Source organism: Zootoca vivipara, chromosome 6 (assembly GCF_963506605.1).
Source record: "Zootoca vivipara chromosome 6, rZooViv1.1, whole genome shotgun sequence".
Taxonomy (NCBI): domain Eukaryota; kingdom Metazoa; phylum Chordata; class Lepidosauria; order Squamata; family Lacertidae; genus Zootoca; species Zootoca vivipara.
This window is the reverse complement of record NC_083281.1, coordinates 37,337,674-37,399,100: the sequence shown is the minus strand read 5'-3', so window position 1 is coordinate 37,399,100 and position 61,427 is coordinate 37,337,674. Positions and strand designations below refer to the sequence as shown.

The 61,427-nt window shown below is 43.9% G+C and overlaps 1 protein-coding gene across 1 annotated transcript; it reads right to left on the bottom strand.

Moving 5' to 3' along the window:
* Positions 1-3,865: 3,865 nt before the first annotated feature.
* Positions 3,866-56,451, bottom strand: MYOM3 (myomesin 3). Its single transcript, XM_035120310.2, has 36 exons — positions 56,326-56,451; positions 55,698-55,772; positions 54,109-54,268; positions 51,111-51,268; positions 50,454-50,549; positions 49,713-49,801; positions 47,715-47,759; positions 45,821-45,961; positions 45,125-45,286; positions 44,143-44,284; positions 43,853-44,052; positions 42,346-42,402; positions 41,015-41,142; positions 39,308-39,491; positions 38,703-38,877; positions 37,348-37,469; positions 36,590-36,777; positions 36,367-36,493; positions 35,664-35,842; positions 29,313-29,427; positions 28,228-28,384; positions 27,978-28,087; positions 20,454-20,498; positions 19,411-19,547; positions 18,524-18,668; positions 17,863-17,922; positions 16,616-16,683; positions 15,419-15,529; positions 15,080-15,167; positions 14,242-14,280; positions 13,831-13,936; positions 12,846-13,009; positions 11,604-11,640; positions 10,305-10,327; positions 7,424-7,479; positions 3,866-6,851 (listed from the first exon to the last, which is right to left on the bottom strand). The coding sequence occupies exons 1-36, from the start codon at positions 56,430-56,432 to the stop codon at positions 6,576-6,578; spliced, it is 4,272 nt and encodes a 1,423-aa protein (XP_034976201.2). The 5' UTR covers positions 56,433-56,451; the 3' UTR covers positions 3,866-6,575.
* Positions 56,452-61,427: the final 4,976 nt, after the last annotated feature.

The window sequence follows — 61,427 nt, the reverse complement described above, 5'->3', positions numbered from 1 at the left end:
GAAGACTTCTTCTCAGTGGCTACGAAGCTCCCCTTTCATGCTGATTGGATGGCTCTAGGATGCTGGAGACAGGGACCCTGCTGCAGAAATAGTAATGGGTCTTTGACCCCCCCCCCCAGGCCTCCAGGCCTCTACACCTTTTGGGCACAGGGCCAAAGAACAGAGATGAATCATCACTCCAGGACAATGGCTTGTTAACTTTGGCAGGCTTTACACTGCAGTGTAACCTTACGGTATATGCCATGAGATTGCTTAATTGAAGTAGTATTTGTGTGCTACCAGGTCTGACCTACCTAGATCACCATTTCTAGTCCTGCATACTACACAATGCACCCCTACCCCTTCTGATAGCAGAATGGAAGAATAATACTTCCCCCTATTTTTTTTGTATGCAACTTGTTTTCCACCCCTTCATCTTAATACCCCTGCACCATACTTTGAGAAACATGAGTCCTGGTTTGGAGCAGCTTTGCGCTTGCAAAGTACTGTTGAATTGATTTGCTCCTGGTGGTGAAAGGCTTGGTGACTCCAGGCTCTCACTAAAAACTCCTTGTTAGCAACAGCACCACGGGCTACTGGTCTGTTTCCAGGCATAAATCAGTGCTGGTTTTGACCAGCAGAACCTTATATGACTTTGGTCCAGGCACTTTTGGTGAGGTCACAAGAGAGGGATTTATTGGTGGCTGCTCCCAGATGGCGGAACTCCCTTCCATGGGAGGCTAGGCTGGCCCCCTCTCTGCTTTCCTCTCGCCAGCAGTCAGAGAGCTTTTTGTTCAGACAGGCCTTTGGCTGTTACGGCAGAGTCTTCTGAGGGTGGGTCCTGCAGCTGAGGTAGGACATAAAAGTCTTACCAGCAGGGTCCTGGAGCAACTGGCAGATGTACAGGGAAGGGCTGTAGCTCAGTGGTAGAACATTGACCTTGCATGTCGAAAGTTCCATCTTCAATCCTGGACATCTCCATGTAGGTCTGGGAAAGACTGCTGGCTGAAACCCCAGACCAAAAGGCTGACTAAGTTTAAGGCAGCTTCATATATTTGTATGTTCCTTCTTTTATAGCCTAGGTATTTATTGCGTAGAGGCCCCACCCACTAAATGCTGTATCTGGTCAGTTGATGGGCTGATGCCTTCTGTGGCCATTGGCTTCTGCTAGGCCCTGGGGTTTCAAGCTGTGGGAATATCTCCTCAAGGCTCTCCTCAGCATCCAAGGAATCTGTTCTGGGGAGATGTGGACTCTGGTACACAGAGCCCTACATGGGATGGACCAGGGAGTAGAGCCCTCTTCTCCTCAGAGAATCTCCAAGGGTTCCTAGACTAGGACCAATAGCAACTGAATCATGCAGACCATGCATAGGAACACATTTTCAGAGCTAGCTTTGAAGCAGAAAAACATATGTATGTATGAGATGGAGATTAGGGCTCTCTCAGACAGGCTGGCCATGTCTTACTTTACAGAGGACAGTCTGAATGGCTGTCTGGTTCCAGCCTAGTTTAAAAAGAAATGACCTAGGAAGAGAGAGCAGGAGGGGCCTTGAAGAAGCTGCCCATCAACACTTAGCACCTTGACAGCAGATCTGGAGAGAGTAGGTACACAGGTCAGTTGAGCAGTCTTTCCCACAGCAGTGAGAAGTATTGCATTTCTATTTAAATCATTGTAATTATTTCTGAATTTGCATCTTTACATACAGTATAAGTTAGCATATGCCAATTTCTTCTTCTTCTTCTTCTTCTTCTTCTTCTTCTTCTTCTTCTTCTTCTTCTTCTTCTTCTTCCTCACTTTCTTTTCTTTTTCTTTTTTTTAAATAAATCTTTATTGAACATATTGAACATATTAAACATATTTCACAAAAATATACAACAACATACCATCTCACAATCCATATCTCGTCCTATATAACAAAAAGATTAAAAAAGAATACAAGAAATTTTAAAAAGACCCAAAGTAGACTTCCAAATGTTCTAAAAAAAAGCTAAATTACACTTGTTATATTTTACACAGTGTCATATTGTTACATTATTTTCATAAAGCTTTTTGATAAAGAAAAAAGAAAAGAAAAAAGAAAAATTAAATAGAAACATTAAATTGACATATATTATTTGTACGTTGCAAGACTCATTCAAGATCTGCCAGGAGGTTTTTGCTATCACAGTAATTTTTCAGATAATCCTTAAATATAATCCATTCTTGATTTACTTTTTGCATCGAATACCCTCTTACCCTCCCTGTCATTTTTGTCATTTGCAGATATTCTAATAGTTTAACTTGCCATTCTGTTTTTGTAGGTGTAGTTTCATTTTTCCAGTACGTTGCATAAAATTCTGGCCGTGGATGTTGTATACATAAAGAGAGGCATTACTTCTTTTTTTATTTCAGTTGACATTATCCCTAATAAGGCGGCTTCTGGTTGTTTTGTGAATAGGATCTTTAACATCTTTTTTAGTTTGTTATATAGAACGTCCCAAAACTTCCTAATTTTTCCACATTCCCACCACATAAAGGTAAAGGTAAAGGGACCCCTGACCTTTAGGTCCAGTCGTGACCGACCATGGGGTTGCAGCGCTCATCTCGTGTTATTGGCCAAGGGAGCCAGCGTACAGCTTCCAGGTCATGTGGCCAGCATGACAAAGCTGCTTCTGGCAAACCACAGCAGCACACGGAAACTCCATTTACCTTCCCGCCAGAGCGGTAACTATTTATCTACTTGCACTTTGACGTGCTTTCGAACTGCTAGGTTAGCAGGAGCTGGGACTGAGCAATGGGAGCTCATCCCATCGCGGGGATTTGAACTGCTGACCTTCTGATCGGGAAGCCCTAGGCTCTGTGGTTTAACCCACAGTGCCACCCGCGTTCCACCACATAGCATAAGCCAATTTCTTCAAATCTGCCTCCTCTTTTGGGTTATGCAGTTCCTCTTCTTTTGCTCCCTAACGGTATCAGAATTGTCCTTTTGTGCCTGAAGGCGTTTAGTTCATAACAGGACACATTCAGCTGGAACCCTGGAAAAGTTCATTATCTCTTAAGCAATCCCGCTCAGCTCTGCCAATTACCTCTTTTGACTTCTGCTGACCCTGGGGAGCTAAAATTTAAGCTGCTGTGTCAAAGGGACTGTGGCATTAGCTAACCAGCACTAGAGAGGGTGAGGAGGACATGACAAATGGCCACAAATGCTTTTATGAGCATTTATAACACAAAATAGCGTGGTAGATTTTGGCCACGTCTACACCTTATATTTAAGGCTAATGACTTCCCCCAAAGAACCCTAGGAACTGTAGTTTATCCTCCTAAAGTTACAATTCCCAACACCGTTAACAAACTATAGTTCCCACATGCTTTAAATGTATCACGTGAATGTGACCAAACTATGGTCCAACGGGCCACTGTCAGAGAAAAAGTATAGAAACGAAAGAATTAAAGGAAGTTGAAAACCAGTAGAAGCTAGTAGAAGGAAGTACAGCCATATATGGAGATAACAGCCCCTTTACTTTCCTTTGCTTGTACATGTACAAATGCTTGTGTTTTTTCATATTTGGTGTGCCAGCCTCTCAACTACTTGCTGGTTGAGGTTGCCGCACTGGCCTTGCAACGCTTAAATAAACACCCTTCATGACTGACAATTGATGTCTGGATTTTATTGGCCATCTAGGCTGAACTCATAGGGTCTTGGGTATTGAACCCCAATATTTTCCCAACACCACCAGTGGTCTGTGTGCTTCTTTCAAGTGAAGTGTGTTTGCATTAAAAATTCAACCTATATTTGGTCCACGGGGGGGGGGGGGAGTTGGGCAACCCCTGTTAGCCCTTTTCACAACAAAGGAAGACCTTCAAACGCCTTTAGATCTAGGTAGCACGCAGGCGAGCAGCCATGAATTCAGGTTTGGGCTTCTAGTTTATTAATGCATGCTTCATCATCAAGCATCATCATTTTCTCTAGTCTTGTCACATTTATCTGTTTTCTTTAACATGAATATTAAAAGCATAGCATGAACCACAAAACAGCTCACTACAGAGTCTTGATCAATAACACCAAGGAAGACTTCTGAAAAAGTGTCACCTGGACTCTACATCCAGAATAGAGCCACTGCTATTAGCATCAGCAGGAAGATCTCTGACTTCGGACATATCCAACTATTCAGTTAAAGCATACTTAAATCAAAGCACATGACTTCACCCAATGAATCCTGGAAGTATACCCCTCACAGAGCTACAATTCCCAGCACTCTAAACTATAGTTCGCAGAATTATTTTTTTGGGGGGGTGGGGGTGGGGAACCATGTGCTTTAAATGAATGTTGTGAATGTTGTGGATGTGACCCTAGTATGTAGTGCTGTAGACTGAGACCTCAACCATCAAACTCACTAGATGACCCTGAGCCACACGCCAACTCTGCCACTAGCCTACCTTTCAGGGTTGTTACTGTGAGAAAAGAATTAGGGGGACGGGAATAATGTATACTGCCCTGAGCTCCTTATAGGGTGGGATGATAATAATAATAATAATAATAATAATGCTATAGACATTTGATTTCAGGTTTGTTTTTTGTGAAAAACAAATCCAGCACCTTCTGTACTCTAGTTCAGGCCATGTTTGTCCTGTAAAGAGATCCAGCTTTAGGCCTGTCACTCTTTCCAAGCACCCATTCTCTAAAGTACACTTTATTTTCTCTCTGCCTGCCAGGGCTGAGTCATGCATGCTTGCTCGTCACTGGGCAACCACAATATCATGTTATAATTTGTGAATGAGCCACTGTAGACCTAACATCACTCTTAGACCTGGCTGACATACCATCCAAGTCTGAAAACTTTCCAATAGAGCTTGATTGACAAGTCCTTTTTTGATATGGTGAACCCAGATTTTTAAAATTGTGATTTCATAATGGGCAGGGTATAAATAATAACATGATGATGATGACGACGACGACGATACTATCGGGGATGTCATATTTGCACCTACAAAAGTTGGGGTGGTCACACTACTTCATTTCCAATCAGTACACATCCTGTGACTTCCTGCTGAAATTCCTTGTCTTTTCATGCTACAAATGTTCTGGATTTGTCTTTGTGTGTGTCCCACTTTTGTTCTGCTGCAGCCTTTCCAGACATCAATAACGAGGTAGCATCGTGGAAGCATCAGAGAACTAATGAGGAGAATAAAACTACCACTAAAACATAGCACCCACAATAAAGCACCAGTCTGGAGGGGCCCTTAGCTTGCAGTCAACATTTTCTGAGTGGGATTTTCATGTACAGTACTGTTCCTATGGATGCTCTGATGCAAGTCCCCGTAGCTGTGTTCTGAAATACTTTCAAAAAGTGGGCTACCAAGGGATGTGGTGGTGGTTGGCACTTTCACAAGCTCAGAGCACTACGACAAAATCAACTAGAAAGAGTCAGAAATTGTATGCTACAGAATACCAGCTACTGGATGTGTGTGTTTAGGTGGAAGCACAATGTGGGGAGAACTATTGCCATCCTGCCCTGCTTCTGAGTTTCCCATGAGGCATCTGTCTGGAAAGATGCTTGACTAAAGATGGACCCTCATGTCCATTCATTGCAGCAATTGTCCTTCAGAGGGGCTCAGTAGAGTGGGTAAGTCCATTGCACATGCCTCTTACTTGTGTAGTTCCTGGGTGCCCACAAGAAAACTGGGCTTCATTTCCAGCCTCCTACCTTGACTGCCAAGTGTTGCCTCCAACCTCCAGCCATTTCATTGGAACTGTCCTTTGGCACCAGCTGTTCTAGGTTTATGAAGGAGGCAGTACAAACTGTGCATGCCCACTAGTTAGGATAGATTTAAAAAACAGCAGGGTGGATCCAGATTAAGGTTGACACCCCAAACAAATTTACTAGGTGAACATATGAGGAAATTTGCTGGCTGAATTCAAGTTTTATTTATTTCAATGCAAGTTAAGTCATGACTTCCCCAATCCATTGATTTCCATGGGACCTACATTCACTTAGCTTACCTTGGATCCAACCCAATGACACTGTCCATCACAGATTCCCTTTACCATGTAAAAACAGATGGGTCTCCACTGGTTTTTTATTCTCCCTAGGTATTTATTTCCTTCCCATGTATCTGTCTAAGTGTGCATGCATGCTGTGTTAGGAAATACTGTCAGGATATTAATCAACACAAGAGTAGGGGCTGGGGAATTATTTCTCTCTAGTGTTTAATTTCTAAAAGGAGAGGAGTTGCAGCTTCAGGCAGTCATAAGAACACAAGAAAAACCCTGCTGGATCAGGCCGCTAAAGGCCCTTCTATCTGAGCCTCCTTTTCTCACAGTGGTGAACAAGATGCCTATGAAAAGCTCAAAAGAGGAACTGAGTGCAACAGAGCTCTCACCCTTTGTGATTCCCAGCAGCTGCTATCCTGAGCCATACTGCCTCCGACAGTGGAGGTAGAACATAGCCAGCATAGCTGGTAGTCTGTCCTCGAAGCACCAATCCAGGTATACTGGTGGCAGTTATTTGGCAGTGAGAGAAATGCTTTGCAAATGGGGAAGGAAAATAAATCTCTTCTATCTGATTATTTTATGTGAGCTCTGGAGTTGAAACAAGGCGCTGGGCTAAGACCTAGCTCAGATCAAGGGCCGCTCATCTCTTAGCTCCTTAGGCTCTTCTCCATGCTTGTACACACTGACAGTAACCCTGCCAGTTTCAGAGCCCCACTTGTTCTTGACAAAGATGCTGAATTTCCCAGAGTCCTCGCTGCTGACATTCTCAATGGTGATGGTGATAACGGTCCCTTTCACGTCCATCTTGTACCGATCTTTGAATGTAATGACCTGCTCGTTTTTGTACCAAGTGATCTCCGGATAAGGATCTCCAGATATGATGCATGTCAAGCAGAGAGTCTGTTTAACAAACAAACAAACAAACAAACAAACAAACAAACAAACATAGCATTAGCGATAGAAATTCAGGCTTTACAAAAGGAAAGCAATACAGATAAGAAAGGTCTCTGAGTGGGAGAGTATATTTAATTTATGACCTTATAAAATGGATGCAGCACCAATTCAGTTGTTATGTGTAAGCCTTAGTGAGCATTAGGTTTACATACTCCACCTCTGTTGCATGCAGAGGAGGTTATTTTAAGCTTCCAGACTCAGTTGGTAACAAACCATAGTTTACCATTTTCTCTGAATATGGGAAACTGCGGTTTGCTACTAATCACAATCAGGAGCTTTAAATGCGCCCTCCCCTTGTGTGTCTTTTCCCTGCCTCATACATACACAGAGAAATGTAAATATGAGAAAAAGATTTAGACCATGGTCCTGTTAATGAATTAGGGTGTGGAATGGGGACATTATTGTATCCATGGTGTTATAAATTGTAAAGACTCTCAAGCAGTTTAGGGCACCCAGAGGAAGAAGTTGTCCCCCTACTATTAGGGCTAGAGTTAACCTGTCCATAACATTAGAATTACCTTGTTCTCCATTATGGTGGCAACATCTGGAAGGCCCCGAACAACTTTTGCTCGGCCTGGCAAAAGATCAAATATCATTATTATTTATTCAACTATCAGTGAAGGGCCATGAACACTGTCAATACATTTATTTTAAGACACACATAATTGATATAATAATAATAATAATAATAATAATAATAATAATAATAAATTATTTATACCCTGCCCATCCGGCTGGGTTTCCCCAGCCACTCTGGGTGGCTTCCAACAGAAAAATAAAACACAGTAATCTATTAAACATTAAAAGCCTCCCTGAACAGGGCTGCCTTCAGATGTCTTCTAAAAGTCTGGTAGTTGTTTTCCTCTTTGACATCTGTTGGGAGGGCATTCCACAGGGCAGGTGCCACCACCGAGAAGGCCCTCTGCCTAGTTCCCTGCAACTTGGCTTCTCGCAACGAGGGAACCGCCAGAAGGTCCTCGGTGCTGGACCTCAGTATGAAAATTGTTGCATAGTATTTAGGGAGGCCCGGCTCTAGGTGTAGTCCCGGTGTTTTGGGGCGCCGGGCCGGCAGGCGGGGTGCTGCGTGGCAAAGCCGCGCGGAAGCCATGCTGCACGCTGCGAGGGCGGGGGCGCCGGAGCGATCTCTGCGCCTCAGCGCCAGGGCGCCCGACCTGCTTGAGACGGCTCTGTATTTAGGATTCAAATACACAGCACATTGTATAGAGGGGCTTGAAGTGTGACAAAGTAAGGGGCCATAAGCACGTAGCTTGCCACAAGTGAAACATTCAAGGCTGGATAAAGGAAGGGGGGGAGTACAAGCTAAGCTCACAGGAATGTATGTGCTTAAGTTTTGGGTTACTGTAGTTAAGTTTTGAATTCCTATGTAAGCTGTAAGTTTCGGATTCCTGGAAATCATGTGATTTGGGGGAAATCATGTGCCTAGGCTAAATACGGTAGCAGTAAGTTTTGGATTCCTGGAAATCATGTGATTTGGGGGAAATCATGTGCCTAGGCTAAATACGGTAGCAGTAAGTTTTGGATTCCTGGAAATCGTATGTTTTCGGGGAGATCAGGTGATGCTTATTTGTACCTGTGTATAAAAGGATTGTGCACCCCACCAGTGGGTGTGCAGGTTGCGAGCTTATTGCACTGCACCTTTGCTTAGCATATGCTGAACCAATAAATCCTGTTGTATCCTGCCTGGCATGTTGCCTCTTTGTGTTGGTTCCATTGCTCCTATCATCACCTCACCTTTTCCCACCAAAAGAGGAATGTCTACTAAGCTTATATATTAATAATGTTATGACTGCTGCTTGATTGTTCCTTGGTTAGGCTACTGACTGTTTGACCAGGACAATCAGCTGATGCTTCACAGCTGAGAGCTAAGGCCAGAAAATGACCTTGTGATAGCTGGGAATCTCTCTTGATAGCTTTTAGAATGCAATGCACATCAAAGCTTGGAGAAGGTGATACTCCTCCAGCTGCAAAGAGGGGGCAGATAGACAGCAAAAAAGCAGCTTGCAGTTTGAACTTAAGAGAGGTTTCCACCTGGAGTTAACTGAAATGGGAGGAGCAGCCTTTATGGCAGGGGTGGGGTTGATGCTGCTGCAGAAGATCATCCCTTTGGACCTGCTGAAAGAGTGTCTGCTTGCTTCTTATATGCCCAACTTGTATATTTGCGAGGATAGCTCATATTAGAAAGACTGTGTCCAGTTCTGGGTGGCACAATTTAAGAAGGATGTTGACAAGCTGGAAGGTGGGCGGGGGAGGGTGACCCAGATGACCAAGGGTGTGGGAACCCTGGCAGGGGAGGTCAAGGGCAGGGGGTGGCAGGCACAGTCCGTCAGGGGAGGCACATCAATTGCCTGTGCTCTGCCTAGGACAGCAATTGCATCTGTCTTCATGGGATGGAGGGAGGAGGCAGAAGCTCAGCCACAGCACATCCTGCTCTCTGGGGATCTGGGTGTGTGAGGCAGACCTGTTGGGGAGCGGGGGCTTCGTCAAGAGGGTCCAGACACAAGCAGGAGCAGGGTAACCCCCCCCCTCACAACTTGGCAGGGGGTTTGACTGGATGGCCCTTGTGGTCTCTTCCAACTCTATGATTCTATGACATCTTTAACTCTCCAATACTTTTGGATCCATAGGAAACTCAACCCACTGGTACTGCCCCTAGACCCCCCTCTCCACGACCAAGGGAAATGGAAGTGTGTCACCAGTGGGGTCGCAAGAGGGCTGGGGGGTGGTGCTCCCTGGGTGCCATGTCTGGTGTATGTGTGACAAGAAGGCACCCCACGGGGTGCTCGCCCTGCGCCCCCGGGTGCGACGGCACGAGCAGCCGCCTCGCCACCGCAGCCACATGTGGAGGATCCTCTGTTCACAGCTGCAGCTGCGAGCAGAGGATTCCACCGCTGTCCATATGGTGTTGGAGCGGTGCTGGCGGCAAACCGTTACGTACAATGCATGCATGGTTTTGCACGCATGCACTGTACGTAGCAACGCTGCACATGCGTTGTACATAGCAGTTTGCTGCCGGCGCCACTCGAGCGCTGTACGGGTGGCGGTGGGATCCCTCCATTGCCACTGCAGCTGTGAGCAGAGGATCCCGCCACCATCCGTACGGTGCTCAGGCGGTGCCAGCGGCAAACCACTACGTACAATGCATGCATGGTGTTGCATACATGCACTGTACATAGCGACGCTGCACATGTGCCCTACATAGCAACACCACGCATGCATTGTATGTAGCGATGCCACACGTGCGCAGATGGCGGTTTGCCCCGCCTGGGTGTCGGTTAGCCTTCGTTCGCCCCTGTGTGTCACAGTACAATATACAATACAAACAAGTGCCTTTGATGCATTTTGGTTCAGTCAACAAAGATTGCACTTTTGTATACTCACGCTCTTCCACAACAGCTGCTTCCCTAAAATGAAAAATGATATTATGAAATCAGCATAGGGTTTTTCTTATTAAATGAGTATCTAATACTCATAAAGAGATTTCCTTCCTGAATCTCTGCTTTCCCCTATTCCAAGCAGCCGACCCATTTAAGCTGCATAATAACCCCGTGATGTAGGTTGGAAGGAGGGGCAGATGAATGTGCCAATTTCAGTTTCTCTCGGTTTCTCATTTCCCCCCCCAGTGTTAAACTCGGTTCTCCACATTTCCACACCAAGTTGCAATTTTTAAAAGTCCAAATATATACAATTCCGAATGCAATGTTGCCTAATATGTACATTTTTGCAAAGCAATTTTTGCTTAATGTAATGCAATTTTGCATATCCCCCTCCCACTATATTCCTATTGAGTGCACAGTTTATTGCAATATATGCATTTTTGTACCCCTTACTTGGCTGGAGAACTGCACTGAAAATTTGAAAAAGTGCAAATTCGGAAAACGGCTTATGTTTTGGTTTTCATACATATGGGTTTCAGAAAGTGCGAATTAGGCAGACTTTAAATGTGACCTGAATGGATTTTCTCTCCCTCCCAGTGACTCTAGCTGGGAGAGTGTGTGTGTGACATCCAAGGCCCATCCAGTTGGCTTCATGGCTGATCAGGCATTTGAACCCAGGTCTAAGTTCAATGCTCTAGCCACTACACCATGTACTGGCTTATTACATAAGATTAGAAAGTTCCACCAAAAATATCCAAAGCCTCCCCATCCTTAATTAAAATTAAAACACTAACAAAGACACCACTACCCCAACTGTAGGGCAAATAAAAACCCCTCACATCGCACAAGTAATATGGCTACTCTCCTAGCTGGCATTTCAAACTTGCATGTCTACCCCACCCCACTTTCTGGTTTTTTGTTTTGATTTTTGAAAACAAAGCTTGCCACCAGTGCTTTTTGGACAAGATCTAGTTTGGCAGCTGTTAGAAGAACAAATTACACCACCCTTTGTTTAATGGTAGTGCAGACTACTTTGCTCCAAAGGGCAGGTGGCTCTTGAAAAAAATGTGACTGCAAAGGATCACTAAGAGGGTGAGCAGGCTGGTGTGGATGCCATACTAACTGCTTCCTATCTCAGGATGCACATTTTGTCATGAAGTACACAGTTAGGGCATCAGCTTCACACCCAGATGATTGGAGCATGCTCAGAAAGGAAGCAAAACCTTTCTCTGCATTGAGTCTTGGTTAAGTAATAAGTAGAGATTTTCTGTTGAAAAGGAAAGAGTTTGGAGCAAAAACTTACTTGAGCCTTTGATGTTCAGCCAGCGCATCATCGAAAGCTGTAAAAAGAGAGAGGTTTTGACTGAATGAATCATGTTTTTCTTTACTGTTGAAATATGAAAACAATACCAGGTTCTTGTCCTCTATTTGTCTCCTACGCATAGATTTGCCATTCATCTCCAGTGAAGTGTCCAAACTCTTTCCCCCTTCTTTATATATATATATTTACTAAGCTTTAAGGCAAATACAAAAGCAGCCAATGAAAAGGAAAGATTGTCAGCGGTAAAATGTTTTCTATTATCCCAAACACCTATGCCCATAAATCTGGAAGGAAAATGCGCAGTTGCCCTCTCTACCACGGCGAATTAGTCTCCATTAGTGAAAACAGAGCCTTGTTCATTGGGAGAGGAGAAGGGAAGGTACTTCTAGAAAATGGAGGGGGAAATGTGGAGCTTAAATGACAGGGAATTCTAAATTTCCAGCAACACCTCGGGTAGGAATGATAAGTAGGAACCAAAGTGTTATTGGAATACCGGTAAGTACATGGAGGGAAACAGTTCGGTGGAACACCAACAAGTAACTAAAACTTACAGCATAAGCCTATGAATGCCATTTAATTCAGCGGGACTTACTCCCAGTGCATACAGGATTGCAGATGCAGGGTTGTAGTAGCCATTTTGAATTTGGTTGTTGTAAGAGTTGCAGTCTATTAACTTTGTTCCTTAGCTCAGTCTCCTGCCACTCAGTGACATCACATTGCTCTTTTGCAATAGCAAAAATTACATATCCCTCAAAATCAAATATCAGTAGAAAAATCTATAAATATTTGAAATTCAGAAAGTCAAATCTGACATCAGAAATGTTGTTGAATCTGTGGGAAATTGTCTTCCAACTCTAATCCTGCAGGAAGGAGTGTTAAACGAGAGTCTCCTCTAAGATGGAGCTAAGTGAGCTAAGGCAGGAACTTAGCAAAGTCACAGAATGTTAATTTTCTAGGACAGGGAGACTCATCTTTGTGGGGTGAGGAAGCAGGACTTTAGTCAGCAGGTCTTCCTTAGCTTCAAATGGCTGGAAATGCAATGGCAGGGGTCATTCAGTTTGCAATGTAAGGGTTAATTTTGCCAGTGTTAGAGAGAGGAAAACCAAAGGCCAGGCGGAGTGCTGGGTGTTGAGATGGAGGCAAAGATGACCCTTGGGGTACCTTCTGACTCTACAATTCTATGATTCTTTTTTTTAAAAAAAAAGCTGTTGGCTTGCTGCTTACCTTTGCCAGACAGGTCAGTCGACAGCTTGCGTGATTTTTCTCCATCAAACAACTCCAAAGTATATTTGCCTTTGTCCGACTCCTTGGGATCCAGGATGTGGAGCCAAACCTGCTCCATGGTTGTTCCTGTTTTCCGTCGGTCTCCTCCTTCCACGCGCTTGTCGCTGAATAAACAGGATGACATTGGATTACCATGATGTAAAAAAAAAAGCCATTTAACTATGTCAGAGCAATGGTGCTGGCACCAGACTTCTTAGTGCTGGTGCCAACCAGCCTCTTCTCTGGGGAATGTGATTGATGGATTACTGCCACAGTTAAGAAGCTAGGGGTTAAGTTATGGAAAAAAAACTAAAATTGGGGCGTATGGCCTTTTGCTGCACTCAGAGGTTCCAATGTTCCTTTGTTCCTCCCTCCCTCCCTGATTCAAAAACAGGGGGTTGACCTTTGTTTCATTCTTCCTGAAGCAGACTAGTCCACTCCATCAGTTTCATAGACAAAGAACTACCAGTACAAATGCTGAACCAAACCCCATGCCTTGGAGTTAAGGCAGAAGAGAGCAGCAATTCCCCCTCTCATTTTACCAAAACATTTGTCCCACATTTTCAGGTGTGGAGGCAATGACTTCTGACAAGTTGTGTAAAGGTTCCCCCCCCCTCCATCTTTAAAATAAAGCTCAATTGCTGAGAAGAGGTTAGAGAAGCAGTGGCATGCAGGCAAAAGGCTCGTGCATATATTGGCTTAAGAAACCAAGATACGATTGTGCAAACCATGTGGATATGCCATTTTTGAACACTTCCCCACCCCATGAGTACACATACCTCTTAGGCTAATAACTTCCAAAAATGCTAGATTTGAATGTGAAATATTAGTTTTGAATGTAATTTTGTTTTGAGAATCCTTTGCAAGCTCCTCAGCAACACTTGGAGCTACAAAGTGGAGGTATAAACATTCTAATTCAATTAAGCAGTAATAAATAAACACGTACTTGTGGTCCCAGGTTGCTTTCATGGCATCTGTGTAGTATTTCACCTCACTGTAGATCTTAATGCCTTCTACAGTAGGCTGGACTTTCAAAGGCGATGCAGAAAGAACTAAATAGAGAATTGTGGGGAGGGAGGGGTTGTGGGGATGGAAATGCAGTTGAGAAAGATGATCAGGCCTCCTATTTTTTGCTTTTCTTTTAACCCACATTTGTTTATTTTCTTTCTGCCTTTCTTCCATGAAGATAGCAATGGCAGGTATGTATACATGTCACTCCCAGAGGTCGCTGATCCAGGCACTGACCAAACCCAGACCTGCTTAGCTTCAGCAAGGCGGCAGCCTTGTATCTATTGTACATCTTTAATGTAATGTTATTGATACCACAAGGATGTGGGTTTAGAAGTAAACCACTTACCGCTGATCCTGGCAAGTTCCTTGAGGATGTCATCAAATGCTGTAAAACACATTTTTAAAAATCCTTTTAAGTAGATAAAAACAAACAAGCAGCAACACATAGAAAACATATTAGAATGGCAATATTTTCAAACTATGTTCTGGATAACCGTGGGATTATTTGGAAGAGAATTAGGGGTTATTCAATTAGAATTTCACTTAGATCTCGCCCTTCGTCCAAGGAGCTCAGAAGAATGTGCACCAATCTTCTTCAGCCTGGTACCCTCCTGATGTTTGGGTCTACAGTTGCCATCATCCCCAGCCAGCACATCTGTTGGCAAAGTGCTGGCCACACAAGCCTTTCTTCCTCTTATCCACACAACAAATCCCGCTTAGGTAGATTAGGCCAAGAGAAAATGAGAGGTCAAAGTCACCCAGGGAGATTTATGCTGAGTGGGAATTTGAACCCTACCTGGTACCTCCCAGATGTTTGGGGCTACTTATAAATAAAACAAATCTTTTTTAAAAACGCTATTACTTCCCAAAACCAATTATTATTATTATTATTATTATTATTATTATTATTATTATTATTATTTCCAGGGCATGTGAATGAAAAAACCCATATTTGTACTTCTTGTATAAATTTTCGTTTTCATTCGGTTCTGCTGCTTTTGTTTTTTTGTTCTTGTTATTGAAGTGCATACTCTTGTTTAAATAAATGAAAAGATTTTTTAAAATTCACCAGACTGTGTTGCTTGATACACTCTGGATTTGTGTTGATAAAGGGCAGGTTATAGATATTTTTTAATGAACAGAGAGCAATATATCTCCTGCTCAATGAATAAAGAGAAACATACCTTCTTTAGAGAGATCAAGCTGAGTTGTATCTTCCCCTCGGTCATCAGAAACCACAGCTTTGTATATTCCCTTATCCGCTTTGGTAATCTAGCAAAATACAGACAAACATACAGATACAGTATACAGGCATATATTTATCTATCAAGAAATGAAAAAAGCATTGAGCATCATTGATGTGTAGGGTGATCAGATGCAACGAAGGTCCACATTCCTCTGCACCATGATTACCTGGGCAGTCTTTCATCCCCCCCTCCCCATTTTAGCATGTAGTGTCTATAAATCCATTTTAATTCCACCCTATACATTACTGACCCAATTGGCTATTGTACACCCTTTACCTTCTTAATCCGCAGAACTCCAGCACCTGTCTTTGGGTCATATTGACCATCTGAACGTGGTTTGTTATCAAAGAACCATTTGAAGGTGCTCTCCTTCTTCATGTTTGCTGCCTGTTGAAAGGAAATGGGTAGGAGAGTGGAGGCTTACTTGAAATCTGGTTAGAGGAAGCAATGTAGAAACTCTTCCTTTCCGCTGCTATAGCATCCCCTAGGGCAGCCCTGCCAGGGAATCTCATTTCTGGCACAATTAATGTCACAGATAGTTTAGCTCTCAGCAGTGGAGTGGTAGCGTGGAGGGAGAGTGCAAGGGAGCACAGCTCCAGGATATTTTACAGGGCCTGAGCAATGACAATACCTGCTGGGAGTATAAGGGAATTGACGAATTCTACTTGCTCCGGCAAGTGACATGAGCGATAAAGAGAGTTTCAAGTACAAGCTATTGTCTAGGACAGAGAAGCATAGACAGTTAGAGAAAGAGGGAAATAATTAAATAGAGGCTAGGTACTGCTTTGTTTTTATTGGATGGGATGACTGCTTCATGCTAGTGGTTTAAACGATAACTTATTGCAGCTTCCTTGCAAGATTGATTGCGTTTGTATTTCAGTTGGCTAACGTTCTTTTGTTAAAGCTCAGCGTCTTATACAATATGACGACGCTATGCAGTCAGAAGAGAGTACCGATGAGTTCAATGAAACTGACTTTCTGTAAGTTTACTCCCAGCAGGATTACAGTCCTTCTGGTCCTAATAAATTGAGTATTGTGGTATGTACTGCTGCTCTTTGATGAGTGTGTATAATATAGAGTGGATCAATAACAGCTGATTGCATTGTTGGACTCTCCTTGAGTTCACAGTTACAAAGACTAATGATCTATTGCATTAAAAAAATCTACCACTATACCACTGACCCACTAGCCTCTGGTAAAATGGGAACAAGGCTGAGATTGTGGGGATAGTTTTATTTTGTTAACTGAGACCAGGAGACAGAACATTTTGCATCTTTGTTATGCCAAAACAATAGGCTTCACTCCCAACCCCACTTACCTGGGAGTAAGCCCCATTGAATTCAATAGGACCAGGCATAGATAGGATTGCACTCTTAACTGCCTATTAATTGTGGATATTGTTTCTCCACTTTTCTTTTCCTTAATAATAATAATAATAATAATAATGCCAGTCTCCGGGGTTGTGCTAATTACCTTGCAGGTCAACAGGACTTCACAGTCTTCAGTGACCTTCCACTGTAGCTGTTCAATAAAATGTGGACCTGTTAAATGGAAAGAAACAATCTAGGTCAGACATCCCCACACTGTGGCCCTCCAGATGTTTTGGCCTACAACTCCCTTGATCCCTAGCTAATAGGACCAGTGGTCAGGGATGACGGAAATTGTAGTCCAAAACATCTGGAGGGTCAAAGTTTGGGGATGCCTGATCTAGGTCACCTGCTGTGCTCAGAGTCATTGTAGATTTGAAGAAGGGGTTGGTTTCTAGGCATAAAGGTAAAGGGAACCCTGACCTTTAAGTCCAGTCACGGACAACTCTGGAGTTGTGGCACTCATCTCGCTTTACTGGCTGAGGGAGCCAGTGTTTGTCCGCAGACAGCTTCTGGGTCATGTGGCCAGCATGACTAAGCCGCTTCTGGCGAACGATGGAAACACCGCTTACCTTCCTGCCAGAGCGGTACCTATTTATCTACTTGCACTTTGATGTGCTTTCGAACTGCTTGGTTGGCAGGAGCTGGGACCAAACAACAGGAGCTCACCCCGTCGCAGGGAATTGAACCGCTGACCTTCTGATCGGCAAGCCCTAGGCTCAGTGGTTTAACCCACAGCGCCACCTGCATCCCATAGCTATGCTAGGCATAGCTAAGCATAATTTTCTTTTAAAAAACAATCAAGGGAATTTTGGCCAGGCAGAACTAGGCAGGTGAAGAGATGGGTGGAATTTTGAGCACTATCACTTTGGGAACAGGATTGATTCCTTCTTCTTTTGCTTGTTGAAATGAGGCATTTTCCTATTTTAAACAATTTTAAATGGAAAATATCAGAAATCAAAGACCCTGGTTTTGAAAAATTCTTAGATGAGAACAAATCAGGCATCCAAGTGGGGAGGTGCATCCGCTGGCCCCACACTGGCTCAATGTCCCTACAGCAGAAGCCATTGGGGATTCATTGTTCCCCTTCACCATCCACACCACTGTACAAGTCTGTGTCCAGCTTTGGGACTGTCTCTAAAGTACAACACACTACTCAAAACTCTTGCTGACTTTTCAGCTCCTCTACCTGTAACCTTGACCTACTTTGCCCCATGTCAACAAATGCAATTTGGTATCACAGCTTTGCTCCCCCACCTCCCCATCACAGGTGCATTTTTTGGGTAACCTCTTTTGCCGCAAATGCAGCTTCTCAAGCCAGGCATATAGCCACTGACTGCAAGGATATCTTACCATGCTTTCTCTTCCATTCTCTCTTCTTGGCATCAGCCTCTGCTTTAAGTTTATCAAAATCTGGAAGAATAAATACACCATCGGATCAGCGTGTGATGGCAAGCCAAGATATATTGATTCATGAAGGATAGTGTTGAATGTTTAACACTGTGCTAAGACGAGTAACTTCCCCAGATGTGTTGATTTACTAGGTTTTCCAGTAGCCATTCATGCCATTCCAGGGCATGAATACAGAGCGAAGGTGGGAGACTGACTGCGAGACAAGAGAAGGCAATGACACTTGCCCATGGGTGGTAGGGATGGAAGAATCTTTCCATTTCACTTTGTCTCAATTTCTAATTTTTCCGTTCTTAAGTGTGATTCACCACATCTCCATAACTTTGTGATTTTTTTAAAAAACCAAACTATTTAAGAGCTGTTCTCTAAACACTGCATCAAGTTCAGACACTTCCTAAACATTTAAAAGCAGCCTTCCCTAACCTGGTGTCCTCCAACTGTTTTGAACCACAGTTCTAATCAGTCTCACCGACTTCTGGCTTGGGCTGGCTTGGGCTGATGGGAAGGGATCAGGTTGGGGAAGGCTGCCTAAAAGTTACAGTGGACCCACAGCCACAAGAGACATTTGCAGCTGCCTCCTTTTGCTTCCTGACCCTCCACATACCGTCCCCGACCAGAGCCAAAGTAAACTGGTTTTCAGCTTTGCCGTCTTTCAGCTTGGCAGTGTATGTCCCCTTGTCGTCCTCAGAGAAGTCTTGGATGATCAGTTCCACAAGGCCTTTTGCTTTGTCAAAATTGATCTTATGCGTCTAAATGCAAACAACGGCAACAGCAACACAAGCAAAAATAAGTTGTTAGCAAAGGAGAACATGGCTAGTGGGGAACTGAACAATGCATTTTAAAATCCCACTAAAATCACAGCTAAAGACAAACACGAGAATAAGAAGGAACCATTTATTTATATCAGCTCACTACTCCAAAGACTTCAAAATTGAAAAATGGGGTTTGTAGCATCCGGAAAGCAAGAAGGGAGCAAGCAGGAAGGGATTCTTAGGAGCAGAATTGCCCCAAGACATTTTGCGGCCTGAGAAGTACAAGATGGCGCCCTCTCCATTTTTCATTTTTCATACAGAAGGTGGCTGGACTGTTAGCATCTTCCACTGGAACCACCTCTTCCATTGCATCTGAGGGAAACTCATCAGCAGATGAGCGGGTGGGTGGGTATTTCTGCTGAATTGTCTGCAGACACCAATTCCCCACAAGGAAATGCCTTACACGGCAAAACTGAGCAGGATTTAACAGCCCTCTCAGCTAATAAGCTGGGGTATGTGTGTTAAATTATGCTTTATTGGATGCTTGCCCCAGTTTCTTGGTGCACACCCAACACAGACCTGAACCTCACTCCTCTGCCCATCAGCTGACATCACCAAGTGACATCAGTTGAGTGACAGGTTTGGGGGAAATGGCATCATGGGCCAAACTGAAGCCCAGATTGGCCTGCAGGGCAGCGGTTCCTCACCCTTGTCGTAAAGCAAATGACGGGAAACTCACTGGAGTGCTTGAAAGCTCCTTTCCGTTGAAAATCAAGTGCAGCTCTGCCTCTGGGGAGAGCTTCTCAACCTCCAGCCACAGCCGCACCTCCCCTTTCTCCAGAACATCGATGTTCCATCCGGATATCAGGTCAATTACTGAAAGGAATAGAAGAAGATGTGCCAGGTTATTGGAATCCGAGGATGAAGAGTGAAGCTCAGCTTGGACTAGCAACATTTGATGGATTATGGCTTATTGCTGAACTCATTGGGAGGCTTGCAAAATGTAATAAAAAACCCCATAATTATTTGGTCTGATTTTCCTTTAACACTATGCCAATCCATGGCAAAACCAATGCCCATGGGTGTGAATACTCATAGTAAAACACTTTTGACTTAGCATTGTGTTCATCTCCTCCAGACAAACCATGAGTAGTAAGTCAAGAACAAACCTTGGTTACAGCTTGTGGTTTGGAGCTAAAACCAACTGTGATTCTGGGTTTGGCCACAATGCTAAACTAAACCATGGCTTGGTTCCAGATAGGGCTGAAGAGGAGGAAAGTGGCCACAAAGTACATGCCTGTATGCATTTACCCTTAGCCCTGGTCTGGCTTGGATTTCTGTGCAAACTGGGCCTACACAACACACCTGAAACAAGCTTGCCTGGTTGCTGAAGGCTGATATAAAATATACAAAGAGAAAATATACACAAATATACACAAAAACCACTAGGAGTTATTTATTATTATCTATTTTAAATTTTAATTCGTTCCAGAAGTCCGTTCTTAACCTGAAACCATTCTTAACCTGAAGTACCGCTTTAGCTAATGGGGACTCCTGCTGCCGCTGCACCACCGGCGCACGATTTCTGTTTTCATCCTGAGGTAAAGTTCTTAACCCGAGGTACTACTTCTGGGTTAGTGTAGTCTGTAACCCAAAGTGTTTGTAACCCGAGGTGTTTCTAACCCAAGGTACCACCGTATTTTTACCCTTGTGTTTATTAATCCCCTTGGTCACTGTTTGCAGCTTCAAAGTCACATATCATTTTTTAAAACAACAACTTACAGGGGTTGCGGATCTCCTGGCTGATCTTCCGCAGCTTGTCCAGTTCTGAAAAAAATGCAATGAACAGAACTAGGCCTTAGACTTAAGAAAAGGAGCCATGCACATCCCAACCCTTTCCCCATTGGGTGCTGGTGCTTTGGTTCAGTTGCCAAATTTCTACTGCACTGAATAAATGAGTGGTAGAACTTTTGAGATAGCTTTGGGAGGGAGCCGATTCAGTAACTAATAGAAAACACTCAAGGGTGGCACACAGCAATGGGTGGTCTAGGAGATGGCCCTGGCCAGGCCAGGCCAGAGTCCCCAAGGGATAGGCACCCTTTTCTCGCGAGGAAGCCTATTCAGCATAAGGGAATTTCCCTTAAAAAAAGGGAGAACTTAACAGCTATGGATAGGCAGAACAGGAGAGCCTCATTCAGCTCATGGGCTAAAGGTTCTGTACACCTAGTCTGGGGTGCTTGAGTGCAATGCTCCCACAATGACATTGGTTCCCTCTGATTGCATTGCCTTAGACTGTGTAACCTGGAACCCGCCACATACGTAAAGTTTGCCCGCCACATACAGTGGCCTGTTGGGTGTCAGGAGGTAAAGGACTGCCCCCCTTTTGTGGGCTGCCTTTCATGGCTGCTTAGCTTAGTTTGGGTTGGTGGATCATAAGTTGTGCAAGGTTTCATAAGTTGTGAATGAAACCAAAGTAACCATGCGGTGGAGACTTGATTGGATTTTGCTTGAGGAGACATCTTTGTGGAGGTAGAGGATGTAAGAAGGCAGCAATTTCATATAAATCTTATTCCAGAAGTCATTCACCAGTGGACATGTCCACCACATGTGGTAAAATGAACCTATTTCTTTCTTACATTTCCAACATTTATTATTGTTGTTGTGGTAAATCTTTGCTAGCTTTTCTGGTGTAAGGTACCATCTATACATCATTTTCATTATATTCTCCTTTAATAAGCTACACGCAGTAAACTTAATATTTTCCTTCCACAACTTCTCCCAGTCCTCCATCATAATATTATGTCCCACATCCTTTGCCCACAAAATCATAACATTTTTAGTTTGTTCATCTTTTGTATGCCATTCTAGCAGCAATTTATACATTCTCGAAAGTATTTTCGTCTTAGGTTCTAACAATTCTGTTTCCACCTTTGACCTCTCAATTTGGAAACCAATTTCTCTATCCATTTTAAACGCTTCGTTTATCTGATGGTATTGGAGCCAATCATCCAATTTACCTTTCAACTCCTCATATGTTTTTAATTTAAATTGGTCTCCATCTTGAATCAATAAATCTCTATATTTCAACCAACCGGTCTCCATATTTAACCTTTTTCGGACCTTGGCCTCCAGAGGCGAAAGCCAATTTGGCGTTTTTCTTTCTAATAAATCTTTATATCTGGACCAAACCTTGAACAATGAATTTCTGACAATGTGTCTTTTAAAGCTTCCATGGGCCTTAACCTTATCATACCACACATATGCATGCCAACCATGAACATTATCATAACCTTCTAAATCCAAAATGTTTGCATTTTCCAATGTGAACCACTCTTTCAACCAGCAAAAGGCAGCTGCTTCATAGTAAATTTTAAGATCAGGTAGAGAGAAGCCTCCTCTTTGTTTGTCATCAGTCAATATCTTATATTTAATTCTTGGCTTCTTCCCTTGCCATATAAACTTTGAAAGCACCTTTTGCCATTCCTTAAAGCAACTCAACTTTTCAATTATTGGCAATGATTGAAATAGGAACAACATCTTTGGCAATACATTCATCTTAATCGTTGCTATACGGCCCAACAAAGACAATTTCAGGTTGGTCCACGTTTCTAAATCCTTCTTAACTTCATTCCATAGTTTCACATAATTGTCTTTAAACAAATTTAGGTTTTTTGCAGTCATATAAACACCAAGGTATTTCACTTTTTTAACAAAAGATAAACCAGTTGTTTCTTGCAATTTCTCTCTCTCTTCCTTATTCAAATTTTTATCTAATACTTTAGTTTTTGATTTGTTCAATTTGAAACCTGCTACCCTTCCAAACTCTTGAATAACTTCCAGAGCCCTCTGTACACTGGACTCTGGATCTTGTAAAGTTAACACCAAGTCATCAGCAAAGGCTTTAAGTTTATATTGTCTCTTCCCTACAGTTACACCTTTTATTTCATCATCTTTTCTAATCCTGTCAAGCAGGACTTCCAGGACCGATATAAAAAGCAAAGGAGAGAGAGGACACCCTTGTCTTGTACCTTTCTCAATTCTAATCTCATCTGACACCATATTATTCACGATTATCTTAGCTTTTTGATCTGAATAGATTGCTTTTACTCCATTCAAGAATCCACCGCCCATTCCCATTTTTTCTAAATTTCTTTTTAAAAATAGCCAAGAAATATTATCAAACACCTTTTCCGCATCTATAAACATAAAAATGGCTTTTTTGTTTATCTTCTGCTCCAGCATTTCCAAAATATCAACTATATTCCTGATATTGTCTTTCAAATGCCTCCCCGGAAGGAAGCCGGCTTGATCTTGATGAATAAAGTCTTTCAAAACCCTTTTCAATCTGGAAGCTAAAATGTTTGCAAATATTTTATAATCCACATTAAGTAGGGATATTGGGCGATAGTTCTTAACTTGCGTTCTATCCGTGTCCGGTTTTGGTATCAGAGTGATGTAAGCCTCTTTCCAAGATTCGGGGGCCTCTCCTCCATTCAAAATTTCATTGCATAAATCTTTCAGTGGTTGTACTAACCAATCTTTCATTGTCTTATAATATGCATCAGTCAAACCATCCGGTCCTGGGGTCTTGCCCGACTGCATTTGTTGTATAGCATATTCCACTTCTTGCGTTGATATCTGTTGGGAAAGTAGGGATTTATTCTCTTCTGGGATTTTATGCAGCCCAAATTTGTCCAAAAACTGCTCCACTTCCTCTTTATTTTGATTGTCTTGTTTGTACAATTGTTTAAAATACTTCTGAAAAGATCTTTGTATCTCTACCGGGTGCTCCAGATGTTTCCCATCTTGCACTAAACTTACAATAGTGTTCAATTTCTGCCTCCTCTTCAATTGCCATGCCAGTAGCTTTCCACATTTATTTGCTGACTCAAAGGATTTCTGTTTCATCCATTTAATTTTAGATTCAATTTCTTGATTCATCAATTTAGAAAGTTGAACTTGCAATGCTTTAATTTCTTTCTGTATCTGTTGATTTTTAGGATTTCCCCTCAATTTCTTTTCTTTTTCTTTCATTTGATTTAGAATCTTTTCTTTATTTGCATTAGCTTCTTTTTTCTTTATTGCATTCTGTTGAATTAGAAATCCTCTCATCACTGCTTTGCTGGCATCCCAAACAGTTTTTTTCTCAGTTGTAGTCCTTAAATTTATTTCAAAATAATCTTTCAATGCTTTCTGGGCTTTCTCCACTATTTTCTCATTTCTTAACAACGCATCATTCATTCTCCTTCTGAAAGTTCCCTGGAGAGATATCCTTAAATCTAATAGTACAGCATTATGATCAGAGCAAGTTCTTGGGCAAATCTCAACATTATTTATTCTTGGTCCCAACTCTCTTGTAATCCATATGTAATCGAGACGACTCCACGATTGTTGGGAATTTGAGAAAAAGGTCTGGTCTTTTTCCAATGGATTTTTCAATCTCCAAGTATCAATCAGATCAAAATTTTCAATCAGCTCAAAGAAAGACTTTGGCAGTCTTCCTTCTTTACTACCGGACTGTCTTTGTGATCTGTCCATTAATGTAGAGACCACTCCATTCATGTCTCCCATTAAGCATAATTTGTAATCCAAATAGTCCAAGAGTTTATTATGTAGCTTCTTAAAAAACTCCGATTTTCCATCATTTGGTGCATAGACTCCCAGAATTAAGATTTTCTCGCCTTGCTATACAATTTCCACAGCAACGTATCTCCCTTCTTCATCTTTAAATATTAGCTTTGGCTTTAGTTTTTCTTTCACGTAGATCACCACACCTCTCTTTTTGACATCATCCGAAGAGATGAATTCTTCACCAAACTTATTATTCTGTAAAAGTCTTTGATGTGCTCTTGTAATGTGCGTTTCCTGAAGACATATTATGTCTAATCTTTGTTTTGCTAAAGTGTGGTAAACTTCATTCCTTTTCCGTTTCGAATTCAAGCCATTCGAATTCCATGACAAAATCCTAAGTGACATCTTTAAATTGCTGCCGCAGCTCCTGCTCCCAAGAAAGAATCTGAATCTAACTCAATCGGATTTCCTGGTTGACCTGGGGTGGAGGTTGCTAGGCCAACTCTTAACAACTCTCTCTCGTGGTTCTGAAGGAATTCTTTCTTCTGCTGGTCTGACCTGATCTTAATCTTCTTCTGTCGGAATTGAAAATTCAAGCCCTCAGGTAATTCCCACTTGTAATTAATCCCTTGTCTCTTCAAGATGGCTACCAAATCAGAATATTGGGATCTCAGGTCCAAAAAGAATTTTGGTAAATCTTTAAAAATTATTATTGGCGTTCCTTGCACCTTTAAGGTTTTCTCGTAGTGTAGGCCCAAAATTCTATCTCTTTGTTCTCTTGTTTGAAATGACACCAAGCAATCACTAACCAGTTTCTTATCTCCTTTTGGTTTTGCTCCAAATCTGAATGCTTTTATCATTTGTCCTTCCAGCTCCTCCTTTGATAGATTCCAGGCCTTCACAAATTCTTCAATTATTGCCTCTTTCAGATCACTCTTCTCAATGTTGGGGAATGCTCTTATCCTGAGATTTCCTTCTCTTTGACGTAGTTGTACAAAGGCTAAAGCCACCTGGGTCTGATAGGCTTGTTTCTCCAAGTCAGGTACTTTTTCTTCCTCGAGATGGTCCAGTCTCTTCTCCACACCAGTCACCTGTGCTCTCACCTGGGCAATATCCTTAGATATTGCTCCCACTTCCTCCCGCAGTTGCCGAAGTTCCTGAGTCGTCCGTTGTTGTTCTTTCGTGTTTCGATCAAGAGCACTTAAGATTTGCTCCTCCAAAGTAGCAGAGATGGATGATTTTTTCTTTCCTTTGCCAGTCTCTTTGCCAGTCTGTGTTCCAGCCATACTTCCAGTCAATCCAATCTCAGGGCACACAGTTCGGTAAAAGTTCCCACTCAGATGGTAGTCCCAACTTAGGCCTTAAGCCCTCTGTCTCAGCCAGTAAATCAGATGTCTTTTAATCAAAGCAACAAAGTAAAATATAAACCGTTCAGTCAAGTGAAAGAGCAAGCCGTTCAGCGGAAAATTCCACTCAATAGATTGCTTCGAGTCAGTCAATAAGAGCTCTTTCACCGCCAGTAGTCCAGATGTCTTTTTATCAGTGAAGAAGTATAAACAAGTGCAAGCTAGCAGTCTTTTCAAGGTCAATGCTGGCATGAGAGTTCCAAACTGCTAACTTATAACACAGTCTCTGTATGCTTGCCTAGATATTGAAACTGGAACTGGCTCATTAAAATAATTCAAGGCAAAGGAACAATATTTCACACAGTCACTTTATAGCTCAAAAGTCGATACGTAGCATAGTCTATAGAAAAGAAAACATCCTTAAATCCTCAAAGGAAGGTTGCAGGCAAATCCAAGCCTGTCAAGGGGTAAACAGAAGTTCATATGGAAATTTCTTTTATGCCGTCACAATGGCGAACGGCTAGAGAGATCAGAACGAAGTCCCGCTTCCAGTTTGAGCAAGCAGTCTCAAATATTAATATTGCTGTCCACTGCAGGGTATTTTCCAGAGCCCTGCTCTCTTTTAGATAATACAAAGTCCAAGAAATAAAGTTACAAAGCATTATGATTAAAATGCTGCGGAGACTGTCTTTGCTTTCAATCTTCCACAGGGGGGAGGGAAGAACCCGACCTCCGTAAATTTTAGGTTCCCCTTTGGCCAAATCCGTCCAAATTAGAGATTTTAAAAGCTTTTTAAGTTCGTTACTCACGATGGCCAGATGGTTCCATGTTGATATTGTAGATTTTGAAGGAAATTGGTTGCTGTTCCGCCGCCAGTAAACGGAGCTTCTCCTTTAAGGGAAAGCGCTGTACCCGCTGTGCCGTGCCTTCCACCTTCCCGCTCTCGCGCTCTTATTAGAGCTCTTCGGGGGGAAGGGAGGCAAAAAAAAGACAACTGCCGGGTTCCCCAAGCCTTCGGAACTCTCTATCCGAAGTTTCGGGGGGCTGCGCGCTCTGCAGACCCCCCAGAACCCCTCAAAGGACCGGGAGGAATCTCTCCTGCAGCCGCCGGCGCTCGCAACCAACCCGGAAGTCTTAAGAAAGTGCTAAACTTAAGAAAGTGAACTTAAGAAAGTGCTAAAAGGCACATTTGTGAAGAAACCAGAGGCATTCCTAGTGGGCATTGTAGGGAGGGAGTTCCCCAAGAGAAAGGTACCTTTCTTCATGTATGCCACCGCAGCAGCGAGACTTTTGATTGCTAAATATTGGAAGCAGCAAACGTTACCAACGATTGATGAATGGCAGATGAAGATGATGGAATTTATGGAATTGGCAGAGATGACCGGACGAATCCGCAACCAGGGAGAACAAGCAATTGAAGAAGAGTGGAAAGATTTTAAATTGTATTTAAAAAATCATGTTAAAGTAACATTTTAAGAATAGAAATTAGGTGGTAAATAAACCTGTGGATTAGGTGAAGAGGTTATTTTAGAATAGAAAATAAGAAATTTAGTATTAAAAGTGAATAATTAGAGGTAGAATTTGCTAAATTAGAAGTGTGTTTGAGATACACAGGGACGGGAACCCGAGGAGGTCCCAATATACACTGTGATAAAGATAAGTTATACAGTTTTTTATTTTCTTATTTTGTGCTTTTTTCTGTTCTTTCTGATTTTTGTATTTTTGTTTTTTGTATTTGTATTTCCCCCACCCTTTCCAATTTTCTGTAACCCCTTTTTTTTACTGTGAAAATTAATAAATATCTATTAAAAAAAAAAGAAGGCAGCAATTTCTCTTCTGACCTATATTCCTCTCAATCAGCGCTGTTTCTCTTTTGCTGCAGCTGAGTTTCTGTCAGATACTACAGTATTTGTCTCACTGTCCGGTATATAACATATGTTACATAACTAGTTAAGTTACTTATATACTTTATCTTCATTCCAGTGTTTAAAAACCCCTCATGGCATACTGCTTGAGGACTTAAAAGAACAATGTTGTGAATGAATACTGGTTGTATTCACTTGACTGATTCCATTTGTGACCATAGAAGAGCACACACTATTTCTGCTCCCTTTTCCATTTTTGTCAGAATTCTCCAACATTCCAAGGTGCAGGAAGAAAACATTCACCAATCTACACTGAGACCTCTTGTCCTTGTGAAAAAGGAGAGTCTTGCAGAACAGAACCTGCCCACCCCAAACCCTTTCAGGCACATTTGAGGACGGAGCACAGAGGATGCACAATTTCAAACCTAGCAACTTGGGAGGAATTTATATATGAGCCTCCAATCATGCAGAATTAGCTAGATTCTTTCTTTCTTTTTTTAACTCTGTAAGGATTGATTATTTACCTTCCTGGGTTAAAAGATGACTGGCAGAGATGTCTTCATCAGTGTCTGTTACTTCTACTGAGTATGTCCCCAGATCTCTTTCAGTGGCATATTTCAAAATGAGTTTAGATCTTAAAAGAAAAGAAAATGCAAACACACAAATTAAGGCATATTTATGTAGCTGTAGTTGTTCTCAGCGCCCTGTACTTTGGGTGGCTTTTAATGGCACAAAAGCACACCTAATTAAAAACTGGCAACACTGCAAGCTTACTTATCATCTTTGTTTGCAACCTCGACCCTGTCAGGGTTTGGAGACCCTTCGTAATCCTTAGACCAGATAAACTCTGAGGTGTCAACCATTTCTGGAGCCTCAAAGGCCATATAGATGAATCCTTCTTCATCCACCCCAACTTCAATTTCTTTTGTGCCTGCAAATTAAAAGAAAATAATAATTTAATTTTTTCAACACAGTGAAATAAATCACAACTTTTATCACCTTTTCGCCTTGCCTAATGCCATTACATAAGAACATAAGAGGAGCCTGCTGGATCAGGTCAATGGCCCATCTAGTTCAATATCCTGTTCCTCCACTGGCCAACCAGATGCCCAAGGGAAGCCGGCAAGATGGACAGGAGCGATGCCCAACTGCGATTCCTAGCAACTGGCATTCAGAGGCATACTGCCTTTGACACTGGAGGAATAGCACTGCCATCATGGCTAGTAGCCACCGGCAAATTTGTCTTCCATGAATTTGTCCAATCCTCTTTTAAAGCCATCCAAGTTGCTGGCCATCACTGCCTCCTTTGGGAGCAAGTTCCAATAGTTTGACTATGTGCTGCATGAAGAAATACTTTATTTGTCTTCCAACATTTAGCTTCACTGGATGTCCATGCGTTCTAGTGCTGTGTGGGAGAAAAACCTTTATCTGTCCACTTTCTGCATAAACTTCTACCACGTCACCACTTACTCAGCTGTTCTCTAAACAAAAAGGTCCCAAAAACTGCAGCCTTGCCTCATAAGGGAGTCATTCCATCCCTTCGATCATTTGGTTGCTCTTCCTTTTTCCAACTCTACAATATCCTTTTTGAGGCGAGGCGACCAGAATGGTACACAGTATACCAAATGCTGTCACACTCTACATTTGTATAATGGCATTAAGACTTCCGATGAAAGGTCTACCTTCTCTGGCCTGGTGCCCTCCTGAGGTTTTGGACTACAGTTCCCATCACCCCCAGTCTACTGACCTAATCTTTCTCCAAGGAAATGCAGACTTTTGTGAAGAAATGTGGAAATAATAAAAAATGTTGAGAGAGGAAAGGGAGAGTAAGCGGAGGGCAGAGGCACGAAGCTTTGTACCTGGTTTAGTTTTTACTACCACAGGATCTGATGGCAAGGATGGTGGGCCAACTCCTGCCTTATTCAGGGCCCGCACTCGAAAAATATAACACTTTCCTGTCTCCAGATCAGAAAGCTATCAAGAAAAATATAAGAAAAAGAGCAGGTAACAATCAGAGGTAACATGTCAGAGGTGCAACAACTCCAGTACTTGCTTTCATTTCCCCTCCCTGTTCTTTTTTCCTTTGGTAACAGAGGTAACATGTCAGAGGAGGGCATAGAGGTGTGTGTGTGTGTGTGTGTGTGTGTGTGTGTGTCGAATGCCGAGAAGGCATTCGACAATATATCATGGAAATTTATGCAAAAATCTTTGGAAATGTTGGGCGTAGGAGAAACTTTTTTGAATGGCATCAAAGCCATTTATAACGAGCAAAAGGCCAAACTTATAGTAAACAGTGTATTAACCGAGGAGCTAAATATTGAAAAAGGCACGAGACGAGGGTGCCCCTTGTCACCTTTATTATTTATCTCGGTGTTAGAAATACTAATGAAAAAAATAAGGGAAAATAAAGCAATAAAGGGCATAAAATTGGGGAGGAAAGAATTTAAACAAAAGGCATTTGCGGACGACTTGGTTCTAATGTTAGAGGACCCGCAGGACAGCATTAAAGAAGCTCTAAAAGAAATAAAGGAATTTGGTACGCTTGCCGGCTTTAGGCTGAACACTGGAAAAACTAAAATGTTGGTCAAAAATTTAAGTAAACAGGAGATAGTGGAACTACAGAACGAATATGGTATAATGGCAGTCAAAAAAATAAAATATTTAGGGATATGGATATCACCCAAAAATATTAACTTATTCAATGACGAAACAACTTGGAAGGATATAGAAAAGGATTTAGAAAAATGGAAAAACCTAAATTTGTCATTATGCGGCCGAATAGCCACAATAAAGATGAATTTACTCCCGAGGATGCTTTTCCTTTTCCAAACACTCCCGGTAGTTAAAGGGACAGGCTGCCTCGATCAATGGAGGAGAAAGATTTCAAGATTTGTATGGCAGGGAAAGCCCCCAAGGATAAAGCACAAATTGTTAATAGACAAAAAAGAACGGGGAGGCTTTGCCCTGCCAGACTTAAAAACATATTATGAGGCTGCCTGTCTAGTCTGGGCTAGGGAATGGATGGCTTTAAAAGATGTTGACCTACTAGACCTGGAAGGTTTTAAGAACAGGTACGGGTGGCACTCGTACCTGTGGTATAATAAGGTAAAAGTGCACAAAGGATTTTTATCACACGTATTCATAAAGCCTATTTATGAAGTGTGGGAAAGGTATAAAAACTTACTAGAAAGAAAGACCCCTTTGTGGTTATCACCAACTGAAGCCTTGACAGTTAAGAAAAAAAATATGGAAAGTAACTGGTTAACATATGGCGACATAATAATAAGATCAGATGAAGGCTGGAAAATTAGACCATATGATCAATTAAAATCTAAAATGACCAGCTGGTTACAGTATTATCAGGTTGTAGACTTATTCAAGGAAGATAATAGGAGGAACGGTTTTGAAAGGGAGAAATCTAAATTTCAAGTAGAAATTGTGGAAGGAAACAAAAAGATGTTGTCAAACATGTATGAATTTATTCTCGAATGGAATACCAAGGACGAAGAAACAAAAGACGTCATGATCAAATGGGCAAGGGACATCGGCCACAACATAGAAATTGATCTCTGGTTAAAATTATGGAATTCTAATATCAAGTTCACCGCGTGTACGATATTAAAAGAAAACATTATGAAACTTATGTACCGTTGGTATCTGACCCCAGTCAAGCTAGCGAGAATTTATAAGAAACAGGATAGGAAATGCTGGAAATGCAGGGAGGAGGTTGGAGAAATATATCATATGTGATGGCAATGCAAAACAGTTAAACCCTTTTGGGAGGCGATTTATAATGAGTTAAAAAAATTGTTAAAATACACATTCCCAAAGAAACCTGAATTATGTTTGCTGGGCTTAATTGGGAAGGAAATAAGAAAAGAGGATGTAAGAATATTTATGTATGCCACCACAGCAGCCAGGGTGCTCCTAGCCCAGAAATGGAAATCCACTATGGTACCATCAATAGCGGACTGGAAAGAGAAAATGGTAGAATATATAGAGCTAGCTAAGCTGACTGGAAGAGTAAGGGACCAAAAAGATCAGAAAATCGAGAAAGAATGGGGAAAATTTACGGAATATAATAATAATAATAATAATAATAATAATAATAATAATAATAATAATAATTTATTATTTATACCCCGCCCATCTGGCCGGGTTCCCCCAGCCACTCTGGGCGGCTTCCAAGAAAACAGAAATTCTAAAATACAGAAATCCATCAAACATTAAAAGCTTCCCTAAACAGGGCTGCCTTGAGATGCCTCCTAAAGGTCTGGTAATTGTTGTTCTCTTTGACCTCTAGTGGGAGGGCATTCCACAGGCTGGGTGCCACTACCGAGAAGGCCCTCTGCCTGGTTCCCTGTAACTTGGCTTCTCGTAATGAGGGAACCGCCAGAAGGCCCTCGGAGCTGGACCTCAGTGTCCGGGCAGAATGATGGGGGTGGAGACGCTCCTTCAAGTATACCGGACCGAGGCCGTTTAGGGCTTTAAAGGTCAACACCAACACTTTGAATTGTGCTCGGAAACGTACTGGGAGCCAATGTAGGTCTTTTAGGACCGGTGTTATGTGATCTCGGCGGCCGCTCCCAGTCACCAGTCTAGCTGCCACATTCTGGATTAGTTGTAGTTTCCGGGTCACCTTCAAAGGTAGCCCCACGTAGAGCGCATTGCAGTAGTCCAAGCGAGAGATAACTAGAGCATGCACCACTCTGGAGAGACAGTCAGTGGGCAGGTAGGGACTCAGCCTGCGTACCAGATGGAGCTGATAAACAGCTGCCCTGGACACAGAGTTGACCTGTGCCTCCATGGACAGCTGTGAGTCCAGAATGACTCCCAGGCTGCGCACCTGGTCTTTCAGGGGCACAGTTACCCCATTCAGGACCAGGGAGTCCTCCACACCCGCCCGCCTCCTGTCCCCCACAAACAGTACTTCTGTCTTGTCAGGATTCAATCTCAATCTGTTAGCCGCCATCCATCCTCCAACCGCCTCCAAGCACTCACACAGGACCTTCACCGCCTTCACTGGTTCTGATTTAAAAGAGAGGTAGAGCTGGGTATCATCAGCATACTAATGGACACCCAGCCCAAACCCCCTGATGATCTCTCCCAGCGGCTGCATATAGATGTTAAAAAGCATGGGGGAGAGGACAGAACCCTGAGGCACCCCACAAGTGAGAGCCCAGGGGTCTGAACACTCATCCCCCACCACCACTTTCTGAACACGGCCCAGGAGGAAGGAGCGGAACCACTGCATGACAGTGCCCCCAGCTCCCAAGCCCTCCAGACGGTCCAGAAGGATGTTATGGTCGATGGTGTCAAAAGCCGCTGAGAGATCCAGCAGAACAAGGAAACAGCTCTTACCTTTGTCCCTAGCCCGCCGGAGATCATTGACCAGTGCGACCAAGGCAGTTTCAGTCCCATGATGAGGCCTGAATCCTGACTGGAAGGGATCCAAATGGTCCGCTTCTTCCAGGCGTGCCTGGAGTTGTTCCGCAACCACTCGCTCAATCACCTTGCCCAAGAATGGAAGATTTGAGACTGGGCGATAGTTGGCCATATTGGCCGGATCTAAAGATGGTTTTTTAAGAAGCGGTTTAATAACCGCCTCTTTCAGCGGGTCTGGGAAGGCTCCCTCATGGAGAGAAGCATTTACCAACCCGCGAAGCCCATCGCCCAGCCCTTCCTGGCTAGCTTTTATAAGCCAGGATGGGCAAGGATCAAGGAGACAGGTGGTTGGTTTCATTCGTCTAAGCAGCCTGTCCACATCCTCGGAGGTAACAGATTGAAATTGATCCCACAAAACTTGACTAGACAGGACTCTAGCACTCCCCCGCCCCGGCCCTGCTCCCACGGTGGAGTCTACCTCTTCCCGAATCTGAGCGACTTTATCTGCAAAAAACTTTGCAAAATCATTGCAGGAGATCATGTGGCCCGTACTGGGCCCGGATGGAGCAGGTGGTTCCGCTAAATTGTGAACCACCTGGAAGAGTCTCCTGCTGCTGTTTTCTGCAGATGCGATGGAGACGGTGAAGAAGGTCCTCTTCGCCGTCGCCATTGCCACTTGGTAGGCTCGAAGTTGAGCTCTAGCCCGTGTCCGGTCTGATTCAAAATGAGTTTTCCGCCACCGGCGCTCTAGCCGTCTCAACGACTGTTTCATCGCCCTCAGCGCCGGGGAAAACCACGGGGCTGTCCGGGCTCCATGCAATCTGAGAGGGCGCTTCGGAGCCAGACAGTCAATAGCGCTGGTTAACTCCGCATCCCAGCGGGACACCAGGGAATCAGCTGAAAGGCCATCGACATGGGATAAAACATCCCCTACCACTCTCTGGAAGCCAATTGGATCCATTAAGTAGCGGGGGCGGACCATCCGAATCGGTCCCACCTCCCTGCAGAGGGGAAGGGTTGCAGAGAAGTCCAGTTGCACCAGAAAGTGATCTGACCATGGCACTTCTTTTGTTTCGCTTTTACTTAATGTCAGATCACCAACATCCATAGTGGTAAACACCAAGTCCAAGGCATGTCCACGGCTATGAGTTGGGCCAGACTTATTCAGGGACAGCCCCATGGTGGCCATGCTTTCCACGAAGTCCCGAGCGGCTCCTTGTAAGGTCGTGTCGGCATGGATGTTAAAATCCCCTAAGACAACCAAGCTAGGTGTCTCCAGGAGCACATCCGACACGACCTGAAGCAGCTCGGGCAGGGAATCCTTGGTGCAGCGGGGAGGTCGGTACACCAAAAGGAATCCTGTACTGCCCCTATTGCCCAACTTCCAGAACATGCACTCAGAGAACTGGGTCTTTCCAATAGGACGCCTGGTGCAAACTAATGACTTCCTAAAAATCACTGCAACCCCCCCTCCCCGCCCAGATGGCCTGGGTTGCTGTGCATAAGAGAAACCTGGTGGGCAAGCAGCGCCAAGAACGGGCCCATCGGCTTCCTCCAACCAGGTCTCTGTCACACATGCCAGGTCAAATCTTCCATCCACAATCAAGTCGTGAATGGCGGTGGTCTTATTCATCATCGACCTGGCATTGCACAGCAGCACCTTCAGGTCATGTGGGTATCCCTTGCCTATTCCAATATCCGTCCGGTCAGGACCAGACCTGGAGGCAGGGATAGTCCTCAGACAACGACTAAGTCTGCCTCCTCGGTAATGACATGGTCTGGTCTTAGCGTAACTCCTCCTCCTACCCGTGACCACTGAGATCGGTTGTTCCAGTGCATCCCCCCCTGTGGAATCTGCCCCAGCCATTTTGCTTGCTGGGACCCCCTCCCGGGCAGCCCTGACCCCTCCCCTTAAAAACAAAATAAAACCTCTGTAAAAAACAGCAAAGAACGCAACAAAAGAAGAACACAAAAAACACAATAAAACAATAAAACCAAAAACAATAAAAATTACAAATGCACTAAAATTTAACAGATTCCCACACCCAACTAAAAATCCCTCCCACCTACCACTCCAAAGAAGATAAAAACATAAAAAATATCTTAAAACACACTGCGAAACACCAATTGTATCTTTTGTGACTTCATGATACCTGCATCTGTAAATAATGGAGATTACATAGAGGATGATAAGATGTAAGAACACTAACAAGATTCTGTTTTATATGAGCGCAAGTCGTAAAAACTCGATTAATAAAACCAAGGATGGGAGAAAGGGGAAGCCGTGTTCGGCAGAACAAATGTAAAATATGTTGTAACTAAAGGAGATATCCCTAAAAAGGTATAATCAGGGATATATTTTTCAACTTAAGTTGTGATTATGTAAGAATATTTGATTATGTTTATTTATGAAGAAACAATAAAAATTATGGTTAAAAAAAAAAGAAATCGTGTGAGAACTTGCAGAACGCACAATATCTCACACAATTTCGGGTTGATATCTCGCCCAAATTTGGTGCAATTTTGGGTGGTGTAAGTTGTGGCAACAGCAGCAGGTGTGGTGGTGGCAGGAGTGGCGGCAGTGGCAGGACAGCACTTCCTGTTTCACCTCAAGTGGTCAAATGGGATACACCATCCCTGGGGACTGTGCAATAGGAAAAAGAGATCTTTTTTACAAGGTAAATTTTGGCAAGACGGCTGGTGGTACACTAGAACAGACTTAATGGGCTGGATTCAACCTGCGGGCTTCAGTGGACCTTGGCGTCAGAGGAGCAACAGCAGCTGTAATGCAAATGTAAAAGGTACAGGAAAAACAAGAAAAAGACCTTCATGTGCGTGCTGGATATTGGCTGCTTGTTCAGTTGTTCCCACGTGTCTGATCCCTCCTCACAGGCATCCACGTAATAGCCAGTGACAGGGCCTGCTCCAGTATACACAGGCGGCTCCCAGTGAAGCATCAGAGATGTGTCTCTCACTTCCATACATCTGACATCATAGGGAGGTCCTGTTTCAAGGGCAGATGAAATTTCAAAGCATGTGCAGATGAGAAGGTGGGAAAACAGGGACAAGGAGCATACATGCCCCTTAATTTCATAGAACCATAGAATTGTAAAGTTGAATCCATGGACATACATCCTCCCCCACCTGCCAGGAGGGGGCAGAGTTAGACCACCGTTCCATCTGCTTGGGACTCATCTGCTGTGAGTTTGGTTGCTGAACAACCTCACAATTGCCCTAAACCCCAGAAGGGCATTCTTCTCCCGCTGTTTTAAATTCCAAGGTGAGACTGGGCAAGATGCTTTTACCTGATGGTACAGCTTTGGGACTCTTAATTGGTGTGAAGCTGGTTTGAGGCATAACCGTTCAGATAGGAGTTGTACAGGGTGTGTACGTATTTGGGATCACATTGTGAGACCACAGATTTTAAAACCCAGCACTGGAAATGCAGAGAGTGCACAGTAAATGGGTGTGTGAAGATAGCAAGGCCTGGCATTGACTTTTACCTCAAGGCCTGGCATTGACTTTTACCTGGCTCTGGCATTGTCCACTCCTCACACTTGAATATGTCACTGGGTTCTGACACCTTCCCAACACCAACCACGTTCATTGCATAACCACGGAACTCATAGAAGTGCCCTTCATCCAGGCTGGTGACCTATAGAATCGAAAGAGAGTGAAACTCTTGCTTAAAAGGGATAGTAATTTATTTACTTATTTCTTCAGGGGCAAACTATGGCACAAACACCGATACCGTGTAAACACGCTGAGCGATTGGTTTAATGTTGATCTCATGCCAGTCAATCTGTGACACATCGTGTTGATCCAGAAAATAGCCCAGGATTGTTGTGCCTCCTTTGCGTTTGGGAGGCTTCCAAGCAATGGTCATGTTGTCTTTCCCGCAACTCAGCAAGGCAAAGGCCCGTGGGGCTGATGGACAAGCTATGCAGGAAATGAAGTAAAAGAGAACAAAGGTTTAGAATCTGATCAGCATGCAGCTTCTTTCTCAAGTTGTGGTTGTTTCAGGGGATAATGTGTACACCATAACTAAGAGAAATTTGATTTGGTTTCCCTGTTAAGAAGAAAGGACCTAGTTCATGCTTCTCAAACCAATTCATGAACTAAAACACAACTATCCTTCAAAATATGCACTTCCCCTAATTTTGCAAAGCAGTTCTCCAACCAAACAATATGCACAAAGATGGCTGAAACGTGAAATATCAGGCTGAGATGTGCATAAAAACGCATATATTAGTGAAAATAACACACACATACAAGCATTGTATTAGGGGAAACTGCTTGCAAAAGATGTTTATATTAGTCAAAGCTGCATACGAAATAAATTCACACTAAATGCCAATGAATTTTCAGAAGAATTTTCTTTTCTTTCTTTCTTTTTTTAAAAAATGCAAGTTCCTGCAGAAATGCAGAGAACTGAGTTTATATTAGGAAAAATGAGAAAGCTAGAGGACAAAAGTGAATAGATCTGTCCACCCCAAACACAATACTTACAGATAGCCTGTCTCACAATGATGGCATCTGATTCAGGGGAGCTGTCACCCACGCCAGCTTCATTGACACATTTCACACAGAAGACGTACTCTTTGCCTGTTTTGAGCCCTGGAACAGTGAACCTGGTAAAGAAATGAAATCCGCCCTGCATGGTCATTTATTAGCACCTTACAAGTCACCCTCCAAACTCAGAATGTAAAAGTGCTTGCAGTGTTCAGCCTATTTATTTATTTACATTTGCAGACACAAACAATATTGAAAGCAGACCCACCATGAATACAAGTAGCCTTGATTACACAATAAAAAGGGTTCCTGGAGCAGCTCCTAGTGAATTCAAAATGACTAGCCGATTGGAGAAGTGTGGGCCCAAGCTAACAAAATGAAGTCAAATAGGGATAAATGTAAGGTTCTGCACTTAGGCAGGAAGAACCACCTGGCACAACTATAAGATGGGGGACTGGCTTACTAGTAGTACATGTGAAAATGATCTAGGGGTCAGCAGTGTAGCTATGGGGGCAGGGGCAGGGGTGCCACTTACCCAGGGGGCAGCATTTACCATGGGGCCTGCAGTGTGAGTGTGAGTGAGTGCAGTGTGAGTGGGAGTGATGTGGTGGCTCGAATGTCTGCAGGCACCACGTCGCCCTGCAGCTGAGGGGAAGGCGGTGGGTGGACTCCTGCAGTCACTGCACTGCTTTTACATGGAAGATGGAGCAAGCTTGTTTTCTCCTGCTCTGGAGGGTAGGACTTGAACTAAGGGCTTCAAGTTACAAGAAAGGAGATTCCAACTAAACACCAGAAAAAACCTTTCTGACTGCAAGAGCTGTTTGGCAGTGGAATGGACTCCCTCGGGAGGTTGTGGACTCTCCATCTTTGGAGGTTTTAAAGCAGAGGTTGGATGGCCATCTGTCATGGATGCTTTAGCTGAGTTTCCTACATTGCAGGGGGTTGGACTAGATGACCCTTCCAACTCTACAACTCCATGATTCTAGGATTCCATGAATCACAGGGTCTTGAACATCTCCTATTGAACATACAGTAGTGAAACTTACTTCTGAGTAGGCGTGCACAGGATTGCCCTGTACATTAGTTACTGTTAGATCCCATTGAGATAAATGGGACTTCCAAATACGTCATCATTCACCTTTCATTATTGATTTCAGTGGGACCTCAGTTTAGCTAACTTACCTGCCTGTATTCAACCAAGTAACGTCATAAAATAGTACAAACAAATGGAATTTCCCTCTCCCTTGTTTCAAATCTCAGAGCTGGGTGATAGGATTCAGCCCATGCCCTTACCTCAAAGAAGGTCAGAGAGGAGATGCAGAGAGGAACAGCAAATTGCTTCACCAACTTACTCATTACATGTGACGGGTTTATTGTTGACCGTTTGCCATTCATCTGTCCCAACCTCCCGGCAATATATATAATAGCCAAGTGGTTCTTGGCCCTCCTTTGGCTTGCTCCACTTCACGATAACAGAAGTGTTTGTGTCTCTGAAGGTCAGCACCTGGGATGGAGGTGGGAGGGGAGCTGAAGAAGAAAAAAGAAGAGGGATGGAACCACCAAAGAACAGCAGCTATTGGGAGCCTATTATAGCTCCTTCCAGGTTCAAGTTGGGTGTTATTGCTATCAACCACGGGTAGGGGTGGGGAAGAAATTGGGTTTGGTTCACATTTTAATGCAAGCCCACCTAATTTGCGTTTCCCGAAGCAAACTGATATACAACTAACCTTTGAAATTCACCCTTCTCCAAATTATGCAGTGAAGTTCTCCAACCAACGTGTGCAAGGAAGTGTATATTAGAGGAAAGTGTTGTAAAGATGCATATACTAGTGAAAATAATATACCAAAATGTTTTCTGTTGGGGGAAATTGCTTGTAAAATGTGTGCAAGCAAAACTGCATACAAGGTACATCAGGAGAAATGTACGCTGAAATGATTCCATTAATAAAAAGATTACCTATTTTTTCTCCAGAAGAGATAGGCTCACTGGGCAAGGAAGGCTCGCTCACTCCATACTTGTTCACAGACCGCACTCGGAAGCAATAGGACTTCCCTTTGTCCATATCAAAGACAGTGAATGTTGTGGAATTCACTGGGGTGTCCAAATTAGCCATCTGCCAGCTGTCGCTGCCTGCTATCGACTGAGAAGATAGGAAGGGTGATTTATCAGTGGCTAATTGCTATAAACTAGAGACAGTAGCACTACAAGGATAAAGGATTATTGTTAATGTTGTTTATTTGATTTATATATGACTCTTCCTCCCGAATGAGCCCAGGGCAGCAGACACCATAATGATAAAACATTTGAAACATTCTAAAAACAGCTAAAAACATTGACTCAACCAGTGACCTCGGGGTTGCCAGGAACTGTGCATTTCTGCCATCCGCTGCCTGGGCAAGCAGGAAGGTTTTCAGATTTCTCCTGAAAGTCAATAGTGAGGGAGGCCATTCTGCAAATGGGGAGCCACCACTGAAAAGGACCCATCAGGGAGATACAGAATTACACAACTTTTAGAAGACATCTGAAGGCAGCCCTCTAATGCTTGATGTTTTTATTATGTTTTCAGATATGCTGTAAGTGACCCAGAGTGGCTGGGGAAACCCAGCCAGATGGGCGGGGCATTATTATTATTATTATTATTATTATTATTATTATTATTATTAAATGTCAACAGGGCAGCCTCCAGTAGTGGGACCACTAACAAAGCCTCTCCTGCTGATCGTAGGTGGTTGATACTGGGGAAGGTGCTCTTTTAGGTACTTGGGTCCCAATACATTTAGGGGTTTATATGCTAGTACTAATACCTTTTGTTTGACCGAGTAGCTCACTGGCAGCCAATGCAGTGCTTTTGGGACCAGGGACCAGTGACCAGTGGCAGAGCTTCATGCTCCCGCACCGGGGACGGAGAGTAGGTGGGGGCGGGGCTGGTGCGCGTCCCGGGGGTGGGGCGCGCCACCCTGAGGGGCGTGGTGCGTGTTCTGGGGCAGGGCAGCCAGCGTGGAAAGGGAGGCAGCCACGATGGCACCCTACCGGGATCGCGCTGCCGGGGCGGCAGGCTCCCATGGCCCCCCTCTTCCTACGCCCCTGCCAGTGACACATGGTATCTTCAGGCTGCCCCATTCAACCTCCTACCAACTGCCTTCTTTGCTAGCTGCAGCCTTCAGAGTGTCTTCAAGGGCAGCCACACACAGAGAGCATTGCAAATAGCCTGGATGGGAGGCAACTAACAGGAATGTAGGATGGCACTGACTTCAGTTCTGTCCCGTATTTGCCAGATGCAACACCGTTTCCATTCTGCTGCAGTTCAGTCTCCAACAAAAATGACATATTGCTGTCCACTGTGGTGAAATGTTATTCAATTAATTAATTAATTAATTAATCATTTTGCCATTATATTATTGCACATCATTCACATACAGTGCAAAGGAAATGCAATAATCCTTGTGGGTGGGTGGGTGGACAGGGGAGTCATAAATAATGTATTGTTAGGTATTTTTTGAGGCTGGAAAATGCAAGAGCAGTGCTACTTATTGCATTCGTTCCAGACATGGGATGAATTAGGGAACATCGGCAATTTCTACTCCCATTTCCAATGGACTTCTCCAGCATCCTTAGCAACTAACAGATGATGCTTCTTGTATGTTCTCTGTGCCCTTTCCTTACCTTTTCAACATAGTAACTCAGTGGCTCTTTGCCTCTAGGGTCTGGTTCATCCCAAGAGAGGACCACATACTCTTCCCTGGTCTCACTGGCATGAACGTTGGTGGGTGGCAAAGGGACTTTGATCTTGGCTGTGGGAGAAAAACAACAAGCCAACGTTTCAGCAATTTAATTTGGAATAGAAAAGGGTTTGCTAGGAAGACCAATTAACAGCCAGATGGATAAAAGCTGCCAGATGGAGCAGCCCCCAAAATAGCTGATGAGAAGTACAAATAGAAATTCATGTTTGAAGCCAAATTTATCAAATTTGCACTTCTGAAACATTACGAGAACTGAAACACAGCCAGATATATATATTTTTTTAAAAAACCACTTATCTGAACTTTGCAATGGAATTCTCCAACCAAATATTTGCAAAAATGCATGTATTGGGGGAAAGTGTGTAAAAGAATTGGTGAAAATGCATTATACGAGAAGTTGCTTGCAAAAGTGTGCACATCAGTCAAAACTGCAGATAGGAGAAATTTAAAACTAGCCACCACTGATCAGGCCTCATGGATATAATTTTCATTCTGTTCCAACACCCAATATTTTTCAAAGGAGACAGCAGTAATGGTACCTCAACTTTGCTGCCAGCATTGCTGCTAGACATGGATGGGATAGGGCAGTGGTTAAAGTCCAATCGCTGCATCCAAGGCCAGCCCAGGAGGTTTCACCTCTCAAGGCAAAACAGAAAATGCCACCTCCCAGTAGAACCTCCTCCTCCTTCTCTGCAGCCACCATCTCCTTCTCTGTGCTCCCTCCTCAGGCACCTGGAGGTGGCTCAGGGCAGCCCCAGTGTGCTGAATTTGGTGAGGGAGTAAAAGAAGGCAGTGGTGGTAGGTGGTGGAGGTGGCAGGAGACAGTGAGCGGCACACTTCTTAAAGCCTGAATCTCCTATCTGAGGCAGCTGTCTCACTGCGCCTCATGCATGGGCCGGCCCTAAGTGCATTCACGCAGCCCCCTCACCCCCCTCCAGCACCATCCAGTTAAGCAACAGTGATGGTGGTGTTGGGAGGGCAGCTCTGCAGTGTCACCCGACCACACACCCCACTTCTAGGAACTAGGGCTCCTCAGGTATTTAAAGTACAAAGAAATCAAGGGAAGTAAATGTTTTTCGGAGAACCTTTAGCAGAAATGCCCATCCAGAGCCACTTCCATTTTGAGCAATATATAGTTATTTAGGCATTTCTAGTCTGCTAAACTCTTAAGTGATTATTAGTTATATAAAGAATTTCTCAGGCACAACATTAATCATTGGTGGGGAAAAGGACAAAGGTCACATGTGAACTTACGTTCCAGTTCATCTTTGGAAACTGTGATTGTCCTCATTCCATCATCATAAGGGATATCTAGACAGGGAGCAGAGAGAGAAAGAGAAAGAGATGGAGACGAAAGAATTACAAATTGAGTTTGGGGGCGGGGAATGGCCAGGATGCTACCTGGCTTGACTAGGGGCTGTGGCTGGGAACTGACCTGCCCCCATTATGTCCAAACAACATATATGTGAGCTTAGTGGCCTTAAATCCATAGTGGGGGTTAGTCTTGAGCACAGTGGATGAGTTGGTCCTAAAGCTCTTAAGCAACCATCCAATGATGGTATAGAACAGAGCTTTCCAAACTTTGCATGATGGTGACACACTTTTTAGACATGCATCATTTTGCAACACAGTAATTCAGTTTTGCATCATTTCGCAACACAGTCATTCAGCTTTACTAGCAAACCGGAGGTTAAACTAACCCCTTTCCAGCCCCAGGACAAGTGTGGGGAGCATTCGTGCGACACAGCTACACACTGCAGCTGACACACTAATGTGTCATGACACACAGTTTGGAAAGCTCTGGTATAGAATCTAGAAGGCTGAAGCTTGTGCCCTTGCTCCTTCAGCTTCCAAAACAATCATGCAGATTTGTGTTAAGCTTGTGCTAGGCTAAATTGGTGGGTGGGAGAGCCTACATGGTGAGGAATATCCCCCGGGGGCCTCTAAACTGCAAGGGGGCAGAATGCTTCAGAGATATTCTTCAACATGGCACCCTCCAAATTTTGGTGGGCTCCAGCTCCCATCAGCCTCATCCAGCATGGTCACTGGTCAGGGATGATGGGAAGTGAAGCCCAACAACACCTGGAGGGTACCACATTGTTTAAGGGACCTGAAGTTGAGAGAAGTCCTCCCCTTTCCTTACTGTCACCATTTTGAACTACAGGGGACTCTTGTATGCAAAGTGTTGCAGTTGCTAGTCTTTTTGTTCTTCTTGTTTTAGGCTGGGCCAGAATAATCAGCCTATATTTTTTTTCCTAGTCACTTTTGGGGTATGGCAATAATCTTAGGGAGTTGTTTAAAATGTGTTAATTTTTGTCAGGGGGCTTACAAATAAGACGAGGTGGAAAATAAGTAGAAGAGGATTTTGCCCGCCCTCTCTGTTTCATAAACAAGAGAAAAACAAAACTATGTTGCTGAGCTGCTTTCAAAGCAGACCAGTGACATTCCCATATGTCTTCCAGAATGGATCACTGGGAATGATGCTCTGTTGTGACATAGTGCCATTGCCTGGGGCATTCTTGGGGGGGGGGGGAGATGACTGCCCCCACCAGCCACTTTTGATAGGACATGTGACATTACTCTGAATGGTCCTGCACAGAACTATTGCTCTTGTAGTCTGCTGACACAGGGTAATTGTTCTGTGTTTCAAACATTAATATTGTTTTATTTGGGATTACTGGTGGATTTTATGATCTTGGAGGCTGCCTTGGATGTTAAGAAAATAGCAACTGTCTTGGAGCAATTAAAAAACCCAAAGTACTTAGCACTCTTTTGCTGTCATTTGGGTCTATCATTGTCACTGGGTCGCTGGCCTTCGATGGGTTACTGATGCCTGCACGGTTGACGGCCTTCACTCGGAACTGGTATGTCTTCCCTTCAGTGAGACCTAAAACAGGCGATCTGCAGGCTTTCACGAGCTTTTCGTTGCATAATACCCATTTGTCTGTGCCTGCTTCACACCTGGAAAAAAGAAGGACCTTACAGTTTGGGTGCAACATGGTCTGGGAAAGAAAGAGATCTTTGCAAGATCTGTGGCTTCTGAGGACAGACCTTTCAATGTAGTAGCCGATGACAGGACTTCCACCATCATCACTGGGAGTAATCCAGGAAAGTATGAGACTGTTTCTATTCACATCATGGCATTGCACGCTAAGGGGTGACCCAGGAGCTCCAGCAGTTTCAGCTTCAGCATCTAAAGATAAGAAAAAGCCATGCTTAGATGGTTTCCTGTAGGTCAGGTTGGCCCACAAGCTGGAATGGCTCCCAGGTTTTATCTTCTGGCCCTTGAAAGCACGGTCATGTTTTAGAGAAGGCACTGTACAAAATTCATCTACAGCAGGTATGTGGAACTGAATCCGACCAGTGAGCTGGATCCTTATTTCCTCCCACTCACCCACAGGCCCAGCTTGAAAAGTAGGCGGGACCATTCACTCGATCTCACAATGACAACCGGTGACTCGTTTTTGCACAACGCTCTGTAAACCCTGTCAATTAGTTGGTTGTCGGGATTTGCATAGCACTGTGCATGGAAGCCCTGGCAATCAGCTGATCAGGAGGGCTCTCAAAGCACTATGCACAGAGTTTTGGAAGCCCTGACAATCAGCTGGTTGTTGGCACTCACTAAGGACGATGCAAGGAGCTGTGAAGGTGCCACTGATCAGCTGATGGCTGGCACTTGCGAACCCTCTTTCAGCCCAGATGCATCTTTACCTGCCCTGCACTTGGCATCCTAAATGACATCAGGTGTAGGGCTGGTGCATGTGGCTTTGCCAAAACAGCCTCATGGGCGAAATGGGAAGACCTGGTGGACCTAAGCCTGTAGGCAAGAGGTTCCTCACCACTGACCTGTGGTTTTGCTTTCGCTTTTTCCCTAAAGACTGTAAGGCTCTAAGCAGGACCTATGTTCTTTTTAGTTCCATACAGACCATTGACATTTTAGGGCCTTTGTAAATTATATACAACAATTATACAACAATTGTAAACAATTATACAACAATGCCGTCACCAAACAGCAGCAAACAAGTGCACCTACCCCTAACAAACACATAAGCTCTTTGCTCGTTGTACCCATCGTGTGTCGGTATGCGGATGCTGTAAAACCCTTCATCTTCTTTGTAAGCGCAAGAGACTGTCAGGGAAGCCTCTTGGGCCTCACACTTTATTTGCCGGCGATCAGAATCTCTCAGCAACTCACCTGAGTGCAAGAAAAAGATGGTAACTGAAGACTTACCTAGTTGGTGGCTTCCTACCAGAGCTAAAACGTAGCAAAATTTCAGAATGTGAAATTATAATTCCAGCCCTATTTGGGAATGTTAATGGAAAACTAAATGCAGAGGGTATTCTTGCATAAACTCTCAATCTTAGATAATTTTCTTAAGAATTTTGTCCCCAAATTCATTTAATCCCTTCTAGCATTAATTTGGTAGAAGCCAAGTGCTTTTCATCCCTTGCCCCCAAGAGAAATCTTCCTGTAATTAGTACCAGGAACCAGGTATGTAGCATCAGGAGTCACGTGCCCCCCCCCCCAAAAGTTCCCTGTAATGGAATGTGGCCCTCAGGCTGAAAAAGGTACTCCAATCCTGGTCTGAAGTGTTGACTGTATTGGGGCCCCACTCCAGACAACAAAATGTATTGGGCCAGTATTTTCTTAATACTTGTCAAATGGCAATAGTCGTGGATGGTGGGTTTTTTTGGGGGTGGGGTGGGGGTGGGGGTTACAAATACAGACCATCTCTGAACCAGCGGATGTCTCGTTGGTATTCCTGCAAGTCTGATGTAAAAGTGCAGCGAAGTGTAAATGGCTCCTTCTCTCTAGAAAAGACAGGTCTCAAAGTGCTAGCAAAGTCAGCTTCCAGGTCCCTGAGTGACTCTAAAAAGAGAAGATGAGGTTGGGTAATAGCATCTGGCCTTGGCAGATGTAAGGAGATAGCAATTTCCATCCAGTGCATCTGGCTGTTAACCAAAAGGTTGGTTGTTTGAGCCCACCCAGGGACAGCTGTAGGCATCATTCCTGCATTGCAGGGGGGTTGGATTAGATCAGGCATCGGCAACCTCCGGCTCGGCAAGTCCCCCCCGCACTGCGGTAAACCGGCGTGGCGCGGGGACTTGCCAAGTGGCGCCGGAAATCGCGTCTATGCAGCCGCAGAAGCGATTTCTGGCGCTGTGGACATTTTGGAAATGGGCAGCCAGCACCGGGAATCGCTTCTGCGCAGCCGCGGACATGTGCAGAAGCCATTTCCAGTGTTTGGGACATGGGCAGCGCGGCACCGGAAATCTCTTCTGCTCTTGTGTGGCCCATGTCCGGCCCACGGATGATAGTCCGTGGGAATCCTCCAGCCCACGGGCAGAAAACGTTGCCGACGCCTGGATCAGATGATCGTTGGTGTCCCTTCCAACTCTACAATTCTATGATTCAATGATCTGTTCATCACAATCAGTGCTATTTCCATTCAGCTACAGTTCAGCTTCTGCTAAAACCTAACTTTGGTCATCCCGCTATCTCCTATGGCCAAAACTAAGGTGATTAATGATGCAATTAATTAATTTAAATGCATTTGAGAGGAAGGGAAATGTAAAACACATGGAGAAAACAACTAATTTTTTACATAGTGTTTGCGGATCAAAAAACCCAACCATTTCCATTCCTGACTTCTAATGAGCATGTGAATTGTAACAATTTCTGCTCTGGTTTTCCATTTCTGTTGGAACTCTCTGACATCCGCAGCTTTCGGTTGCCACAAACAGCCAAGCTCACAAGCAGAAGACAGTGCATGGAGCTATTCTCTGCTCTTTGCATCCAGTTTAAGGAAAGTGTGGAACTGCTGTGATTGACTCATTCATTATTTTTATTGGGCATCTATAAAAAACCCTCCTCCAATCATAGCTATGCTTTTAAAAAAAACCACTTTAGGGTTCCTCCAGACAACTTGTTTATTGAGCATTTATCCTGATTTGCTTGCAAAAACACTTACTGTACTTGGAGGTTATACAGTGTGCAGTCTTTATTGAACATTCATTCTGGTATGTTTGCAGGGAGGTTATGTAGCTTCTGGCATTCATCCTGATTTGCTTGCACCTACCCTCCATTCGGAACAAGTACAAAGAGGTTCTCTCCGTGGGCAAATGTGTTGTGCCACAAATCCTGTGGCAGCCATTTTGCGACTGGTGCTCACAACACACTCTCAAAATCCCAAATGCGCCCACAGGCCCTAAAAGGTTGGCAACTCCTGGAGTAAGGCTTATTTGGAACAGGATCCTTTCTCTCTCTCTCCACAGAATAGACATAGACCTGCTTCCCAGTCACCATTTAGACATCCTTCCAGTGGCATAGCAAGCCCTGCCAGCGCCTGGGGCGGACCAAAGATGTTGAGCTTTTTTCGGGAAACCGAAGTTGTTGAGCCCCCTGAGGAACCGCAGTGGCACCCGCAAACTCCCCTGACGCACAGCAGCCAACATAAAACACTGCAGACCTCCACCCCTGGCTACCTGCGCTACTGCTTTCTCCCCAGCATTCCCACCTCATCATCTGGGCAACAAAATGGCCCCAAACTGTACTATGAAGTCACATGCCAGGCTAAACCAATAAAGGGAAAACCACAAAATAACTACAGTTTTGTACTTACTTTTATATATCTCTGAGTCAAATCCAGACTCCTTTCCATAATATTCTACAAAAAAAGAAAAAGTGAGAGGAAGGGAATTGATGAGATAGGCATTATATATACTTACAGCTGGGATGAACAATCTGTGGCCCTTCAGAAGTCATTGGTCATCCTTAGTGAGCACAACCAACAGTAAGGGATGACTGGAGTTGGAATCCAGCAACAACTGGAGGGCCATTGGTTCCCAGTTCCTGGTTTATAGAATTGTATTTCAGTTCTCAGAGTCTAAATGATAATGCCCAGGAGCTGATCAGCAGATCCTTCAAAGTAGTGTTCACGTTCCCCATTTCTCCCAAGGTCATAGCTCAGTAGTTTTGCATGCAAAAGGACTGGGTTCAATTCTCTGGTTTCTCCAGGTAGGGCTGGGAAAGACCAGTCTCTGTCTGAAACCTTGGAGAGCTGCAGCAACAATCCTGAGCTAGATGGATCCATAGGCTGACTTGGAATAAGGCAGCTTCCTATGCTAGAAGAACTCCAGAAGCAGTTCTGGTGGGTTTCCTTTGGGTGAGAGGGTGCTAAAGCCTTGGAGGATTCTGCATTGTTTGGTTTATTTTGAAGTACAGTGGAACCTCGGTTTATGAACACCTCGGTTTATGAATTTTCGGTTTATGAACACCGTGGACCCATCTGGAACGGATTAATTCATTTTCCATTACTTTCAATGGGAAAGTTCGCTTCAGTTTATGAACGCTTCAGTTTATGAACAGACTTCCAGAACCAATTATACCCATGCTTCAGTTTATGAACGCTTCAGTTTAAGTACTCCGCGGACCCGTCTGGAACGGATTAATCCACTTTCCATTACTTTCAATGGAAAAGTTCGCTTCAGTTTATGAACGCTTCAGTTTAAGTACTCTGCGGACCGTCTGGAACGGATTAATCCACTTTCCATTACTTTCAATGGAAAAGTTCGCTTCAGTTTATGAACGCTTCAGTTTATGAACAGACTTCCGGAACCAATTGTGTTCATAAACCGAGGTACCACTGTATACAGGCAGAGTGTAAGTGAAGGCAGGCACTCTTGGAAGGTAGCAGGTCTGCTAACTCACATTAGATATCTAGAGCAACTTTCCCCTTCAATTTCGTTGTTCCCACAAGGGGACAATGACAATAAAGATATATTCTATTCTATTCTATTCTGTTCTATTCAAATTCTTTGGACTACAACTCCCATCAGCTCCAGATAGCATGGGCAATGCCCAGGGATCATGGGAGCTGTAGTCCAGAACATCTGGACAGCACCAGAAGGCTGCCCTAGAAAGAGGCCCTATGTATCCACAATGTGCTTAGAGGTAACTCACAGATCTTACTGTCTCGGCCTCATAGCTGCAGAGGAAAATCTCCTCTATACCACCATAGGAAAATCCCAGTGGGTTACAGGGATCCATAATGGAACAGATGGGGACTGAACCAAAATAAACATGGGAAACAATCTGGTAAACATTGTGGATGATGAAATTATATGTTGCTTCTGTTACAATGGGTCGTTGCTATAACAGCAGATTAAGGTAATTTTACATCACATGGTAATGCAAAGGTAATTTTCCATTTTTACTGCAAGGAACTTCTTCAGGCTCCTGAACAAATATTTTGTTATATCATTATGATGATGGTTTATTAATTTATATACTGCTTACTTGCCAAGGTGGCTTCTAAGTCGGAGAATTTAGAACAAAAATTAAATTATCAATGAAACAAGGTCAAAATAAAAAAATTTCTGAAACACAAACATCAGCAAAACTTTTAAAAACAAATATGCATAACTCAATTATATTGCCTAGGTAAAAAAGGTAAAGGTACCCCTGACTGTTAGGTCCAGCCGCGAACGACTCTGGGTTTGCATTATGTACAAACACCAACCATTTTGCAACGAGGGAGCTGCAAGTAAGATTCCTGAGAGAGTCCTAAAGCATTTTAGAGAGAAAAGAAAATCACTTCCCCTTGCCCCCGTCCACTTACTCCTGACGAGCACTGTGGCAAATGAGTAGGCTTCACCATAAGCATTTTTCACTTCTACACTGTATTCGGCAGAATCGTCCAAGGAGCACCTGAAAGAAAGAGCGGAAGCTAAAAGCACCTGGCCCTGAGGGGGCCCCAAGAGGCCACAACAGCAATGAGTGCCAGACCAGAGTCCAAGGGCAGGAACGGGGCGCCTTTTTCAGCCAGAGGGCTGCAATCTCTTGAGGGGAACTTTCCGTGACCCACATCCAAGTGGTGGGTGGGGCCAGAGGAAAAGGTGGGCGGAGCAATTGACGTGATTCTAGCTGCACAAAAGTGAAAGGTACACCTATACACATACACACACCTTCATCCTTCAACCAGGAAATAAGAGACATCATTGTACTTCAAGGACCCATTCCAGCTAGGCAAAAGCACTTGTGTAGGATGAAGAGGAGGGTCAGGGAGGGGGTGGGACTTGGGGCTTGGGGCTTGGGGCTTGGGGCGTGGCCTAGGGAGAGTCTCAAAGGATAATAGACAAAGAGGCTGGGAGGGTCACAGTCTATTGAAAGTGTTGGGGTGCCACACAGCTTTCAGTCCGGAAGCCCCGATTCCTAATATACAAGTGTGTGCTTATTTTTAATACCTGTGGTTGGACTATTAAGACATTCTGCAGAGAGCTCAGAGGAGAAATGGCACCTGATGTTTCAATAAAGATAAATCACAATCTGGCTTTTCCTTGCTTTCATGCCAATCCGTTACCTGCTGATGTCCAAAGTCAGCATTCCAAACTCATTCTTCATCGTATATTTCCCCGCTGGAGCCAGACGAGGGTCAATCCGAACTCCATTTTTATACCTAGTCAGGTGCAAATAAACACATACATGAAAAGAAGCAGCAAGGCCAGATTGCAGGAAAGGATGGGTGAATCTGTAAATTTTGGTTATCTAAGTTTCTCGTTTTGCCCATCTTAAATTCAGTGCTCAATGTTTCCCCGACAATTTGTGATTTTCTAAGAAACGGAAAGAAGTCCTCATGATAATTTGACAGCATTTTAGTGCCAATTTCCTCTAAGAAACATATTTCTGTATGCAGTTTTTTTTAATAAACATTTTTTTGCAAGCCATCTCTCCTAATATAATGCACTTTGTGTTATTTTCGATAATAAATGCATTTGTATCCACACTTTAACCAAGTAGATACATCTTCATACACTTTACTTGGCTGGAGAACTTCATTTCAATTTTCAGAGAAGTGTGAATGTCAAAAGGATGGCTGTGTTTCCCTTTGATATTGCTTCAAAAAGGGGGGGGTGTTTAGCAGGGTCACCTTCCAACGCAATCTGAATCAAATTTCCCACCCGCAGCCCTAATTGCAGGGGGTTCTTGAAACTGAATTCCTCCATCACTGCCCACTCACCAAGTCACCTCTGGCAGAGGAGAGGCCAGAACTGTACATTCCAGTTTGACGCTCATTCTTTCCCAGACTGCGTGAGCCCGGAGAGGGATCCAGAACATGGGAGGCCGGCAAGAAAGCAGCTCCATGACCTCCTTTTCTAACCTTGCCTTTGCTTCAGCCTAGGACAAGGACCACAAACAGCTTAAAAACCTTTTATCTTAGTGTTCTATAAATACACTGGCAGGAATGGAGCAGGCAACTCTTAACACCCTTCTGTTTTCTGCTACAGAATAATCAGGCAGGCCCTTTCTGGAACATTGGAAGCTGCCTTATATGGAGTCAGACTATTAGACCACCTAGCTCAGTATTGTGTACACTGACTGGCAGCAGCTCTCAAAGGTTTCAGACAGAGAGTCAAGCCTGTGAAGGCGCAGTATCTCGTGGAGCAGCTCTCCCAGGAAGCTTAAGTTTGCCTCCAGACTGTCAGCCTTTCGTGGGAGGCATTCGGGAGCATACTGTAAATTTTAAGTTTGTGTAGGTAAGATGGGTTAAAATGTTCTGCCGCCTTGGTGCACTAAATCCAAATATATATACCTTTGTAGCTAGGAAAGTGTCAGGAAAATCCATTGAAAAGTGTGGGATATGAGCAAAGGATTTACAGGAAGATGTTTGACGTGCAGCTTACCTGTCACAGTATTTCTATTTAAATCATATAAATTAGCATCTATACATACAAATCCGTATATGTAGATACGTGCCCTCCTGGGTTGGATCCAACTAGCTTTTACTCAGAGTTGACCTATTGAAATTAATGGTCATTGCTAATTTGGGTCCATTAATTTCAGTGGATCTACTCCAAGTAAATGTTAGTGGAGAGCAACCCCCTTCTTTTTGGAGATGGATAAGTGGCCACTGTATGGAAGTAGCATGTCCACAATTTTGGAAATCCAACACGTTTCTTTATCTTATAACGTACTGTTTCGCAGAGGTACAATGGTTGGAATGGTTTAACAGTAAATTCATCTTCTCTGGGGGCTCTGTGTGGGGTAATGGTGGTCCCCTAACAACTCTCAGCACCCTTAAACTACAGTTCCCAATATTCTTTGGGGGAAGCCATGATTGTTTAAAGTCAGATGAAAATGCTATAAATGTATAGTGCATATGGGGCTTGTCAGGGAAAACGGTATGGGAATTGTAGTAAGGACAACTCTGAATCCTTGGTTGAAGCAATGTAAGCTGGGAGAGACAGTATGGCAGTCTGGGTCTTTAACAACCCTGGCTGTGTCTCTCTCTGCACCGAATTAGCTGTTTGCAAAGGAATGTGTTAATTGCCTTTGGTGGGAAGAAGACCCAGGTGATATCTATTTCTTTGTGGCATGTGAAGGGAGGGGGGATGAAAGGCCAATTAGAGAATCCCTTCCACCTGAGGTCGACTCGCTCTCTATTGAATTGAGAAGTAATGAGGGAAATGTCTTTACCACTTGCCAATATACAATTATGGAATAAAGTTAAGACAGTTGAGAATAAATGGGTTATATCTAAGGCCATTGGTAAAAGTTACTTGATGTGATGTTCTCATTGGTGGGATCACGCAACCCCACCTGGTACCTTTCTGAGATAAAGATGGAAGCCTAAGCTTCTGCCAGTATGAAGCTGTGAGAGGGGAAGGGGGGCCCGTGGGCTCTGCCTTCTGACTGCTTTGCAAAAATATGATATATACTGCCATGTACGTATGTATTCTTAGTTAGAGCAACTTGTATGCTTAGTTTTATTATTTTCTATATCTGTACCCTTATAAGAAATGTGCACCGCTATTTTAAGTTGTATGTTTTACACCTTTTAAATAAACCCTTGAAAAGGAATATTGTTTGGATCTGGAGTGCTTGTCCAGGGTGGGGCAACTAGTCCAGTACCTTAACCAATTGGTCACATACTGAGTGTTAGGCTGCACCAGTGAGTGTGCCTGGGTTTGAGTAAAGAAACCAAACCAGTTGGATTTCTGCCTGCTTCATAAGGAGTAGCCTAGTAACAAGGCGGAGAGCTATCCCTTTTAGACTCTCTGGCCAGGTGTGAGCAAGAAAGGGTGGTGATAGCGAACTACTGAGATTGTTTTGACTGCTCTTCGCAAGAGACGTGCAGAGTTGTGTGTTTCCCACCATCTGCCCAAGTCAGGAGATAGGCTGGGAGGAGCAAAGTAGTAGCCGCCGTTTATTACAGGGCTGAAGGGGCTTCAAGACTCGGAACTAACCAGGAGATGTCAATGAACACTGAGATTCTTTACTGGCTTGGTTATTTTACCTGCTGGTTGTTAACCCACTTGCTATAACAACAGAGTATCTACATGCAACAGTCAGACTCTCTTTTTGCAAACTATGCAGCTCTGTCCCTCCTCTTATCCCATCTAACACATACATGACTTTAATCTGTTGCTCTGGCAGAAATCACTGCCAGAAGTATCCACATGTGCGCAGAGCCAGACATTCCTCCTCCACAAAGCTGCAGCCTTGAGGCTATTCTTGGTGGTGCAATTTGCAAGCTTCCAGACTGGCCCCAAGCTGGTGGATGGATGTGAGTTGAAATGCTACATGGCAGTTTCACTGAAAGTTTGTATCTGCCCAATGAACTTTGCCTCTGCTGATGCTGCTGACTCCGACTCTCAAACAACTCCCTTGAAGCAAGCTGATCAGACGTCTGGGGTCGGGGTTGGCCATCCACAGGACAAGGCCAGCTGGGGCAGGATGCTTGGCGGGGCCTCCGAGGAGTCTGCCTGCCTCCTGCCACTCAGCCGCCCTACAGCTGAGGGGGAAGCAGCGAGCGGACTGTTTGGGGCATTGCGGAGCCTGCAGGCGCCCAAGCCATCATGTCACTCGCAGGAGAGACAAGTTGCTCGGGCGCGCTGCAGGCCCCACGGTGAGTGCCGCCCGACATTTTGTCACCCCCTCAGTGGTGACACCTGGGCCGGCCCGCCCCCACCGCACCCCTTCCTCCGCCCCTGCCTTGAAGCTTCTCCTCCCCTTACCTTCCTCCGCAGGGCTTTCTTGTCAGCTCTCACACGCAAGGCCCGGCAGTTCCGAATGACCGTTTTCTCCAGTTTCTCCATTTCGTTCCCAAAACGAACTCTCTTCTGTCCTCTTTTCTCTAGCTCCAAAACAGTAGCCTTCTGCCTCATTTTCGTTTCCCTGGGGACAGAAAGCATAAAATATATAGCACCCAGATTTCCATGTCCTCTTGCAGGGTTCGGGTTTTGCCCAAGCTAGCAATATCTATCCTTTTGCATTCTCTCTGCCTCTACAATCAGAGGCAATAATGCTTCCAAATACCAGTTGCTGGAAGCCACAGGAGCGGAGATGGTTCTTGTCCTCATGTTCTGCTTGCCAGTTTACCACAAGCATTTGGTTAGCTGCTGTGAGAACAGGAGGCTGGACTAAATGGGCCATTGGCCTGATCCAGTAGGCTCTTATGTTCTTAACCTATGAGAAGGGCTCTAGATGGCGGGCAGCCAGTATGGTGCCCTCCAGATACTTTTGGACTCTCAATGCACATTAGGCGGCTAACAGATTGAGATTGAATCCTGACAAGACAGAAGTACTGTTTGTGGGGGACAGGAGGCGGGCAGGTGTGGAGGACTCCCTGGTCCTAAACTGTGCCCCTGAAAGACCAGGTGCACAGCCTGGGAGTCATTTTGGACTCTCAGCTGTCCATGGAGGCGCAGGTTAATTCTGTGTCCAGAGCAGCTGTCTATCAGCTCCATCTGGTACACAGGCTGAGACCCTACCTGCCTGCAGACTGTCTTGCCAGAGTGGTGCATGCTCTGGTTATCTCCCGCTTGGATTACTGCAATGCGCTCTATGTGGGGCTACCTTTGAAGGTGACCCGGAAACTACAACTAATCCAGAATGCGGCAGCTAGACTGGTGACTGGGAGCAGCCGTCGAGACCACATAACACCGGTTCTAAGAGACCTACATTGGCTCCCAGTACGTTTCCGAGCACAATTCAAAGTGTTGGTGCTGACCTTTAAAGCCCTAAACGGCCTCGGTCCAGTATACCTGAAGGAGCATCTCCACCCCCATTGTTCTGCCCGGACACTGAGGTCCAGCGCCGAGGGCCTTCCGGCGGTTCGCTCACTGCGAGAAGCAAAGCTACAGGGAACCAGGCAGAGGGCCTTCTTGGTAGTGGCACCTGCCCTGTGGAACACCCTCCCATCAGAGGTCAGAGAGATAAACAACTACCTGACATTTAGAAAATACCTAAAGGCAGCCCTGTTTAGGGAAGTTTTTAATCTGTGATATTTGCTGTATTTTAATGTTTGTTGGAAGCCGCCCAGAGTGGCAGGGGAAGCCCAGCCAGATGGGCGGGTATAAATAATAATATATTATTATTATTATTTTATTATTATTATTATTATTATTGTTGACAGCATAGCCAATAACTAGGGAGTTTTGGAGCTGAACAACATCTGGAGGGCATCACATGACTATCTTCTTATGCACATAGGTCTGGCTCCAGAAAATTAACATGTCCAAAGGTTTGCTGGTGGTATCAGTTCACATTCACACAGCAGACAGATTTTATGGAAAAGTTTGCTCTAGTAAGCCACTGGACCTACCATGATTCTTCCGATGTCAATGCAAGTGCGGATGCTATGGACCAATCCAAACGTGTGAAGCCCTCTTCTTCTTCACTGTTGCCCCAAGGTTAAGAAAGCAGATAGAAATGAAAGATTTCATGAATACCAAAGAAAGTACTACAAGGTCCAGCGAGGGAGATATACAGTATAACGGGACAAGTTCAAAAACAAAATGTTTCACATGGACTAGAGGTACCCAAAAAACCCCAGCCTGTTTCTAAATACAACACTATACTCAAATACAGCACTATACTCAGTTAGGGATGAGCGAATCATGTCAATTTCAGGTTCTCTCAGTTTCCCATTTGTCCAATTTTAAATCCAGAATCCTGGCATTACAAATTGCAACTCTGCTCATATGATATGCTGAATATCCAAACTGTAGTGACATTCCCACGGGAATGCTAGCAATCCCTAATTAATTTTGTGAATCTTCCAAAGCTTCACTCTTGGTTTTCGTGAATTCACAAAATTTATCACAAACGGTTTACATTATCTAAAATTGTGGCATTCACTGTTAGCACGCGCGCGCGCACACACACACACACAATGAAAAAACACTCTTCGGAGCACTGGGTTTTGTGATTTCATTCATCCCTTGGCTAACCTGGTCCTGAACTTTGCCTTCCTTGTTCTAGAGCTCATTTGTAGATTTCTGTGCCTCTCCTCCTTTTGCTCCTCTTCCCTGTGGTGGGAAAAGCTTCGGATTTCCATTATGGACACTTCTGGGGGGGGGGGGGGATTTCCTGTCAGAAACAGTAACATCAAACGTTCATGAAAATAACAGACAAAAATGCACCTTATTTAAATATTAGGCAAAATTGCATTGAGACATTTGTATGTATGGAAAAATTCAGACTAAAATGCTGGTGTATCTTTATGAGAACATTAGAAAATAAAATGGAAAATGATGTGGAAAATGTGAAGAACTTGCTTAGAAAAAAATGAGAAACCGAGAGAACTGAAAATTGACGAATTCACCCATCTCTGTTGAAGAAGACATACACTAATTCATTCATTCATTCAGTTAATTAGTTATTTGCTTTATCTTGCCCAGGATAACCCAAAGCAATTTACAACCAAACAGACAATAAGCCCCACCTAGATATGTTAAAATCAATATAAATTATTCAGGTGAATTATCTCAGAAATCACTCAAAATACTTGTTAGACAACACAGTCTCCAAATCTGTAAAATGAAACTCCCATTTAACTCACTGGATTTAAATAGGTTTTTTGTGTTTGGCATGATGGTTTTATTGTGTGTCTCAAGTTCTGTTTGGAAGATGCATTTTCTGTTTTAATTAGAACATCTGAGGCTAATACTTTTAATAAATTGTTTACGCTTGAATGCAAGTAACGGGTTTTAAAATAGCCCATGTGTTAAACTGTTGCAGTGAACACAAAACACCCAGACTTAACTGTGCATGTGTCCCCATCACTCTTGCATAAACAGAGCTCAGGCAAGAGGAAGTATCAGAACTGCAGCAAGTGGAAAGACAATTGTCTTAAATTCGGGATGAAAATAACACTTAGCAGCTGTGAAATGGATATAAATAAATTAGTAGGTATTCTTTAGTATTACATTATAGACTTTATTTAGATTTTATTAAGAAATTATTTAGACTTTACATTATAAAAAATGAGGTTATTGCTTCTTTAGCCCAGAATCCCAGGTGTGTAACCTGATATCTGTAACACCTAGCACTGGGGCCACCAACCCAGTGCCCTTGAAGGGTTATATTGGAGCTGCTGGGCAAGTTCCCCAGACTCTGAGCTTTCATTTTAAAAAAAGACATCAGTCTCTAGCCCTCCTAGAAATAAAGTTATGGGGTAATATGTGCAGGTATCTTCAAAATAACTTCTGCGAAAAGGGAGTGCAATGTGGGGACACACACACACACACACCTCTGTTGTTATTAGATAGCAATAGCAAAAGTGCATGCATTAACTGTTAAACCACCCTGAGAATTATAGCTTTGTGAGGAGACCAGGGGTCGTCTCATAAATCTTGCCATGCTTAATCCCAGAGTCACCTGTGAGAACAGGATGCTAGACTAGGTAGGCCATTGGACTGATCCACTTAGGTGCTGTTTGCGTTCTTATGTTAATAAACTATAGTGGCCAGAATTCTTTGGGGGAAATCACAAAGGTTTAAAGTGATATGATGCAGCTTTAAATATATAGTACTAAGGAGCTATTGCGGGCTCCACAAAATTCATTTTCACTAAAGAAAGAATGTTGCCGCCCACAAAACAGGCAATCACCTATATACCCACCAAAACAAAACACAGACCAAAGAAGCAGGCAAAAGACACACACACACGCTGCCCCATATCAGGCACTTCCCTAAACAGCCACCAGTAAAGAGTCAACAATTTTAAAAACTGGAAGGGGAGAGGCTGTTGCCAGGCACCAAGTGGGAGGGCATTCAATGATGCCATTTCTGGGACTCCAGCAATATACTCATGAGCAAGTCCTCTTGACGTACTCAAAAACAAATGCCTTCATCTTGAAGGATTTGCTGTACTCTGGTATACATTGCTAGATGATTTAACAAGAACACGAAGTTCAGAAGCTGAGAACATGCAGTATGCTCCACTGATTTGTAACAAGGGTCACCCCGTAAATACCTACCTACTTACATGCATGCATACAGGAGAGGCTAATTCTGTGTGGAGAGGGATGACGAGGGTCTGACAATTTTTGTTTCTTCCCCCTCCTCCCAGTCTTAAGTTCAGTCCTTCACGTTTCTTCAACAGTATGCAATCTTTCTTTTAGAAGTCACCATGAAAAGTCATCAGCATTTTAGTGCAAATTTCTCCTAATATTAAAATTCGCCTAATATATACATTTTTGCAAAGCATTTTCCCACTAACGGAACCTTTTATGCATCATATTTTCACCAATTTATGCATTTATGTCAGGGCCTGCCCAGCCATTAGGACAGGCGAGGCCACCATCTCAAGCAATGGAAACCCCCGCAGTGGCAGTGGCTGAAAGATATTCTCTTACCTTTGCCTCCATTAGATTTTTTAAAAAGCCCCCTACACCTTCTTTAGCACCACCACTCTCTTTTGCGTCGCCATTGGCAGAAGCTGGTGCTCAGTCAGAGCAAACTCCTCTTTTCATTGGCTAGCAGTACAGCAGGTGGGTGTTGCTGTGACCTTAGCTGTGGCCACTTGAAACATTGCTGTTGCCGTTGAATTAGAGGCATTAAAGACGAAACAGTGTGGTGCAGCAACTCTGAAGGTGCTTACATGCTGTGGACCATTGTTCATACATTGTACTGTCATACTGAGAAATAAAGGAGAACACTGGGTCCTGGCTGAGGTTTTGGAGCAATGAGAGGTGGGCGGGTGATGGGGGAGGGGAGAGAACCAGCATGAAGATCGGGCAGGTGGTGGCCAGGAATAGTGCAGAGATCAGGTGGGAGAAGGAGCATGGAGATTGGGCGGATGGGGAGGAGCAGGAAGATCAGGTGGGAGGAAAGGTAGGGCATATGTCTCGCTTTGCCCTCCTGAAATGTTGGAGGGTATGAGAGCAAGCAAACAGATGTGCAGACCCTGAAGTGGAAATTATAGCTGCTTCGCTCCTCCTCCAGTCATTCCTTTTCGATAAATACTTTGGCTATACACTCAAACTGGGGGTTTGCTCTCCTTGGAGGCAAGTGAGGAGAGACAAGGTGGGGAAGTTAATAAATTTAGTGGGTTTTGAGATGGAAGCGCCAATGGAAACACTCTTTGTCCATGACACTTGTTGCAGCCTCTGGGAAGGTGGTTCAGCCGTTTTGGGCAGCCATGGTTTAGTATCTTGCGACTGAGTAGTCTTGGGGTGCGATTCAACGGCGTGCTAATATGGTCTTTCCATCAGCTCAAGCACTTCTCCTCCCCACGTACTGTTTTGGTGGTTCTCACCACCCAGAGCAGATTTGGGGTGGGGGAAGCAGAGCGGGAGGACAGCCCCATTCTTCTAGCAGGGGTCCTTGTCCTAGCTTTTGTTAGTGCACCACGTTGGCTGAATCTGGTGCTGAATCTGGTGCACAATTGTCCCCATTGCTCCTGCCCTCTCTTGCCAATCAAGACATCCAGTTCCATAGTGTGCCCTTTCATCTGATCAGCAAATTAGAGTTGGCACATGCGCTGCAAACTGGGATTGTAAAACTAGGATTGGTGATGCTGCCCTATGATCCACAACACTCCGTTGCTTCACAGGGTGGTTTCGGTGTAAGATGTGTGAAGTATGACAGAAATGATAAATCACAATAATCAAAGAGATCTGAGCTAAATAAAAGAGCAGAGCATTCTTTTTAGTTCAAAAATGGAGGAACCACATTTCCCTTCCATGCTAAATTAAACTTATATTAAATTTAAAACGGAGCAGAAGAATTCTTGTGAAACAAGATATAAGAATAGCAGCAACAATGAAAATCAGCTAGTCTTTCATACGACAAGAATCACAAGCAATCTTTAAAGCAAGATACAAGCTTGGGGCAGCCAGCAGGAATCACGTACCTTCCCTGAAGTGGGGGGAATCTTCTAAATCTTGACTTTGCTATCCCAGTGTAGAGAAAAATCAGAGAGCAGGTTGGCAAGGGTGCTAGTCTTGAAGAAGAGAGATAAAGGACAAAGGAAGGATGCCTTCCCCCGCTTGATGGCATTAAGAATGACTGTCCTGGGAAGAATGTGTCCAAGGGTAAAGTGCCCACCCTTGCAGCCTTAAATATAGCATTATCTCATGTCATTTCAATGACAATGGAGAAAACTATCTAGGATTTATGATCCTCAAACAGCTCTCTGCACGGGTAAAGCAAGATCACTTTTCTAGGTCAGAAGTATTCATGGCCATTGTCAAAGCAGAACAAGGAAGAAAAGCTGCAGGCTGATTTTCCAGGCCCAGAATCTACGGATTTCTTCTGTTTGGGCTCCCAGAAAGACTTATTTGCACAAATTTTAGCCAATGAACAAATCTGTGGATTCGTGCTCTGTGTGTTAGAGGCGAATCAAGGCGGGGGGGGGGGAGAGCAGGGCTCCTCCAGATTACCTGTTTATTGAACATTCATCTCGATTGCTTGCACAATGCTTATGTGCAAAGCAGGGTTTTATTGACAGTTGTAGACACAGTATGCCTCTGAATACCAGGTGCTGGAAACTGCAGGAGGGGAGAATGTTCTTGTGCTTGAATCCTACTTGCAGGCTTCCCGCAGGCACCTGGCTGACCACTGTGAGCAGGGCCAGGCCGGGACATTTTCCTGCCTCCCTCTCCTCCTTGGTTGCAGTTGATAACTGTGGACACACCCACAATGGGGGCATGGTGTTCGCGGGGTGAACTTGTGGCAGGAAGAGTGGCCATGGTGTTCGCGGGGCATGCCTGTGGCAGAGGAGGCAGTGGGGGGAGGGCACCAGCCACAGTGGCCGGGAACAAGGGTGTGGCATTGGCAGCGAGTGGCATGCTCCTTGGGCTCAGATCTGTTGCCTGAAGTGACTACTACATATCGCCTCATGGGATGGCTTGCCCTGACTCTGAGAACAGGGCATTTATTTTTAAATGTTTTAAACGGTTTTCATTGATAATTTCAATGTTTTACTACAATCAGGTGGCATATACGTTTTGTTAAATAAATAAATAAATTGTGCTGGACCTCCTTGTATCTGGGGGAAGTCAGGAGTTGTCCTTCTTTAAATACCTGAATGAATGGACCTGCCCTGG

Coding starts and splice junctions, on each gene's coding strand:
- MYOM3 (XM_035120310.2), bottom strand. CDS start 56,432: ATGGAAATCCGAAGCTTTTCCCACCACAGGGAAGAGGAGCAAAAGGAG. Junction 55,773..56,325: donor AAGGCAAAGTTCAGGACCAG/GTTAGCCAAGGG, acceptor TTGGGGCAACAG/TGAAGAAGAAGAGGGCTTCA. Junction 14,281..15,079: donor GCTTGATCTCTCTAAAGAAG/GTATGTTTCTCT, acceptor TGTGTTTTACAG/CATTTGATGACATCCTCAAG.